The 58,975-nt window shown below is 37.8% G+C and overlaps 3 protein-coding genes across 3 annotated transcripts; 1 reads left to right on the top strand and 2 right to left on the bottom strand.

Annotated features, from left to right (window-relative positions):
• Positions 1–10,240: 10,240 nt before the first annotated feature.
• dedd1 (death effector domain-containing 1) lies at positions 10,241–29,412 on the bottom strand. The gene is made up of 7 exons (XM_084088559.1): positions 29,285–29,412; positions 28,672–28,850; positions 27,908–28,392; positions 27,699–27,818; positions 20,840–20,968; positions 12,574–12,961; positions 10,241–11,551 (listed from the first exon to the last, which is right to left on the bottom strand). The coding sequence occupies exons 3-7, from the start codon at positions 28,371–28,373 to the stop codon at positions 11,545–11,547; spliced, it is 1,110 nt and encodes a 369-aa protein (XP_083944685.1). The 5' UTR covers positions 28,374–28,392; positions 28,672–28,850; positions 29,285–29,412; the 3' UTR covers positions 10,241–11,544.
• Positions 29,413–30,340: 928 nt separating this feature from the next.
• On the top strand, positions 30,341–34,445 carry rabac1 (Rab acceptor 1 (prenylated)). The gene is made up of 6 exons (XM_084088433.1): positions 30,341–30,447; positions 32,123–32,203; positions 32,372–32,584; positions 32,852–32,949; positions 33,443–33,544; positions 33,630–34,445. The coding sequence occupies exons 2-6, from the start codon at positions 32,133–32,135 to the stop codon at positions 33,716–33,718; spliced, it is 573 nt and encodes a 190-aa protein (XP_083944559.1). The 5' UTR covers positions 30,341–30,447; positions 32,123–32,132; the 3' UTR covers positions 33,719–34,445.
• A 1,328-nt stretch (positions 34,446–35,773) lies between these two features.
• Positions 35,774–58,750, bottom strand: atp1a3b (ATPase Na+/K+ transporting subunit alpha 3b). Its single transcript, XM_084088431.1, has 22 exons — positions 58,443–58,750; positions 58,287–58,351; positions 45,576–45,692; positions 45,431–45,490; positions 44,169–44,372; positions 43,949–44,062; positions 43,735–43,869; positions 43,522–43,639; positions 43,169–43,437; positions 42,556–42,754; positions 42,216–42,460; positions 41,597–41,789; positions 40,876–41,188; positions 40,431–40,581; positions 40,146–40,314; positions 39,893–40,047; positions 39,644–39,767; positions 38,884–39,029; positions 38,648–38,778; positions 38,463–38,564; positions 37,354–37,445; positions 35,774–37,144 (listed from the first exon to the last, which is right to left on the bottom strand). The coding sequence occupies exons 2-22, from the start codon at positions 58,290–58,292 to the stop codon at positions 37,116–37,118; spliced, it is 3,072 nt and encodes a 1,023-aa protein (XP_083944557.1). The 5' UTR covers positions 58,293–58,351; positions 58,443–58,750; the 3' UTR covers positions 35,774–37,115.
• Between the last annotated feature and the right edge of the window lie 225 nt (positions 58,751–58,975).

Here is a 58,975-nt window from a genome sequence, read left to right as displayed (position 1 = left end):
ATATCATATTTCAATATGAAGCAGCATAATGAGCTGTTTATACAGCTAAAAATAACTTAAAGCGAATGACACCGGAATGACTCATTAAATTTACAAATTGCCGGATCCACTCTTATGTTAAAAATAAGGTCATTAGTTACACATTTTGTATACATCAATAACACTCACAGACATGAGATTTTCACTCACTAAAGGAACCTTATTGACACTAAATTGCAGTGATTTCTCATCAAAACTGCTGTTACTTTGCACTGATGGTAATTGTAAATGGAAAATATATTGTGATGGAACACATGCATGGTCTTCTACTCTTGCTCTCCGTTTTGTCCATTTCTCTACCTCACTATTCTCAGAAGAGTTTGTTCTGTGGTTGGTAGCCTATTTAAATGGCATTTTCAATTTTCTAAACACTGTAAAGGGATGCAAAAACGTTTTCTCCATACAAAGAAAAAATGAAATGGAGCAAACCCTTGACAATGCTGTTATTAATATGGTTTCCTGTGCATGTTTGGGGATGAGCATAAAAATATAAACGTACAAACAGTACAAATTCTTCTGGGGCCAAACGTTTAAGCAATTTAGGGACAGTCGGGCAGTGAATAAATGAATCTGGACAAAGAAATCTCAACCAGATTACGTGCTCTTGATCCTACAGTGAAATGAGAGAGAGAGAGAGAGAGAGAGAGAGAGAGAGAGAGAGAGAGATGAAAAAATGAAGGCATTTGGGGGTGTGGGGAAGCTTCCAGAGATCATTTTTCTCAAATAAGCGTCTGCATCCAGTCCCTTTCATCCCTCTCTGAGAGCCTTGTTTTCAGAGCTGTTCTGTCTTCTTTTGCTCTCTCCCTCTTTCTTCATCCCTCACACCCTTTCACACTGCACTTTTCTTATGTTTGTTTTGTTTTCTTGGTCATTTTCTTCCTTGTAACAAATGTGCTGGAGGGAAAAAATAAGCAAGGAGAAAATATAAGATTTTTTTCTCATTCGCCCCCTCAAAAGTAACATTGAGCATGAGATATCATCTAAAAAACAGACAATGTCTCATACAGAAATGACAAAGCATAAGAGGTAATTTGATCTACATTAAAAACATTTTTTAAATGAATGAGTCCATATTGACTGCTTCTGTCACAATGGGTAATTTAACTTTAATGATAGGCCAAAAGTGATTAAATAAACAGAAAATTTGTGTACTGAAAAAAAGTATGTCTTAAGTGTTACCAAAAATGTGCCTTTAAGTTGCTGCCTTAAATCAACTTGGATGTTTAAGTCATTTCAACTTAAATTACATTAAACTGACTTTATTTTAATCTTGTATAACTTATTAAATAAAGCTGAAAACCGCTTCACTTATTTTGAGTTAAAGCAATGTCAAAATATATGTTGTCATAACTTATTGATCTTTTTTTCTCTCTTTTTTTTTTACAGTGATACAGTACATTTCCATGATTGTTTAATCATACTTTTTAATTCTAAACATTAATTTTAATTGTATTTAAAGCTTTTAGTCCCATTGCAATCTTCTTACCCATTAGAACATCATAATTATTTCTGTTTGTTTCCGATTTTGTGCAAAAAATCAAAAATAAGAATAAGGCGAAATTAATTCTCATTTAAGCTATTGTTATCCAAATACCAAATCACAAATCAAATAAAACACTGTTTTGATTTAATTCAAATTCGATTTAAAACTCATAAAGAGAGAGAGTTTTGCCATGCAGTTTATCCATAACCAAACCTCAAAGCAAGGCAAAATAGCTATAAACCATCACAGAAAAACAGAAGAAAAATGTAATTTCAGACACCAGGTACCCAGATTTAAGAAAAAAACCCTGAAAACACCCAGAGCTATAAAGAAATTCTCCCTAAATACCCCCATCACAGAGAAAATTCCCACTAAACACCCCATCTGGTAAAGGCCGACTGACTGAGTATCAGCACAGGCCAGATAAAGGGAACGTCAGCCAAACCTGCTGTTCTCCTTCAGCGAGAGAACACACAGGTATAACTCTGGCTCTGGCCCATGAGGAGAGATGGGAGTAATTGTTTAAATGGGTTACAGGACAGGAACGTTCAGACACAGAAAAAGGGAGAGGTGAGAAAAAGAAAAAAAAAAGCTCAAAAGTGTTCGGAACCGTGTCAAACGATTTTAGAAATACAAAACATCTTATTTAATGAATCTGGGGAATTTAGACGAGAATCGAGATATTAGAAAGTACGTTTAAAAACAAAGCACTTTTGTGATAGAGAATAATGTGAGCGCTGCAATAAGCTTCAACTGAGCACAAAGGAACAAACAGACATTTTTGTGAGCTTTTTCATGTAATTTTCCTCACCCTCAGGGTTGCTTGTGTCCTCCCTCCCGCTCCTTTATCCTCCCCTGGTCATTGGCTAAGATGAGTAGCTAAACTAAATGGGCCAGACAGCCAGCTCTCTGCTGCCAGGCACAGGTCATGTGTGAAACTGCACCCATTTCATCAGCCCCCTGCATGGCCCCCAAACCCGTACCCTGCTGGGGCTTTTAGAGTGGCCATCAGCCCTGGTTCTTTACTAACCCCATGTACCTGAGGTGCTGAACAAGGCAACTGCAGGTGTTTAAACCTCAAGGTTATAGAGGAAGTGTGTGGAGATAGAGGAACACAATGGAGCTGGGGTGAAGATAAAGGTCAAAGGTTAACTTTTTCTTTTGTGTTTGTGTGACTGAAGCAAATGGAGAATACTTTTGGAAGTGGGACGAAAAATATGTATGTTTGATATCCACCTCTGTATTTATGCTTTTACCCTTTGCGACTGCTTTCTCTGTTTTACCCTCAAATCATTTTCTATATCCCTTCAAATCCTTCCCCCATCCTAGTATGACCCCGGGGTCATTCATAAGGGCAAGGTCGTCCGTCTGGGGCTGAATTTGAACTCTGACCCCATCGTCTCATTGGGTTCTAAACACACGCGCACATTCATAAACGGCGCGCGTGTCCCTCTGTGTATTATTGTGGTCATCTTGATTCTTTCAGCACCCACATAGCAGCAACAAAATAGAGCTGCAAGCAGACCGGCCACACATTCAAACCAGGAGCAAAAGCCACAATTGCAAAGGTCACAGCAACCGCCACAATTTATTAGTTGCTGATATTGAGGTTTCGCCGGGTGGATTTTACAGCTGCGAATGTGGAAAGGACAATAATTTCTGATTTATGCCATCTAAATAGAATAAATACATTTTTTTTTTTTTTTACGAAACACTTCCACGCAATTTCTCAAAAATGCCTTAATTTATATTGTAGAAATGATGCACCACATCAACAACTATTTTCTGAAAAATAAGCATGAACTTATTCTGCCTTCTGCAAATCAATATCTGAAGAATTGATAAAGAAAATAAATAGATCCTGAATATACTGAATAATACATAGTAGAATAAGTTTAATTTTCAGAAAGCAAAACTGAGTGTCAAGACCAATTTTTTATTTATTTTTCCTAGGCCCATAAATACTTTATATTTCGACATACAGTATGTCTCATTTACAGCAGTATTAGTATATGGTCATATGCTTTTGATTACATCATATTTCTGAAATAAACTGCCAGGAGTTTTGTTCTTTTGTTAGAGGAAAATTGGATGGGGCCATAATGCTCCATCTCTGTCCGTTTTAATTGCACCGGTGGTCGTTTGGCCTTTGACCCGCGGGGTCGTGAGTTACGCTGACAGCTGCTTATGAAAAACCCCAAGATTGATACTGGACACTGAATATCTGCGGGGCGATGAAAAAAGAAGGAAAGAATAATAACAATAATAATACGAATATAGCCTACATGTGTGCATTCTAAATGAGTGATATAAACAAGACGACGACACATAAACGTTCTTCTGACAGACGATATTGAGGATCTGTCTGATCAGTGATTTTCTAAAATAACGAGAAGAACAAAATAGGCTACAATGCCCAAAATACAATCTTCCTCTCACGAAGGAACATGAGCAGGTAATTGTAGGTTAATAGAAGAATAAACAGAGTAAACAATAAAAAGAATTATAGGCTACTTTTGCTCTTATGTCATATGTAATGTAAACAGAACGCGAGAGTATAATAGCCTATAGCGATTAAGCGTTAATCGATGTGTAGCCTACGTGCTGTAGGCTATAAGTCTTGGATGGCAAAATAAAATAATCTGACTGATTGGGGAAATGATGTAGATATTTAAGCAGTTAATAATTGCATTGTGTTTTATTTTTATTTTAGTAGCCTACATTTAAAAGCTCTCTTTATAAAAAAATTGTTAGGCTAACCGTTGTTTTACCCGCTATTTTGTGTGTTATTCTCTGGTTATTCCACGAATATAATGTCTATAATATCACTTATTAGGATAGTAACAACAGATGACTTGTGATTGATAAGTGTTTTAACGGCGCAAACTTTCATGAGAGGTTTATTCTTGTCTCCACAAAAACTGTAGCTATTATATAATGATATTTTCTTTTGAGAGCGTGTTTTCGTATTAACACGTTTCTTTATTTCAAATTGTATAGCCTAGGCTACATATTATTTCGCATCTTTGGGAAAGTCTGGCACTTTGGTATTTGAAGACGCGCTCATTTGAAATAGGCTAATTTTATTTAGGCCTAGGCTATTTGGTGTATTCAGAGGACAAATTATTTATTCGATGTATCACTTTATTTGCGTTTTATATTAGGCTAATTAGCTTGGGTATAAATGCTAAACCAAGAATAGCCTATTATATAGGCTATATATATATATATCTAATGCTCAGTATTTCAGTAATACTCGAGTTTAATTTAGTGAATTTAAAAATATCTGGTGTATTAAAGTAAAAAAAAAAAAGTTTGTGATTACACAATGACACAACGCGTGACAATATTCTGTCACTATAACAATCCAATAATCAAATGCGAATATAACATTTAAATACTCAAATAGGACACTAGCCAAACAATCTAGGCTACAATAATTTGAGAACACTACTTAAAATATAGGCCTACCTCTGAATAATTATGGGAAGTCAAGTGAACACTTCGTCTCAGTACAGAGATAAGAAGAAATGTATTTTACTGCTTATGTTGAGAAGACCATTATTCGCCTCAGATATATTTTCATATGCATGCAGTGCATATCTGACTGAATTATTTTCTTGATTTGTATTATTTTAACTTACCATCATAAAAAAAAACTAAAACGAGTGAATGCGTGGCAAATAGCACGTTTGTTAATTGTTTTGATATAGGCTAAACCCAATCCGGATAGGTCGCCTAAAGGCAGGTAAAAATTAGGCTGCTTTGAAAAACGTGAAATCTGTTTATTGTCTCTTTCTACAATATCAGAATGCAGTGGTGTTTTGTGTAGCTATACCGTTTAGTAGCCTAGATCTGCGTATTCAAATCTTCATTAGAACATTGCATGAGTAAATCATAAAAATACTAGGCTAATACATTTAATATTTCAACTTTTAAAACTAATAATGGTCCTCACGATTTCTGCATCGTATTGCAACTCCCAAAAGCGCAAAGATGGCATCAATAATGAGTCCTGAAGATTTAATGACTTCGTATATCTTCAGAGATATATGGCACCCGTGTTTCTTTGTTAATCTGAAGCAAATAAAGAACATGTGCCTGTTTATCAACCATGAAACGTGAGAGCACATATAGAGTCAGGCTGTTCAAATATTTGATAGACCATCTTCACTGTCTAAACTGAAGAGAACGTCTCCACCTTTCTGTCCATCGCTACAAACCTATTAAAAAAATAAAAAGAAAAAAGAAAGAAAAAAAGAAAGAAAAGTTCACTGTGAATAGATAGTCCACATCGAAATACGTTTGTTTTTCTTCGGACTTTGTTTACTGAGGCAAGGGAACATAATGAGACCTGATGTAGCTCCGCGCGCTTCTCATACAGTCACCGACACGTGCAGGTTTCATCTTAAAAGATCTGTTGAATGAAACGTATCCTCATTACAGAATTGTAAATATGCTGTAGGGTCGCCTTACAGAATTACAAAAAAATTAGACTAGCTCAACGTCATAAGCTACGGAAAAAATCCCCACACGGTCGCGCACCTAAAACAAGAAGAGAAGAGCGAAAAGAGCAGAACCCAGAAATGTGTGAACTGGCTTGAGCATTCAGTCCCTTTTTCTTTTGCACTGACCGCCTTTTAAAGCCCAAATCTCCACCTCTTAATTGATTTTCTCATAATTAACTCAGTGTGCTCATCGATTTCCCCCTCAGCGGAGATTCGGCGTGTGTGGCTGCGGACACTGACGGCCGTGCGGAGGCCGCGTGATGCTGTTATTACAACGTCGTTAACAAGGATACGCCGCCAAACACATATCGATCATATTGATTACAAAGCTTCCCAAAGGAGTAAACATATGTCTAGATTTTCCACAAGTCAAGAGACAAAACATAAGTTCGCGCGCACAATTAGGCCTACAGAAATAAAAGAATAACCTAAATGTTGATAGCCTACCGATAGAAGGATTTAAACCATGACAGAAATAAAACCCTTTTCAAGCTTAAAGAGTTTCGAAACATTTAACTACGACTTTGTCAACATTCATAAAAAAAACTGCTAAATGAGCCCTTGGAATTTGGCCTACAATTAGCCTACATTCATCAACACCCAAACCGTGTGTCATTCTAGCGATGAAAACAGTTACTGTAAAACAATTATAGCCTAAATCTTTGTCCTTTCACAGACATTCACATTCCGCCCTTCTCGTTATAATCGCTACTATAGCGTCTTATTTAGTAAACACAGGGTTTTTATAACAAAAACAGCAGTAATGGAAAAGCATAGCTACTGAAAGCTTTGCTTTATTCATGACAGAAAGCTGTGCATTTATCACCACGCGACAAAAAAGCACCGCTAGAGTTCAGGACTGTAAAACACGAGCGCATGCATATTTCACAGCGCGAGCTCAGTTTTTCCCAAATCAAATATTCCCGCGACGCCCTGCGCCAATTACAGCATGCAGAACAGCGCGTGCACATCCCGAGATTCGCAGGAACACGCAGAGAAACACAAGCAGAGGGAGAGAGGGCTGTCCCGTGAATTAAATTAATCAATAAAAAGAAAAGCAAGAGCAAGAAATCATTACAGGCAATAACTCTTTCCGCCTCTCTCCTGCTCGAGCTTGGATGGGTTAAAATAAGATACGACAACTTTAGCGCGAATCGTTTTAATGGAATACAGCCTAACTAACAGAAACATAAGAAAGTAGAAACAAAAATAAGTCAGGGCAAAAAAAAAAAAAATACAGAGAACGAGGAAAATGGCGTTAGAAAAGTTATACATATGCAAGATAATAATTTTATGAAGCTGTCAGTTTGTTTACACAACATTACCAGCTTTTCCATCGATGAACGCGTCGGTCTCCGTCACACGCGCGAGCTGCTCGGGCACGAAAAACAGTCGGACACAGCAAAACGGGAGAGAGGGCAGATATTTGGGGTGGGTGGGGGTGTTCTCGTGGGGGGAACAGAAAAGGAATCGGATGAGGAGCCTGAATTTTAAATTAGGGGCGAAAGGTGATGGGGTCGGGTGGAGGGTGTGTGTTCGTGCGCAAATCCTTAATGTGTCTCTCTGCCCTCCCTATCGCTAGAGCGGTTTCCATGACAACGCGTTTGCTGAAAACAAGCAAAACTTACATTTGTGTGTGCGAGAGTGAGAGAAGCAAAAAATAAAATAAAAAATAAATAAGTGTGTAGGCTAGATTTTAATCAATATTTCACTCTTGTACGTCCTATTCCTTCAGAGGGCCTATGTCTGAGTATATGTTTTGCGTACGCTTGACTAGGATTAGCCACTAATATAGCTGCCATCTACAGGTGAAGTTAATAATTGCACAGAAAACGCGGCGAAGGCTCGAAGTAGGCCTCTCTCAAAAACACTGCGCTCTAAGCAAATAAGTGTAGACCTACAGTTTAATTTACACCGTATTATTATTTATTAATTTTTCAATTTTCAAGCTGTGTTTAATGCTTTGTGCTCCCTTAAAAAGAAAGTTAATGTCAATAGAGATAGGCATGCCTTATTTCTTCAGCACCATGGACAGAGCCCTAACTGAACAGCCCATGGGCACTCCTAAATATCCTCTTTTTTTCCTGTTCCAATCTAAAAAAAATATATATTTTATCATCGGTTTTGATCATGGCTTAACGGATAGGGTGACTTTAAACGTACAGTATGGCATTTTTCGCCACCAGGGGTCGCTAACCTATTTACAATAACAAAGGCGTAGTTTGATGATGCAACATTTGCTAAGAATTATGGAACTTGTCGTCAACGTCAAGCCGACCGATCTAATAATGTTTATGGATGACTGAATACATCGATGTTTTTATCATGACTGTGATATGAAGCAGTTCGGGATTGCTAAGAGACAGCTATCAGCTCCAAACGCGACGAGAGTCCCGCGGATATAAAATGAATATGGACATTTCATTCTACCGAACTACATGCAGAATTACTACTCACAGGTCAGTTTATTAGACAAATTAAACTTGTGAGGTAACGCAGCGCTGTTTCACTTGGTCTAACATTACACTAGCACACTAAACTGCATTTGAATGTGTTGAAATGTATGTGTTAGTCTGTCTGTATGAGACTAGCAGTAAACTAGATCAACATACAGATCATATTCTGACATTTTATCATTGTTGAACTATAAAACATTGATTAGTTTTATGTAAATGTGCTCACCTGTTTAATAAAGTACATGTAGGAGCGGTCGAAGTCTCGGACGTGGAGCTCTCGTTTATATACTGTCTATGGGAGCTCTCGGCATCTCGAAAACACCGCGCTGATATTGACTCTCGTTTTAGTTCTCCTTTTTTATCCAAAGTCTGCTTGCCATGGTCCATAATGTTTGAACGAAACAACAACAGCGTGCAAATAGACATTGCGAACTACAAAGTTGTCCGCGTCAGTCGCTTTGGTTACTATCAGACGGCTCTGGTTCATAGCTCTGGTTGCCATGGCAGCACGAGCGGAAACCAGGGACAACGCATGGCGGCATTGACTGCGACAAAACGGAAATAAAGAAACGGGACGTTTCTCGAATTAAATTACAAATTTCTCCTGGTTTGAAAGTTGTTGGAAACAGTCGGGATAATGTAAGTACACAACTAAAAAAAAAATATAACATAAATATAGTGATTTTTGCTATTTTTAAAGCAAAAAAAGTTACATATTGTTCCTTTAATAATACTAATAGTTCAAAAGAAAGCATCTTAGCCTGTACATAAATACTATTAGCCACCATTAGTAGATGTTCGTTTTGAAGCAAATTGTAAATGAGTGTAGACTATAACCTCATGGTGTAAAACCTGTTTGAGACACAGCTGGGATCCAATGGGCACTCTTCGCTCATCCTCTTTGCTTGGTGTTGGTGTAAAATTATTCAAAATCCCAACCATCTGAGTCAGCAAGTGTTTAAACACAGGGAATATATATATAGAAGAGTTCAGATGCAAAACCTCTAAGTGCCATCTGAAATTTGCTTCTAGAATGATCATTTTTATCAAGCTCGTATATTTAAGTTCAGTGATTTCACTTAAATGGCAATTAATAATGTAATTTTCATTGCCATTTAAATGAAATTACTGAACTTAAATATACAAGCTTGATAAAAATGATCATTCTAGAAGAAAATTTCAGATGGCACTTAGAGACTGTTGCATCTGAACTCTTCATATCTCTATATATCTATATCTATATCTATATATATGTGTGTGTGTGTGTGTGTGTATTAGTCCAGCAAGCTGCTCCTAACAAGAAAAAAAGCACACAAAAAAAAAACAGGATGTGCCCCAGTTAATGATCCTTAAATCCACAAGGGGGTGCAAAAGCATAGAAAACACTATTTAACAATAACTAAATATTATTGCATATAGCGCTCTAATATTGTAAACATTTAAACTATGTATATTACCATCATATACTATATAATTACACATAATACAACTATACACTGTTTGTACACATTATTTAGTCTATATTTTGTGTCCAATATATTAATATACATTAATATATTATAATCGCTAAATGGTTTAACAAAAAGTTTAAGTGATTATGGGCGCTAAAGTACAATTAATCACAGGTGCATAACGTTATTCATACTAAAACCATAAATTAACTGGAAAATATAAGCAATACTTAGAGGAATTTGGCCTTAACATTCCCAAAAGGAATTTAAAAACAGAAATTAAACATATTTTATCACACAATATCAGAGACACAACTATTTTCTGTACTTTATTAAGAATCATATTTACTTAAATGTACATATTCCAAAACAACATCAAGTAATATGTTTAAACAAAAACATCAAAACACAAAAGTGTTCAACTTTCCACTCCCAATTATGACAGGACTGTTCCAAAATGAATTACCACTAACTACTAAACATTTCTCTTTCTGTCATAAAAGTACAAATATAACAAAAAGGGCAACACGTTATAGAAACAGGACCAGAGGTAAGTCTGGTTGTGTGTCAAAGCTGGTGTCAAATCAGCAGTCATCTAATTATAATTAACTATCATTTTTCTATCTGCAATTTACAAAGGCATCTAAAGGCCCTGATAATCCACGACTTGCTGACCTTGTTTCTGAGACCAACAGCATGGTAACATGGAGTTGTTGGGACAAATGTAGTCTCACAGTGGTGCACACTGTAGACAGTCTTTGTTGGAATAGATCAGCATGAATCTTTACTCCATCTTGTGGCATTTCCAAATGTTGGCAATGTTGATTGACTGGTCCAGTCAAGTACTGTATAAAGGATTTCAAAAGCCATCTATATGGGACTCTTATAAGCAGTACAACAGACCACTCTGAGGAGTTTGGTTACGCAACATATCCGCCGGCCCAATGGTGGAAGTGTGACTTTGGTCTTCTGATGCATCGTTACCAGCCCAAAATCTTAAGAATTAAGTTAGCATTTAATCTTTCAAACCCTTTCAAAACAGGAGATATGCTAAAAATAAAATAACATTTAAATGTTTTTTTGTTTTTTTTTCCATTCTTTTGTGGATTGATTTGTAATTCCTTTGAGTTACAGTACATATTTTTTTTGTATATTCCCATACTTTCTATCTTTTATCAAAGAAAGAGGTTATTTTACATTTCCCAAACAAAGTTAAACATAACTTGAATTCCAGGGTTCACGGTCATCACATTCGAAAAATAAATAAATAATCTATACCACCTGGGGCAGAGTAAGTGGTATTCATAGATGCAGAACCTCCCTCCTGTTCTTCTTCTATGGGTATAGTATTGTGTGTTCGTTCATGTTTAAACTGACCTGCCGTGGAGAGAAACAGCCCCACATCTGAACCTAACCTCTGAACGGTCTGACAGTTTCTGAAGGAAAATGATTCTTGTGTCCAACAAAACGGCCGCCCAGTTTAATCTAGTCTCCTCCAATAGGCTCTCCATCCCAGCAGGGTCACCAACTCTCAATGGGTAATGAAATAAAAAGGCAAAACATCTTCATCCATCACAACTGAAGGTCCCGTGTGAAAATGACATTTCTCAGGGCCTGTGAAGGAAACATGAGATACATCACTTTACACATATGGGAACTTGCAGAATAGCTTTGAAACCAATTCTGTAGACTATGAAGCAAACTAATCAGTATTTACACAAAATATACATTAAAATCCCAAAAAAATGTGTCATATTTGCATGCATAAATTTTTTTATAGCTTTATTTAATGATTTTATACATTCCATACTCATAAAAAGGTACTTAGAGCATGGGGTTTAAACTGTAAAATAACTGTTTTCCATGAAATGTAGTTTTTAATAATCAAAATTAATGATAGTCACACAAAAAAAATGTATGAAATGTAACTAACAAAGTAATGTAACTAATATTAACTAGCCTACATATATTAATGCTATTTTATGTAATACATTTACAGAAATTATGTTAGTATTACCACATATTTCTGTTCTCTGTAAAAAATATTTTGAATATTTATTATAAATAATGCTAACCAAAAAAAAAAAAATTTAACAACAAAAAAACACAATTATATATTTGGCTTTAGAAGAGTGATGGTTTAAAACTCACTTATTAAGTATCTACAACTTTTTCACCAGTGTTGTTTTTGTTTACTAAAACTATTCAAATAGTTTTTGTTAATTAAAATAAAGCTGAAATATAAATATTTCATGAAAAACTATTGGCAACTACTGTAACTGAAAAAAACAACAACTTAATGACAAAAGTATGTAACAAAATAACTAAAACTAATATTAGAATGAAAACTAAAAACATAAAAGGTAATTCCAAAAATTAATAAATACTACAATAAGTATATAGATAATACTAAAATAAATAACACTATTTCTCTCCTGGTAGAAAAAAAAGGGGATATGACAAAATTGCTTTCGAACACCCCCTGGTGGTTACATGTTAATATAGAGGGTGTAATAAGAGAGGGTGTAGGCTATATAAGAAAATCATACTGTGTCAGCACTAATGTATGATCATTATCGTACCACATGAGTAAAAAAAATACACACATTAAAATGCACTTACAAACTCACACTCACCTTTGTGTGTCCCAGTTTGTCCCATTATGTGTCTGGTTGCCAAGCAACAGTTTCCTGCCCTCCTCGTAGTCATCCTGATCCACACTGACAAGCAGGCGGACCCCCTCCTGTCCCGCTGCCCTTTTCAAAGAGTCTGTGATGAAGACCCCTTTCAGTGCCTCGAGCAGAGCCCCGCTCAGGTAGTCTGCCCAAAAAGCATCTAGGTTGGCAAGTTCTGAGAACTTGATATCACAGACAATGGAGCCCAGATCCCGGGCGCGGAGCAGCAGGTTCGCTCGGCTGAACAGTTCAAACTGCCTCTCCAGCGGCTGCTGCTTGTCTGAAGAAACTCCTCCACGAAGGGCCGTCTCATGCTCTGAATACTCCGCACGCACGCGCAGTCGGATATCTGAGAGCGTAAGAGCGTGGGAGACAGAGAAAGAGAGGAGGGTGGGATGAAGGATGGCATGCAAAGGGGCAAAGAAGTTGGATTTGTGAAGATTCGTTTTGAAATTGAAGGGTTTTTTGCAGCAAGGATGGAGAGAAATGAGAAAAACAGCAGCGGAGGAAAGGGGGAGAACACGAGAAATGAAGCAGATCAGTGGGGGGTCAAAAGGAGGGCAGAAATACAGTCATAATGAGACTTGATATTCAAAAAAAAAATTGGTATAAAAATAACTAAGAATAGCAATGATTCACACAGATTTGCTTTACGCAAGTTCCTTTGCAGTTTTAAATTTTGAACTGTTATGGACAGTGTGTTAAACCAGAATGCACAAAAATCGAACTCCTTGTGATACGGCATCAGCTCCAAGATCTACTTGATAACGGAGGCCAACATCTTCAAAATGTTTAACATTGGGATTTTGGAGTCGATTGACCCAGATTCTTCACTTGTAGTCATTAAGGCTTTTGAAACCAGTAGGCTAGTTCAGGATTTGCACTTAAGGAGGGGGAGATCTAGATCAATTCATCACGTGGTGGCACTCAAATTATTTGCAGGCACACAGGGACTTGGAAACACATTGGTAAAGTCCAACATGTCAACTGAACATAGTACTTGCATACTTGCGGGTCGCAGAGATGTGAGTGAATTATGAAAGCACATAAACTGAGGCCGTTCAGGAAGTTCAGGTGGACTGAAAGCACCTCAAGCTAAATCCAGAGATGGGCTCACATTCAAAGCTTCAGTCGACAGATCTGGTGATATTTATACTTTTGATATGTGCATTTGAATTCTGTAGGGGCCATAATTGAAAGGCAGAATGAAGCAGGTTGGCTTTACCAAACAGTGGAGGTAGAACTGAGATGTCATGCAACAGCACAGGGAACAGAGACGGCAAAATACGATTGGAGTATACATACTGAACCAGCGCTTCGCAGTGATGTCATTTCCTTTCATGTCATTAGCTCAGAGGTCAGAGGAGGAAGTGGACCCATCAATCTTCAGAACATTGCTGCAACACAAATCCAACCTTTCTACAACCAAAGCTCCACCACAAACTCCACCCTTTTGCATGTGGGGACGTTTACAAAGCAACAGTCAATATGAAATATAAAACCATCCAGTAATGTAGGGAGTAAGCGATGACACTAAATATATTCATTAATGAAAATGAATAAAACATAGTTCAAATGCTTGAATATACTGTATTTATGAAGTAATTGTGAACAGTAGCACTTTAGGATTGATAACTTTGTCCTGGTGTTATTCATAAATTGACTGGGGCTAAATATCCAGACATACACATTCCCTTAATTCTTTAATCAATGCAGGAACAGTATACAGCATAGGGCTTAGCTAGTAAATATAATTACACTACCGTTTGGGGTCAGAAAGACTTATTTTTCAATAAGAAATAACTTGATTCAGCAAGGACACATTCAATTGAAGTGGCATTAAAGACTTTTACAATGCCACAAAAAAAGATCGGCACAACAGTTTTCAATATTGATGATAAAATAATAAAGGTTTCTTGAGCACCGAATCAGCATATTAGAACGATTTCTGAAGGATCACGTGACACTGAAGACTGGAGTAATTCAGCTTTGACAGTAATAAATTATATTTTAAATTAATTTAAATTGTAATAATATTTCACAACATTACTCTTTAAGTAAATAAAATAAATCTTATCGACCCCACATTTTTTGAACAGTAGTGTAATTACAATATTTGGTAACACTATTTTAAAGTGACTTAGTTACACATTACTACAAGTACTTACTATAGTAATAAGTTAATATTACTCAATACTTATTTGAGTAAGTACAATGTAACTATGTCACCTTATAAAGTGCAACCCAAGATTTTTTTTTTTAAATGCAAGTGAGACAAGGATTAATATGAAAGACAGTGTAACTCTTGTGTGATTACTATCCTACTAATGCTTTGGCAATGTAATGCTTTATTTTACCATGCCAATAAAGCTTCTTTTGATCATCATAATTAAAAAAAATATCCATTCACATAATGGCCCTTACTAAATTATACTGTTCAAAGATTACCCATTTCAGATGCAGACTTAACACTTGACAAGGAAACTACTCCATGATGTGAGGTCAAACCAATTTAGATTTATTACTGACGCTACTAGTACTGCATGTTAAAGGGGTCCTGACATGACAAATCAAATTTATCTTGATCTTTTGTCATATATGAGGTCTTTGTACCATTACAACATCCTGCCAGTTTCATAACTTAAAACGTCCTCCTCGTTCTAAACAAAGCATTTTTTTCAAGCTCCAAAAATGACTCGTTTAGATATTGCGTGATCTGACGTCACGATATATTTGCATATGGCTGCGTCAAAGCAAGACATCGACGAATATTTAAACATCATTTCACCATAGGCCCCAGCCACTGGCATTCAGCCTCTTAACGGCTGATATTGAGTGTTGTGTCACGTCAAAAGCAAATAGAACCCATGATAATCACTGACACTCTCTACACTGGATACAGTGTACAGATGCGCATTCAGTTTCTGACATACTCCACGCGCTTGAGTCTGTCGACAAGAGCACAAATGGAAGAGTGAACGTTTGCTTTGATGCGTCCAGTTTCAACAGATCGCTTGCGTCTCTGTACAGAATTTAGAAGGATCCCAGCGTCGGACACAAGCGGATCGTTTATTTTAATGGTGTCCCAGATCGCGTCAGAGGATTGTGTGTTTGTTAAGAAGACAGTGTAATGGAGAGTTCAAAAAGAAACTGAAGCAGACAACTGTATTGGGTGTGACAGAAGCTGCTTGTAAATAAATGATTTCATAATGCTTTGTGAATGTCAAAACACTTACATGCAACAGCACTGATACGGTTTCCTATGCAATGACGTTAGCCAATCAGAACAGTGGCCTTTACTGACAAGCCTTAAAGGAGTTGCCCCTTAAAAACTAATCATTTCAGACAAAGGGTCAGAATGAAAATAGAAAATAATAGTTTTTCCATAAAATGTTTTTTTTTTTGTGCAAAAAACTTTACTAACATTATAAGTGAACCTCAAGGAACATATTAAAATAAAATAAAAAAATCCATGTCATGACCCCTTTAAAACAAGGATGTAAAAGTACTTATTACCATACAGGAACAACATTACTTATTGTATGTCAAGTTTAAAAGATCATGGTGCCCCCCCTCTCCAGAATGTTCCAAAAAATAATTTGTAATGCAGGTTGGAAAGCAGACTCGAAACACAAAACTTCTTTAACGTTCTTTTAAACACAGCACACATTTACAGAGCACTTTTAGTTCCATTAAACAAACATTATCAGAGCTCGTCACAAACACTAATACAGGACAATGGTTTTTCTCACAGAAGGTATCAATAATAAGCAGCACAGTGGAGTTTTTTTTTGTTAATATATGTAATGCGTCCACTGTAAGCATTATGATTTTGGTGCATTTGTGCATCCCAGAGCATAAAAAAAAAATAGTAATAAATAAATAACATGAATTCACAAATATTTAGATATTTTGTAAAGATGCTGTAAATTTCTTCAAAATAAACAAACAATAACTAACTATTTTTCTAAAAATAAAAAATAAAAGTGCATCATTTTAAGGGGTGTTGCTCCATGCGAAGAGCTTCCACACTTATTTCGATCCCTCTTTTCTGCTGAACAACAAACCAAGATGGAGGGAGAGAAACGAGGGCCAAAGGCTGACCGACTGCACACATAAGTCAGGGTCAAGCTTTTCTTTTGACTTTTTTTTTTCTTTCATTCTCTCCCTCTCTTAGTATGTGAGGATGGCCAACTTGTTTTTGTTCCTGACACTTGTGTCAGTCTGTTTTTCAACTGTGGACATAGAGAAAGGAGAGGAAGAGAGAGAGAGAGAAACAAGCAGTTTTGGATGAACGTTGTTGCAATAGTTTTGCTATGTCTCATTTTTTGGTCAAGCAGGCAAAGTTCATACATCATTTCTTGTTTGTGTGCGAGAAAGCAACACTTTCTAATTCATATGGAGACTGCAGGTTCAAACCTCTTGGGTCTGGAATGAGCTTATCAGGCTAGTATTTTACTAACTTTACAACCAGTGTCTACTTCAATTCTACAAAATCAAAACACTGGCAAAATTCGATTTAATAAATTAAGGTACCTGTTAACTTTACTTAAAAGTTTAAAGTTTTTAAATATTAAAGTTTCAATGCTGAAAACACATACAAAACACTGGTATGGGTCTAAACAAGAACTGTTGGGTCATTTTCCTCAGAACTGCTCCAACAAAGGTTCACAGAGGAGTTTTTTGAAGACAAAACATCGCAAAACCGAGCTTTGCCGCTGAGTTTGGCCAACGACTGCAGAATGGCTTGTTTTGAACAGAGATTACACTGAAAACAGAGTAATTTCATCTCATGTAATGTTGATGTAATATAGGCAAATTAGCATGGACTCCCAGAAATTTCCAAGGAATTTTGCATGAATTCTTTGAGTCAGTTCTGTGAAACACTGAGGCCAACAACCCCTCCAGAGAGGATTTTGTTCCTATTTTTTCCCAAATCTAGTTCATCGTTTAGCACATGTAACTGGGGAAGTGGACAGTAACAACTGAAAACTGACATTTGAACACAGAGTATTAGATTCACCCCTCCTCCTATGCGAGCTAGGAAGGGGGTTCTTTACCTTAGGACATGGACCAGGCGCGTGAGTTAAAGCACACACATGTCTTGACTGTGTATGATCGGACAGAGCGGACAGCACACACTTGTTTTTGTTGTGAGCTCTGTCTCTTTCACTCTGTCCATTCTCCTGCTTTTTCTACTCATTCTTGAGTCAACCTGCCAAGATCAAATGCGGAGTCAACACAGCAAACAGCATGTTCAGCTAGTTCAGGAGTAAAACAAAGGTGAAAGTTCAAAGGTCATTCATGGCATAGCAGAACTTGTTGTCTGAGATAATCTGAATAACAAGCATCTCCAGTGTGGATCTCATAGTCAATAGAGAGCATTCAAATTTACATGTAACCATTTGAGATTGAAGGTTGGTTTATGAACATTTTATAGGTCAAAAAAGCTCACAGTGCAGTGTACAGTAAGCTAATGTTTAAGGGAGAGGTAAGGTAAGTTAGGGCACAAAGGATTCTCAACTCACTAAACAAAAGGTCAGTGCAGAAAGTAGATTAGCTTTTGCTGCATCAAAGCTCAGTTACAGAGGGGGGAGGATCAATGCTTTAAATAAGAAGTGGAATGACAATAGCCAGTGTTTTACTGGATAAGAGACACCAGGAAATACAGGCTGATGCATTCTCAGTCTCAAAGGCCCAATATTCAATAATCTCTTTAAGACATTTCATTTAGGCACACCACAGGAGTTATTAACACAGAAAACTGCTTATCCAAGGGAAAAAGAAAAGGAACACAAAAAGGGATAGAGAAGTTCATGAAAAATGTGATAGAAATAAAAGCAAAGAATGTGAGTGTACTTTTCTGTCTGAAAATCGAACCATGAAGGAAGCAGGGGGATTGAAGCAAGTCTAAAGCATAATTGAAACATTGTCTTGTGCACACAAATGATCACAACTACAATAGACCTTAGTCAGGTTAGATGCCATATTGAATTTAAGGCGGATGAAAACAAGGCTGTGAGAGTTACGGTCTTTACAATGGCATGCACTGTATAGGCCCCTAGATCATATAAGATTCACTACTCAACTTTTAAAACTGTTATTTGTAGTTTTTGTCTACTGAGGTTTTTTTTTCCCCGAATGACATTTCATCGGCTGAAACGTTATGTTGTTAAACGACAGTATAATCCATCGTACGCATTGTACTTCTCTCTCTCGCAGCCTCGTTTTCATTCCTGTCAAAAGTTAAATGTGGCACTACCCTGACTATTGGGTATAAAAATGCAATCAGTGACCAAATCTTAATTATACAATCTTGTTTCTGAGAAAGGAATGTTAAAAAAATAACCTTTTCTGTAATTTTGATTCTTCAATGAATATGTTAACCATTAAGCAATCTTGTGCTGCACCAAATTACTGTTTTATAGAGGTCTGCAATCCTCAAGTTTTGAATTGCTGAATACGGATGCAGGAGGGAAGATACTGATATATGTGCAGGAAGCAGGAGAAAGCGTGGGCCCTCGCAATATATAATTATCTAATAATAACAGCATCTAGAAGTCTGCAACTGGAGATCTGGAGAGTCATGTGTGTGGAAATTGGGAAAAATAGCCTATAGACACCAGGACGAGACTGAAAAATCCTACGGGCTTTTGCGGGCGGGAATGGGACAAAGTGTGAATGTATCGGGCGGGAGCGGGATAAAATCTAACAAATTTTTGAAGGAAAAATCCTTCGGGACCGGGATCCAAAAATCCATCCCGCGCAGACCTCTACTGTATTACTTTTGATTGATAAGAGCAACTGCTACTAAGATAATAAGTACATAACAGACTATAATCAAAAACATTACAACTTTGGATTTGCTTGTTGCCTTTAGCAAAAGCAAAATGCTTTGAGCAGAAGACATGAATATGCAAGGAAATAAGCAGGTTCAATTGAGGGTTTAAGAACCCCCTGCAGCGCACGTAATGAGGAAGGTTACCAGAGCCATGCAGTCTTTGTACAAGCAGATATAAAGGGTCAATAAGCATCTGTAACAGTAGAGTGAAACTGACCAGTACTGCGCATCTTGGTGCAATGAGGCAGAGAAAGAACGTGTCTAGAGCCTGACTCGCACACGTTTGAAAAAACAAGATGGCACCCTTATGCATGAATTAGGATATTTGAGTAAACGTAACATAACAACTCATCCACATTTTTATAATTTTATCCTTTTAAAATCAGTGATCACAATAGATGAAATAATCTATTGAGTTTTTAATAGAGTTCCCAGATTTTCATTTACGTTTTGAAAGTGTGAGGTTCAGTGTGTGGCTCATGCATCAGACCTATATTTTGAAAGAATCCACACATTTAAAGATGGTGAAAATCTGATTTCTGTCAAAAATCAACAACATATATTTATATTTTTAGTAACACCAGAAGATGCACTGTGAAGCCAAAGATGAAAAGTGTTGAAAGGAGGCAAAATCATGCAGATAAAATGATTATAGGATATGTATCTGCACCGTTACGTAGAAACTACCTATTATAGTGACAAAAATAAATAATAAATTACTGCAAAATTGCCATTGACATGAGCATCTCTATTAAACGTCATCATGAGACATTCAGCTCCCACAAGGGCATTATACAGGAAAACTTGTTCGGTTTTTAATGCTTTGCAGCAAATTGGAGCATGAGGTCAATTGGGGCCATTGGTATTTTGAGACTTGAATGTCCCAGAAAAACAGTCCTTGCAGAAAATATTGCTTTCCTAACAAATAGTTTGGTATTCCTTACCTACTGTGCCATTATTGCCACTCAGTGTGTCTCATGTGCTCTGTTCTGAAGAGATTTTAGCAATGCCCTGATGGCAGGACAGCTTCCATCTAGCAAAAGCATAAAGAGGCTTTGGTGTGAGCAGCCTTTGAGTCCAGTCAGAATGAAACTCAAAGTGATAATAGTGCAGAGTGCAGGGAATTCATAAAGGGATGAATGGAGATGACATACGTTTAACATTGACCTATTGTGTGACGGTTTGACACTTTCATTCTGACAGCATTAGAGGTTCAGGCACTAATGAATGAATGATTGGTTAATTATAAACTGTTGAGCTCTAAAGCGTTTTACAGATACTGTAAAATCAAACAAAAGGAGAGAGAAATGAAAAGGCAAAGAGATTCATATATTCAAAGAATGCTGTAAGAGAGATTAAAATGTAAAAAAAAAAAAGTGCTCTTACCGCAGGTCACTTTGTTGGGTGTTGGTTGAAGCTGGATTACAGGCTTTCCCCCAGATTTTCTTCTCCAATGGTGACCTCTACCTCGCTTCCGTCGGACAGGGGTGGTTGTTGTCTGAGAAGAGCCTGCCCCTGACACAGGTATGACAACAGATTAATATGCATGATAACTAGGGCTGGGTACCCTTGGACCTGTAGCACAGAGCCCAAAACCTGACGAGCCAGAAGCTTCGCAGCGCTTCACTAAAGCAGGGTGCACACTGTGCGATTTATTAAAGTCCTTTACGATTGTTCCTTGTCAGACTGTACAAACATGATCCTGCGGTGGGCTGCGGTGGGCAAGTGACAATTTATTTATTGTGCTGCGGTGGGCAAGTGATGTAACTGAACTTGCTTCTGAACACCGGTAACACCGAATATCGTAGCAAGCCTACTTCAAAGAAATGTTTAATGTTAATTTTGGTCATGACTTTTCTTGAAAAACTAAGACAATTTGACGGTCATCATAGGAGAAGTCTCACTGCAGGACTGTGAGTCAAAACTAGTGATCTCGGTTTAAAACAAAAAAAAAATCGTGATTCTCAATTTATCCAGAATCGTGCAGCTCTACAGCATGGTAAATTCAAAATTCATTTCAGTCAATCAGTTCAAACTAGGATTGTCAAAAGTACCAGTACTTTGGTACCAAGTCGGTACTGAAATTTTAAAAATGTGATGATACCAGCTTTTCTGCAGTACCGAGCAGGCGAGCACTAGTTATATTCAGTACCCGCTGGTAAGCGGCTGCTTTTAAACACTCCCGTGTGTATCTGTGTAAGCATTCTGTGAAGAGCGCCAAAGGTTTCTATTTACAATGTGTTTTTGCAGCAATGATCATTGAAGCCATTTACAAACATATTTATTGAGCGTGCCTCTGGCCAATCAGAGGTGTTTAAGTTAGTCAGAATCCGCTTAACACTACTCAAAACATTGGAGTTTTCATTCATCGCACGCTTTTTTTGCAGGAGTGTAGATCTCAGTTGAGCAGGCACTGAATGTAACCAAGTGATTGACAGCTTTAGTGATTATAAAATTGCATTTATTGACAATGACATAATCATAGCAACAGATGAAATTAAACAATCTGATACTGTAGTAAAGTAAAAATAGATGTGCATTAAGTCTTAGAATGTAAATGCAAACTAATAGACCTGTCACTTGTTCTATGTAAGGTGTTTCTTTGTCCATTTTATTAAAGGGGTGGTATAATGCCCTTTTCACAAGATGTAAAATAAATCTCTTATATAGTGTGTGTGTAAAGTTTTAGCTCAAAATACCCCACAAATAATTTTATATAGCATGTTAAAGTTGTTACTTTTTGAGGGTTAGCAAAAACGCACCGTTTTGTGTCTGGCCCTTTAAATGCAAATATGCTGCTGCTCCCGACACAGAGGGCGGGGTTTCAAGAACTTGTGTGTTAGCAGCTCCGATTACCTCACGCAGACACACTAAAATGACAGAAACTGTTCTGCCTTTTATGTTTAAACGGAGTCAGACAAAGATGGAGAGACTCAAGAAGAAGTGACAACACGTCTGAATGGTTAGTTGATGAATTTATGTTGCTGATGTGTTAACTATCTTTAATTAGCATATTCTGTCATGATAATCTATAAATAGCTTGTATAGGAACTGTTGTGAGATGTACACAGAGTGACTTTCTATTGCATGTGAAAAGACTGATGCTACAGTTTGAGCTGACTCACAACTCTGCCTCTTCTCAACATGGACTGCGTGTTTCTGGGGGCGGGGTTTATGTAAATTTTAGGGTTAGTGATGTCACTAACCCGTGAGGAATGTTGTGTAGTCCCTACCAGCCGTTTGTTGTAGTCCTTAAAAAACGATTTCTTTAAAAACAAATATCTCCCTTTGCTTTGAACTTTGAGCGTTGTAACTTTGCAGGTGTTTATGCTCAAAAAGCAACATTACACGCTAACTAAAGTTAGAAAGGTGAAATCATACTCAACCACCCCTTTAATAATTTTCACTTGATCTTTTTATTAAAAAAAGCCTTAAAAAGGCTATTTTATTTTAAAAAGTTATTTAAAAATGCAACAGCGTTTCATATACATTTTCGATGCAGAGTACAAATGCGAACAGCTGTGCATTTATTTGTGTATTAAATTATAGCTGTCAAAGGATATGTATGTATTTGTGTAATTTACGGTGATCTTATAAAACATGTATAATATATCTTAGTCAGTGTTGTGCCTGAACGCGTTCATTGAACGATAGTTCATGAACTCGTTCATATTTTGGGCGAACGTGAACTGAACGTACTGTATTACTGCCTGATGAACGTTACTGTGAACTCGTTCATTCTGGTGTCTGTGAACGCCACGCTCTCTGTTTAACTTCGTTCAATAGAGTGCCAGATTTCTATAGAGCCTTCCAGTCGAAAACCCGGCTAAAACACACCGTAAACCGGCCTTAATATGTAGCGGAAAAAACACCCAATCTGGCAACACCAGCCACCAGTGTCTAGTGACTCTCTTGTTCGATCTCGTTCATCAAAATGAACAAATCTTTTTTCGAGTCATTTCGTTCATTTAAGGGGCTTTAAATGTTACTATTTACTATTAACTGGCAAATTCCCCGAACACATCCACCTACGCAATCTTGATCATATTCTGAATTAAGAAATCATTATAATGCAGTCAAAAATCGGTTACAGGGAACATAAATAACTACTTTACCTTCCGAGTCTTTCGTTCATTTGTCACGTGACAGACGCAATGAATGGATCGTTCATGAACAACTCATCACTTACGTTACAAATCAAAACAAAAAGCAGCAAGGAGGCGTCGTATGATCATTTAAACGAGTTTTATGACAAGGTTGGTGAGGATGGGAAAAATCTGACGCATATATTCAGTGTTAAAACTGATAAAATAATTGTCTGTGGTTCTATATGGACTGTGGCAATCATTTTGAAAAATAATATCTCGCAGCAACATGGAAAAAAAGAACTATGAACTAGTTCATTTTTGGAACTGTGAACTTAGTTCAAATTTTTGAGTATGAACTATGAACTGAACTAGTTCATTTTAAAATGTGTTAACTGAACTTTGAACTAGTTCATGTAGAAAGTGAACTTTCCCAACACTGATCTTAGTTTTGTTGAGTGTAATGGTGAATTGCAGCGTGAATTTTTGGGAAGCTTTGATGCTTTTAACTCCATGAGAGCAAAATAAAACCCTTGTTGTGATGTCAGTCTCCCCTCTTCCCCCTCAGCTCCTTAGCTTACCACTAGGCCACTTTGAAGCATTTTTCAAAACTGTATTGAGGACGAACTGGTGCTGAAACGGGGTTTCATGACACTTTAAAGGGTTAGTTCACCCAAAAATAAAAATTCTGTCATTCATTTCTCACCCTCATGTTGTTCCAAACCCATAAGTCTTTTGTTCATCTTCTGAAAGTAAATGAAGATATTTTTAATAAAATTTGAGAGCTTTCTGTCCCTCTGTTGGCAGCTATACAACAACCACTTTGATGCTATAAAAAGTTCATCGAGATCATAAAACTAATCCATATGAATTAAGTGATTTAGTCCAAATTTTCTGAAGAGACACGATCGCTTTATATAATGAACAAATTGAATTTAGACTTTTATTCAATTATAAACATTCATCAACGCACACATCAAGCTCAAGTATGTTTGCTTGATGTGCAAGAACCAATGAGGTTCATATTCTTGTGTGTAACGCAGCACGTTTGAGCTTCTGCAAGAACCAATTAGGTTCATTTATTGTTTAATTAGGAAATTTATTTTTATGAAATATCTTCATGAAAATAATATTGAAGTTGGCATTGTATCAATCTAGAAATGCACTGCAGCTAAAGCTGCTAAGTCTGACCATGTTATGTTTAAAATATGAAGATGATCTGAAGTCTAAAACTCTGTTTTTAATTAAATGTTTCTAAAGATTGTGTCATATGACTTTATTTTGATTAGACTCTAAAATGCAAACTGATGTTTATTGTCATCTTCTAAGCATCTATTCAATCTATTGTCTCTATTGTTTTGTGGTGCAAACGAGCCCCATTCAGTCTCAGTCTCTCCTGCACACATTCACACCTCTCCAGCCTGGTTATGGCTCTAAATATGCTTTTCTTTTGTCTGCATTATAATTACTGGCTATTCATGGTGTTTCAATCCCTAATTTCTTTTATCAAAGTTCTCACTTCACATTTGAAACTGTATCAAATGCCCTTCTTGAAAAAAGATTTCAGTAAGCATTCCTATTTAATTTTTTTCATAAAAATAACAGCTAGGTGGCAGGTGCATCTTGGACTAGGTAGCATGTTAGCTTAGCACACCATCAATACATGACATTTTATAAATTAAAACCATGTTTTTGCTCCAAACTTACTTTATAACGCAAGTCGAGTGTTTTAAATAACCTTCTGTGATCTGATTTGGCTTTGGATAAAAAAAATCAGACAGAAAATATATTATTTTATAGTATTCTGCACAATGATAAAATCTATATCGATTAGCATTACATTATAAATATAATCTATTATTATGAAAATACCTGACATGGCTCGAAGAACACAGATAAATCATATATCGTTGCAATCATGTTCATTGTCTCCAAAACATCTTTATCTGCATGTTACAGCGATCTCTGTTTATGTCAGGGAGTTCCTGGAATGTCACATGATATGGCTCTTCTTCATGTGTTCCATATATGGACTAAATGTGCATAGGGCGCCCTCAGGCTGCCAGTGTGTATTGAAAACACAGTACATCAGAGTATCTAGTGCTCATAATGATTACATTGGCATATTTGGGTATAAATTCAATAAATATTATTCCTCTGTATAGAAATCTGACATAAACCTATGAGAATATATCAATATTTCTCCAAATCTGCAAATTTTTGAGCTAAAAGCCCTGAGGGACGTTGTTTTGTGAAGCGCTTTCATGACGACCGCACAGGAGTTTTTTTTCTGAATGGGAGCGGCTGACGCTCATAATTCATATTAAAGGTATCGACTCATTTTTTAATTACATAACTCCTGACACAAATTAGGACATAACTGTCACTATAAGTTTCTCAGAATAAAATAGTGGTCAAATACTGAAACTTGAATCTTATATCTTTTTAATGATGTATAGTTTGTCAAGGTAATAACATTAAATCTAATAGTTACTATGAACTATTTAAAAAAGAACGATTCAGTGCGTCGGCACACTGGTGAAGCTTAACAGGTTAAGTCATTAAATTCAAGTTCACGTAAACTCTTCCCTCCGCTGCAGCTGTCGCATTCGGTTACGACAGTCAACAGGATGAAACTCTCTGCAAGATGATTCAATGTTACTATTATTATACTTGATCTGTAGATAAAGGGTCTATGGTTTCGCATAAAACAACTTTATCTTGCTGGACTTTATTGCTGTACCTTAATCATGTTACTTTCTACCGGGTGTCTGTTAGATCACAACACTAGAGTAGAGAGCACTATAATTGTTCTTCACGCGCACAGTAACTGAAATTTAAAACTGTTAAAAGAAAAGGCTCAATAAACTATTGCATAGATAGATACTGTATAATACACTACGCATCAATATATCTTTCCTTTGTGCTTTGAACTTTTCAATGCGGACTCGAAGCGCTGCACGCTGTGACTCCATGTTGCTTATAAGCGCTTTGTGCCGCACTGTATTGGAGCCTTTCATATCATAATACTTTTGCGAAATGAAAGATTATTAATAGCCTTTCTTGTTCTGTCCTATCTTATGTTGCTGCTTCATTAAACAGCTGCGCAATACATTTAAAAGATGTCTTAATTTGATACTATATATAGGCTATACTTGTTTTTCATGAATGTATTTTACAACAATACAAAGAGCAACGTGTAACCTTTTACCAGATTTAGTGCTACACTTATTGTCTCTTATTTGTTCCCCACTAAATTATATTTTTTTTCCACTAAATGGTCAGATTTATACAATTCTGTACAAAAAAAAAACTGTGCTGGTATCGGATCGCATCCCTACACGGCACATTTGAGATTCCGCAAGAACCAATGAGGTTCATTCTCGTGTGTAACGCAGCATGTTTGAGCTTCTCCAAGAACCAATGAGGTTCATGTTTTTGAGCTTCCGCAAGAGGTTTGTTCTCGCACGTCAAGCATTCAGTTGAGCTTCTGTTTATGTCAGCTGATCAATGTTTATATGTGAATAAAAACTTAAATTCAATCTGTTCATCATATAAAGTGATCGTGTCTCTTGAGAAAATTTGGACTTAACCACTCAATTCATATGGATAGTTTTACGATCTCTTTACAAACTTTTTGAAGCGTCAAAGTGGTAGTTGCATAGCTGTCAATGGAGAGTACAGAACTGGCTCAGATTTATTAAAAATATCTTCATTTGTGTTCCGCAGATGAACGAAAGTCTTACGGGTTTGGGACAACACGTGGGTGCTTAAATGATGACAGAATTTTTGGGTGAACTAACCCTTTAAAACTATACTAGTATATTGTTATACTGATACATATAAATGACAATGATTAAATATTATTCTTTAATGTTTTCATTTGGTTAAAGAGTGTGGAAAATATGCCTTTTAACTTGATTAAACTTTTTTAATCAACTTGCCAACAACAGCTGTTTTATTATATATATTATATTAGACCTTCAAAAAGGCTGAAAAACAGAGACAAAATCTTTTAACAAACTTTTTTAATCAACTTGCCAACAACAGCTGTTTTATTATATATATTATATTAGACCTTCAAAAAGGCTGAAAAACAGAGACAAAATCTTTTAACAAACTTTAATAAATGAATGTGCTGAACTGTAATTTCTGCTCACCTGCTCTCCACTGGTGGTCTTGTGTGTTTTCAAAGGATGGTATATCTGTGTTTGGGCTGATTTGTGTGTCCCGTCTGGTATCCACCTCTGGGTAGTCTATCTTCTCTCGCTCTGGAGACACTAACAGCACAGGCTACACATCAGTATCTGACCATAAACATTACTGTTTTACTACTACAGTATAATGTAGTTTTAAACCTGATACTCACCTGTTCTTCTCTTCTTTTGTGAGACAAAGGGCAAAACATCATGCCGTGTCAGAATCCGCAGCAACTGCAATAAAGGCCTGAGGTTTTCCTCGCTCAAGTACCCTCGCCTCTCCAACTCCAACAGCAGTTCAACGCCACTCTTGGGTCGGTGGCGACAGGCGATGGGGCACGGCTCATTCTGCGGCTGTATTTTTCGCCATGTATTCAGAAGCCGGGGACATGGAGAATTACCCTGTGGAGATCCATCAGGCCCTGGAGGTAAATCTTCAGTCCATCCCTCTGGATCAAGGGGATGTTTTCCAGGATAGGTTTCATCAAGGAGAAAGGACAAAACCTCGACATCACTCTCTGTGAGTTGGGAGCCCACGATTTCAAAGATCTCATGGAGGGACAGCATCCCATAGTAGCTCATGCACTCAGTCTCCTCCCAGTACAGGGAATATCTCGTGCATTTCGCTGAAGCCATGATAAATGTCTAAATGTGCCTGGTCAAGAAGAACACAAGAATAACAAGAGTGGGTTATTATATAATTAAAGGTTTAAAAATGACATACTGACTAAAACACGCAAACAGACCGGATTTCAAAATTATAAGTTAAAAGAACAGTGCTGAGCGGTTAAACAATCTCGCTAAACATCACATATGTTAGCCTAAGAGCTAGCTTTCAGGATCGATTTTGGATTAAAATAACAGTTCTATAAAACATTCAAATGCAATTTTTGTGTCTCCATTTGGTACAAAAACAACATAAAAAGATATTTACCCGTTCGTAGTGGAAACAGCGCTGTTATTTGGTTTCGAACAGCGTTTCTGTGGCGACCCGCCCTCAGTCCGTCCCTCCCTCAGCAGTTCCAACCGCTGTCAGACGTTCCTCTCTTGCAGCGTCACGTGCTCTTCTTATGTAACCTCACGTTTGAGATAGGAGAACAGAAGACCTAAAGCCTAAGTGATAAAAAAAGACATTCAGTTATGTTTAACTACTAAATCTACAAAACACCGTTCAATTCTATGAACGAATAATATGGTTGAGGCTACGTTCAATTGTTTGTGTTTTCTGCGTCAGCTGACATTCCTGCAGCTGACTGACTTCCGCTCCTCTAGTAGATTTTTCCTTCAACTGACCTGACATCACACTGCACCAAAAACACTCGATGTAAAATTAAACAAAACACACACGCGCGCACAAGAAACATGTTACATACTACACACAGCCACATAAGTGCACTTGTTATCAACATCATCGTATATTAGCGTCCGGAAGGAATTTTTGTTATTGTTGTTGTTGTTTTTTAACAAGGTTTTCTCTGTCAGTTTGTTTTGTTCATATTTTGCTGCATGAATAAAACACGCATATTTTAGGTCCAAAAAAATCTTACCTGTACCAAACTATTTATCTGGATTGTGATTATAATCTTCAAACCCTGCAAACCCTTCAAATACCACCCACTACTCAACTGGAACAACAACACTCGAGCGTCAGCCAGTTTTGTGGACTGATTTCCGCACAGCCGCAGATCGTTATGTGTGTATTAGGAGGAAAATCGCTCGCATATGTTTTGTAGATCGAGGCTTTAAGTCAACAAACCGTTCACGTGCCACGTTTATGAGATTTCATGCGCAGAATGTCGCCATATTGGGAAGGGAAAATTAGAAACCCAAAAGAGAGTCGAAATGAAGCTCTTCAGTAACAGTCCATGGGTTCCCTCTTTTTTTAGCAAAATAATTTCTGTGAATTACTTTACTCATACTTTCGTTTTGTTTTTACTAAATAAATTACACACAACAATTCCGACTAGAATTGTTTTTTTTTTAAACGTATGCTGCGGACAAGTTACTTTATGAGGAACACAACGGTTGTCTAATTTGTCAAACACGCAAACTTACGTCCTTGTGGTAGTTGTAAGACATGCAGCAACGTTTTAATTAATTTACGTTTACAAAAATGACGTATGGCAGTGTGTAATTTATGTTGTAAAACATAACGTCCTCTTCTATCCACAGAACTTAATTCATACATTTTTAAAACATCTGTTGAAATAGTTCTCCCAATTTTTTTAATTCTGTCATAATTTACTCACCCTCAAGTTGTTTCAAAACCGTATGAGTTTCTTTCTTCTGTTGAACACAAAAGAAGAAATTGTAAAGAATGTTGGTTATCCAGACTAGTGCACTGACTAGTATTTTTTCCTTCTATGAAAATCAAAGGGTGCCGTCAACTGTCTGGTTTATTAAATTATTAGCCTTCCTAGCTGGCCTCATAATTTATAACAGATATATAATATTAAAATTATAAGTGTAGTATAAAACAATATAATATACCATATAAATAATAAGTCATCATCATTGTGTGAAGAATATCGCTTTATCCGCCTTGTTGGTTGTGTCCATGTCACTAGGTGGCAGTCATTAGTTCGACTCGTGTTTACGTCTACAGAAGAAGATCGTACACGTCACTGACTGCTGCTGCTGGCTAACCAAACCCGTAACCACATCATATCCGCCGTGCATCAACACACTGAATACATCTATAGAAAGTAATGTGAGTATGAATTTTGTTTTATGATTTATTTGCCTCTCAGTGCACTGTTTTTAGCAGTATCTAAGTTCACTGTCGCTTCTCAAAGCTCACTTTTATAACATTTTTCATAGTTGAGGGTCAATCAGCGTTATTTAAGAGAGCGCTTGTTAGTTTCCGTCACAGATTTGATAAACAAACTTTGGGGAGTGTTTTTGTACCAACCCGTCAAAAATATAATGTTGTTAAATGGTATAATGTCGTAATTTCATATGTTTTGGACAAATCTGACGGAATGCAGAAGCTTAACAAACTTGTTCATCCGGATTCTTTCTCGTTGTGGACGCAGTTTCTGTACCAGCCCATGATGAGTGACATCGGTTTTCCATTCGCTCACAATGGAATTTGTTTGTTTGTTTTTTTTTTTAAAGTTCTCATCAAGCTTTAAGAGTTTGTTTTGTAAATATATATTTTTTTGTGCCTCTTATGTGCTATACATTTTTCCCTCCAAAAATGAATTAGGACCTCCTGCTCCTTTGAGGACTACACAGTAATGTTGTAATATGATAGTAGCCTACAATAACTAACGTTACAATATGGCAAATATGCTGAAAATATTTGTAATGAGCAAAGTGACGGACCCCTCATTAGAGAAGAGTCCCAGAGTGTCCTCTTATACACATATATATGTATTTAAAAAAATAATATATATATATATATATATATATATATATATATATATATATATATATATATATATATTATTTTTTATTTTTTTATTTTTTTATTTTTTATTTTTTTATGAATACGAATCACGTAAACTAAATGGTCCATTACCTTGTTCCATTAAGATTTATACAACATGTTTTATTAAGCTCTTTTACTCATTTAAAATTCTTAATTCATAATATGAATAATATGTAAGGATTATTCAATTAAATTTGCTGGAATTTTACTATTTATTGAAATGCTTAAATCTTGAAAAAAGTACATCTCAGAGCACCTATATGGTGTACTGCCATATAGTCAGTGTTCGTTGTAATTAACGACTGTAATTTAATTACTTTTCCCTTGAAAAAGTAAAGAAAGGGATTACTCTTAATTGTTCTGTAATTTAATTACAGTTACTTCTGATGTAAGTGCATTAAATACGTAAATATGTAACATTTTATTCTGTTTAGTCTGTTATTTTGATGTTTTTATAGTTCAATAATTCTGTACAAAACAATAGTGGATTTAACATCAAAATTTAACATCTAATGTTAAAATGTATGTTTTAATGTAAACTCCATTTAAATACTTTAGTCAGTTCAAGAAATTTTTACAATTTTATTAATTTTTATTTGAAAAAAATTCATTTCAGTTTCATTTACATCCTTGATCCTTTTATTGTTCAACTGATCAAAGTTGATATGGGATTTTGAAAGTAATTCAAAATAAGTAATGCAATTCCTTTTAGAGGGAGTAATTAGTACAATAAGCTAATTGCACTGTTGAAGATGTAATTAGTAGCTAGTAATTCATTACTTTTTTACATTAACTTACCCAACACCGTATATATATACACTAATATATGTAGTGTACCTGTATAGTATATGTAGTGGTTCTTAACTACATTGGAAATGAACTAGATACTTTTAACAGTCAGAGTAGTAATATATTCCTGTTCGGCTGTTAATTAAGATCTGTGTGTTATTAGACACGTTAATATGGATGGAAAAGCAAGTGACCCCTTTAGCAGTGAGGCAGAACAGCTTCCTGGGACAGGAGTAATGGGGAGGTGAGTCTATCACCATTTAAATATTAAATTGCACATGGTCAAATGTGATGTTTTATGAGTTGTTATTAGCCTTGACTGTGTTACTGTGATTTTTTTGTTTTGTTATGATTATATTATATTATATTATTACTTCGGTAATACTATTTTCCTCTCTGTCTGGGTTATCAGGCTCTGGCTGCCCAAAGGTCTGTCTGGTAGTGTGATTAAGGATTGGGTGGACCGCAGGCGGAAGTCCATCCGTCCATGGGCCAGCTTTGTAGACCAGCGGAAGTTCTCCAAACCTCGGAATTTTGGGGAGCTGTGCCAGCGTGTGGTGAGGAACCTGAACACCTATCACAGCAACTACACCTTCATCTTCATGGGACTCATCCTCTACTGCATGTAAGGAACTGCTTGCTGAAATCATCTTGAATTTTGCATGCAAATGAGGCAACTTCTTCAAATGACATAAAAGGCTCCACTGTAATGGAAATAAAGACGCTCAACAAGCCTCTGTTCTTATGTACACAACATGGGTGTGTGTGTGTTTAAGTTTCCCTGAAGGTCCACATTCTAGAAGGCATTTAACAGAGTAAACATTCACAGGAAGCTTTAAGGTGTTCAAATAAATTGCTGAATAACAGTTTTCTTTGTGCTTTTCTCCTTCAGTATCAGTTCCCCGATGCTCTTGATTGCTTTGGGAGTGTTTGCTGGTGCCTTCTATATAATCCACTTGAAAACACTGGAAAAGAAGCTGGTTGTTTTTGGTAAGAGAGTGTTTAGTAGTATATAAGGCTATATGAGGATACATCGACTACATTAATCCAGATAAAACTTTTTTTTTTACAATTTGTCCACACTGAGACAGTTTTTTGAAGACACTTTCCCAAGTGGATACATTTGAAAATGCAGTTTTCTTGTTGTTGTGGGGACTGTGAAAACGAAGATGTTCGAAAATATCTTCAAATGTCTCAGTATCTTCAGCGTACTTTTATGACTTTTTACGCATATGCAGTAAGATGATTTAAGCGTTTCAGACGTTTTAGTGTGGACAGGTAACAAAGGCTTGAAAACACTAGTGTGAACAGAAAGCATTTTGAAATGAAAATGTCATTTTTAAATATATCTGGATTAATGCAGATGTAACCTGAATCACGTCATTTGATTTGTTTGCTTAAAGTGTTAGAGTTTAAGTGCTGAATATTTGATGTCATGATGCAAGTGATCTAATGAGTAAACTCTCTCATTTCTTTCTCTCAGGTCGTGAGTTGACTCAGGGACACCAGTTAGGTTTAGCAGGAGGGGTTTCCTTCCCTGTGTTCTGGCTCGCAGGGGCAGGATCTGCAGTGTTCTGGGTACTAGGTGAGTTTTTCACCTTCATCTCATTGCACTTCTGTGTTTTTCCCCCAAACAGTCTTTCTGAAACTCTCGGACTCTTTTTATTCAGGTGCTACACTAGCTGTTATCGGGTCTCATGCAGCCTTCCGTGAGCTGGAGTCGTCTGACGTGGATGAGCTGCTCATGGAACCTGTTTAACCCTCTCACCTTTGACCTTTTTGCTCATGTTAACCCAAAATGTCTTGCCTCGTCATTTACATGGCCACATATTATTTGACAATATTAGTTTACTCACAGATTGGCCAGCGAAGAAGTAAAGACTGTTAAACTGAAATCACCCAAGATGGATCAAGCACATTAAAAGACCTCCGATGCCTTTACTGGTACCTATTGGATATCATGATCATTTGTTACATTATTTATTTCCAAAATATCCTCAAAGCACAAACTAAATGCACTGTGACCCAAAGCAAAAAAAATGCAGTTTAGTTGTAAAAACTATTTCAAGCTATACTATCCTTAAAGGAACAGTCCACCCAAACCTGATGCTAGCTAATTTTATCCTAGCTCATCCAGAATAGTGGGGAAAAAACCTGGCAACAAGAATGTTCTGACTTGACAGTTTCTTTGATATATAAGGTACCAGACATTACACGATCATTTGTCTTAGGCTATACTTAGCTCATAAGTTGTTACATCAGTCTTGCTAGGACATGCAGCGCATGCATTATTTAATGACAGCATACGTGAGCAAAGATAGTCTATTATTGCTATTCAATGTAATCAATGCCAATATTCCTACTGGAGGATTTTTTTTTATATATGTTCTCATTTTATGGAAATGTTTGTTTGTCTTTTATTTCACAACTTCCTTCTGTTGTGTCAATGAATGGGAAGTGCAATAAAATGCTCAGCCTGTACCATACCTTTAAGTCTATTATCTATTTAATGGTTGCTCATGGGAAAGTAACTTGACTTATTGTCTCGTTTCATCTTTTGTGTCCTCTCTTTTTTTCACATCACACAAATTTGACTTACATGACCTGTTTTCATGACAACAGGCCAGTGACAGTCCATCTCATTTTTAAGTTGCCATAGTGATGACCTTGAGTGCAATCTTCCTCTCCGTTTAAACACTGCGGCAAGAGCAGCGATCGATATTCCATTACAGCAGTGCAGCAAGGATGGATGGAGGGAGGGAGGGAGGGAGGGAGGAAGAGGAGCACTGCAGTGAGCACATAGCGTTCTCCCAAGGGACATTATGAATGTGTGTGTGTGTGTGTGTTGGGCACTTTTGCAAGTCAGTAGTTTGCAGTGACAAATGTATGATGAATGCTGCGGTCAGCAGATTTCAGTCACTCTTCTGTGGCTGAAGATGACAGTCTTGTTTGCAATCATTGGGAGAAATAGATCAAATTGTGGCTAATGTTGGTGTATTTTGTTGATTTTGATTATGTTCATGATTGGGCTCCAAGTAACCAAAATTATGTATGTGTAAAAATATATTTTTTATTAATTTAAAAAAATATATTTTTTAATTAATTTTAAAAAATATATATATTTTTTCATGTTATTCTTATTTAATCAATAACCGTAAGCAGAAGGTTAAGCCCATTAGTTCCATTAGTAATGTTATAGGAAAATAGAATAAAATAAAAAGGAATGCTCTATAAAGTTGTTTTAATATTTTATTCAGTATCAGTTCTGATAAACATAGGAAAAGACAAATTATTGATAAACTGATACTTAAGTGTTTTGTGACCTATTAAAATGACCTCTCAGGATAGAAAAAATAAATGGGGTTAAACCTTTGTTGTGGATGTCATCATTGAAGTATTCATTTCTCTTGGTAGTCCAGGAGATGTGTATATGGGTTGCATTATGCCCTCATTATCAAAAACTAGGAACACAACTACTCACGGTAAAATTAAATATCACTATGTAAAGAAATATGAGATTAGACTTTTGTCCAATTGAAAAAAAACAAGGTTTAAAAATATTATTTTATTATTTTCATTTAGTAGTTAATTTAGTATTATTTATATATACTATGATATAATTAATATATTGAAATAGGTTTCATTTTTATATTTTGTTTTCATTCTTTTTAGTAAATTTTAATAGTTTAACATCTCATATTACAATTCTTGGAGTTCTCTCTCTCACACACACACACAAACTTGCGAAGGATAGTTTAGTTCGATATTTGAAGCAGTAAGAAATGTGGAAAATGAAGAGTCAGGCATCACTTGGTAGTATTAAATGTACTAGATGTTTTATTGGATTTGACCTTTCATATGCATGATTCTACCAGTAGTTTTGTCCTTTTGTCTTTAGTCTCAACATCCACATGTCTGTCATAAGAACAGGCAATGGCCGACTGCAGCAGCGCACTCATTTTCCATCATCAAACACACACACGCAGACACTCACGCACATACAGACCACGTGACCCAATACTGCTTCATATCGATGGCATCTTCTGACAAACCAGCGGTGGAGCCCGCACACACCAGGCTCAATTGTGAAGTTTGGATCTAATTTGTTTCTCAAGTGAGATATTCGGATGTGATATGACGGATGAACATTGAAATCTACCTTCACCAGTTAATGTGCCAAAACAGCAAGTTTAACTGGGAAACAATAAAACCTGGTGTGTTTAGGTCCGTGACGGCAGTGGATTTTATTCCATAGACGCTGTTCAACATCATACTAGTTTTCTGTGCAAAACCTGATAGGAAACTGCCTGTGTGTTTCAGTCATACGAGTTAAAACATACAAGAGAATCATTTTTATGGTTTTTCAGTGTTTCTATTTTCCAAGATTTGTCTTCATTTCTTTAATCAGATGTGGTATTTTTTTACATTTTCCCTAAAACACGGAGATTGAGAGTGTATTGGAACATTCAGGGTTATTGTAGCGGACAAACAAGCACACAAACAAAGACAGAGAGCGAACGTCAGTGAGAGTGAGAGAGGATGCCAATGTCAATCAAACGAAAGTAGAGATTAAAAAACAGAAATAAAAATGAAAAAGCCGCCGAACCACCTCCGTCAGAGATTAAACAACATGAAATGTCCTAAGAAGCAAAAGTATTAATGAAACAGTGAAAGTTACTATGTTAAACGGAGTCTAGTGTGTGCATTGGGATCCGACAAGGTTTTGTGTGATCTGTGTATCCGTGTGTGACTGGAGGACAGGTCGAGGGAAAAGGCATGGATGTAAAGGATCGGAGGAGGGACGGACTTTTTTAATAGGCGAGCGTACATACTCCCTTTTTTTAGCATCAAAAGCTCCTTTCGAATCTACATAATGATTATGCAGCTGCCTGTTTTAGATATATAGCAGACTTTATGTACACAGCCGTGTGAAAATACATGCAAAGAGTATTATAGGAAATGTGGGGAGGGGGGGGCGGGGTGAGAGTCTGGATGGTGTTTTGTGGTTTCCTCTTTGGGGGGAGACGTGCTATTGGCTTAAAGCTGTTGTCTCTTTGAAAGGAGGGCGGGAGAGGATGGTTGTGCATCTCGGTTGGGTAGAGAAGTAGTAGAACAAAATGGAAGATGTAGGAATGTGAATAAAGAAGATTTGTTGATCAATAGTATGTCTCCCTTTCCACCCATCCTGCAAAAATAGACAGAAAAAGAGGGGGAATCACTTTGAGAAATTCTGATGTTTTCATTCATAATTTTTGATTGAATAGTGTTTTATTGTATCCCTAATTCAAACAAAGACCCTTAATGACCCAATTCTGGGACTTTATACAAGACATACTCATAAGAAGTGTGTAATTCTGAGTGTGTGTCTTTGAGGCAGTAGAGAGGAACACGTACCACCGGGGTTCCGGCGCAGGAGAAGCTTTCGCACCTCATCATACACAAAGATTAAGAAACTGTATGGGAAAGCACAGAACCACCAGCTCGGCCTAAGAGAGAGACAAATGAGGAGAGAGACCATTTTAAATGGCGGAATACTTATAAGTACCATATACATATACTTCATGTAGCAGAAATTTAAATTTTAACATTTGTATACATTATGTAGCATCAATTTAAGGTCATGTGATATATTTCACATGTGTATTCATTGTCAACCTAATAATTCAAGTAGATTCTTTACTAATGAAATGAATCATTAAATCTGAATCCGTTTCAGTTTGATTCGATTATTTTGGTAAGATTTGAAATTATTTTAAAAAAAAATTATAAAGACGTAAAATTATTTGAAAGGACAGTTTCCACCATATTGGCATATTGACTAAAACAGTACACAAGATTTTACATTCAATAATTGATTGAAACAGTTCAATAATTGTATTCTGAATAAGAAATTAATGCATAATACATTGTGAATAATAATAATAACCATTTTAATATATTATTAAAGTTTTAATACTATTATTACATCATGTATTGCATATAATCAATGTATTGAATGTTCATTTTCATATTGCATTCATGAATTTTTATGCCCGGTATTCAGGAAACATGAGCATTGATGACAGTAAATTTATTTTTCTTGTGATGGAAAATCCTTTATTAGTCTAGTTATTATTAGTTATTATTCTGATCCTTCAAAAATCATTATAATATGATGATTTGATGCTCAAAAACAATTTCTTATTATTATCAATGTTTTTATTTATTTTAATTTTTTTTGTGGAAACTGTGATACATTTTTTCCAGGATTCTTTCATAAATCCTGTAAAGAGTACAGCATTAATTTAAATAGATTTTTTTTTAAATCCTTTACTGCCACTGTCACTTTAATTTATTGTGTCCTTGCTGAATACAATAAAAAATAAATAAACTCAAACTATGAAACTTTCTCCTTTGGAGATAAGCACACTGGTCTTTGAGAGAACCAAAGGTGGAATTGGATGTGTGCTTGTAAAATTATTTCCACATGTGAATTTGCGCATGTGTGTGTGTGTTAAACTCACTTGAGCGGGTACATCCTGAGGGCCACATCCATGCCCGGGCAGTATGAGAGGAATGCAGCGAGAGCTGTTTCTTCAAACAGCCCAAAGATCAGAATCTTATTCCTGTAAATTGACAAGCACAGTTACATCAAATGCTCTAATGAATACAAACACCAACTTCCTGCACACAAGCTTCCTGAACTCACTTCATGCCCTGCTGGAATACTGAGTTGCGTCTGGTCTTGCAGATAATGACATCAGCCCATTGTACAACCACAATACTGACAAAGAACGCTGTGTGACATGTGAACTCAACAATCTTCCTCTGCTCGTATGTCTGTGGAACACGAACACAACATCTTATACATGCAGGGACCTCTGAGACTTGTATGACGTTTAAACACTTATGATGTCACAACATAATAAAACACAAAATACTCACCCACTGCTGTCCGTAACTGTCCTCCAGGTCATTTAGCGAGCGGTCATCCCAGTTGAGTCTGATACCCACCAGCTGTGAGGGCAGGAAGCCATTCTCAGCCAAAATCACAAAGTAGGCGAAGAAACCACCCAAAGCCTGGATCATTCCTACACACACATACACAACATATGCTTATTTTTTCTGCACAGATGCCTACACAATATTTGTTTCTCTTTTGAGAAAATAATATAAAGTAATAATAACAAACATGTATTAAAATAATTTTACAAAACAATATGATAGTTAAATGCTGTTTTATTGCTGTTTGTCATATTTTCTAGTTTCATTTTTGGTACTAAAATAAATCTGTAAATACTGAATCTGTTCAAATGTCTGTTTTTATATATGTCTGTGTAGATATATATTTTCCATGTCCTCTCTGTCACGATAACTGGATAACAAATCGATGATTTTATAGAAAATGCACTCAAAAAGAGCAATTTCTAGATGGATAATTAAATATCTAGAGCATAACAAGGAACAAAAACTATATTCATATTTCAGAATATATTTTTGTTAATTACCATGACATTACCAGGCCTGGAACTCACATTTTTACTTCCAGGTTTTCCATGACCATGGGAACCCTAATATTAGAAGCTTGTAGCACAGATGACTACATTCCCAAAAGGGCATCTTGACTGTAGTTTTTTAGGACTTATTTAGGAATAAAGTAAAAGCTGAAGTAAAAGCTACAGTTTCCAAGTAGTACAAGACTAACCAATTTGTCCGTAAGCAATGCTGATGAGACGCTCGTTCACAAGCTTGTCTCTCTGAGGGTTCCTGGGCTGCCTCTTCATGATGTCACTCTCAGCAGCCTCATAAGCTAGAGAAATAGCAGGTACCTATGGAGGTAGAGAGAAAATAGATTTGTTTGTATGGGTAAACATTTTATTCATGTGTGTGTGTATATAGGTGTCTGTAAGAAGGCTGAATGTCGAGTGTGAGAGTGCGAGAGTGAAGTGCTTACCATGTCAGTTCCCAGATCGATACAGAGGATGGTGATGGTGCCCAGTGGCAGAGGGATATTGACGATAATGAAGAACAGGAAGGGGGTGATCTCAGGGATGTTGCTGGTCAGGGTGTACGCAATAGACTTCTTCAAATTGTCAAAGATGAGTCGGCCTGCAAGGGGAGAGATGGATTTACACATCCTGTTTGACAACATCAGTCCTGTCCTCCCATGCACTCCAATTCACTAGTCTCCTTATTGTCTTACTCACCTTCTTCTACTCCAGTGACAATTGAGGCAAAGTTATCATCTAGAAGAATCATGTCCGCGGCCTGTTTAGACACATCAGACCCTGAAATGCCCATAGCGACACCGATATCAGCCTTTTTCAGGGCTGGAGAGTCATTCACACCATCGCCTGTTACCGCCACGATGGCCCCCTGAGTGACAGGAAAAGAAACAGAGGAGAAAAGGGAAAGAATGAAAGGTCAAATCAGGACATTATTGAAATGACAAAAGATCATAAACCGTATTGAATGCTAGTACATGGATTTACCTGTCGCTGGCAACCCTCTACAATGATGAGTTTTTGCTGAGGAGACGTCCTGGCAAACACAATCTCAGTGTGGTTCCGCAGAACTTCATCTATTTGCTCCTGAGAATAGTCCTTCAGATCTGTTCCATGAATCACACAAGCTTTGGCATCCCTAAAACACACAAACAAAAAACACAAATAAATACAATACTATGCTATTCATTTCAATAGTGATCCACTTGATTGAGGGCGACAGATATGTCCACGCAGATTTCGCAAAATGGTCATGCAAATTTTCCACGTTGACCAACAGGCAAGCTGCTTGGTTTGAAAGTGACTTATGTGCAAGTTGTGCTTCATCCATCATAATGGATCCTTTTTTGCTTGCAAAATTCTGCTAATGTGACCACACCTTTAAAGCATGTTGAGTTGCTGTGTGCATTTACAGTGCTGGTCCCGGCTTTACCTGGGATTGACTTGACTGACGGGGATGTTGAGACGGGCAGCGATGTCTTCCACAGTCTCGTTACCCTCTGAGATGATGCCCACACCCTTAGCAATGGCCTTGGCAGTGATGGGGTGATCTCCTGTCACCATGATGACCTTGATTCCCGCAGAACGGCACTTTCCTACAGCGTCAGGCACGGCAGCGCGGGGTGGGTCGATCATTGACATCAGTCCCACAAAGCAAAGGTTGTCTGTCTGGAAATTGACGTCATCTGCGTCAAAGGCAAAGCCTTTTGGGTACTGGTCCTCGGGCATTAAGATATGGCAGAATCCTGTGGAAAGGAGGCAAGTTTACACATTTTTTATTATTTTATTCTATAATAAACAACAGTGATATTGTTTTCTATTATATATTTTATTTATTCCACTGATGGCAAAAAAATCTATATTTTTTGAAATTTTTGACCAGTAGTGTAAATACTTTTATATATACTCAATTTTACGGCGGTTATTTTATATAACCATATAATAATCTGTACTTTATCCTCCTTATTACATAGCCACTGACCAAATAAATAAGTACAATGAAATTAAATATTTTAATGAAGAAAGATGACTAGAGTGCTATCAAAGCGTAGAAAAGGAACAACCATCAATTATACAGTTTAGCGGCCATTATGCAAAATAATTAACCAAGAATGCTGTGATTGACCAATCAGAATTGATTATTCCAGACTCACCCAGCACTCTCTCTCCAAGTCCTCCAAGCTCCAGGTAGGCATTCTGGAAGGCCTCCTTCAACTCCTCGTCCATGGGCTGCTCTTTACCCTGCAGCATTATGGTGGAACAACGATCTAGGATGCGCTCTGGCGCCCCCTTCATCACCAACAGGTAACGGTTATCGTTGGGGTCTTCCGTCTCATGGATGGACAGCTGGGGACATATGGAAAAGATGGATAAGAGGAAATTGTTGGTGGTAATGCTAGTCACTGTTTTCATATCTGGTACTTTTAGTTTTAGGGTTACATGACTAAGCTCACAATTACACCAAGTATTTTATTTTGACATGCTGCAGACACTTTATTATCCACACTTGACTCAAATAACGTGATTTAGCATTTACATGAAGTCATTTAGCAGACGACTTATAGGAATCAACAATATTTAAAACATTTTCATAAGAATGACAATATTTCCAGTACACAATGGCAAGTTTAATAGACTTGAGAAGTTCACATGGCGTATTTTATGGAGTGTTGAAATGCTATTGGTTGGTTGTTGAACCTCAACTCTTCCACTGATCATAACTCAAGTTGATGTTTGCTGTTTGATTTTGAAAATCAATAACTGATGACAAACCTGATATTTGTTGGTAGAGTTGAATGGGATTTCGGCTACTTTCTTGTTCCTATCTCTCATACTCCTGACTGAGCCACAGGACAGCTCGATACACTTAAGCAAGGCGGACTCAGAAGCATCACCCGCCACGTCCCTCTTTAGGATGGGCAAAGTATCTTGTCCTGCCTTAAACTGAGCCCTGTTACACAGCGCTGCCACACGGGCCAGAGACACCCATGTCACGGAGCTCTTATCAAATGAAGCACCTGCAAAGAGAGACCAACTTAGACTCTGAAAAGAAGAATTGGTGTCATAAAGACAAAATCATCATCGGTCTCCGCGTAAGAAGAAAGGAACAAACCAGACTGATCTTCAGTGGTATCGGCTTCATGGATCTGGTTGTCGAACCACATGTGTGCGACAGTCATTCGATTCTGGGTCAATGTTCCAGTCTTGTCCGAGCAGATAGTTGAGGTGGATCCTAGTGTCTCTACAGCTTCGAGATTCTTAACCAGGCAGTTCTTCTTAGCCATACGCTTAGCCGTCAGAGTGAGACACACCTGAGATTACAGAGACAATAGAGAGACATTAATTCAATTACATTAAGGAATTTACAATGCATTCCAATTTGTTTAAATCAAATATATAATTTGGACATTTTGGAGTCTCCAAATGTCCTTTTTTTGGAAATTTACCTTGAAAAAAGCTTGCAGAAAATACAGTTTTCATGCACTAAAAAGAACCAGGTTATGAGAATTGTTCTCTTGGAAATCGGATTAACCTGGATAAGCTTTTTGATTCACTAAAAGGGTTCATAAGAGTAATTTGTTCAGAAATTATACAACCTGGTCATGCTAAATGTTTTTGATTGACTAAAAAGAATAGGACTACACTGGTTGCACTGTATATTTTTGATTCTTGGCTCCCAACCCTCTGAACAGTATTCAAATGCTTAGACGACTGCATGTGCTCACAGTGACAGTAGCCAGCAGACCCTCAGGCACATTAGCGACGATGATTCCGATGAGGAAAATGACGGCCTCCAGCCAGGAGTATCCCAAAATGATTGACAGAACGAAGAAAGACAGTCCCAGGAAGACAGCAACGCCAGTGATGATGTGAATAAAGTGCTCGATCTCCTTGGCGATGGGGGTTTTCCCTGTCTCCAGTCCTGAGGTCAGCGTGGCGATGCGGCCCATCACGGTGCGGTCACCAGTGCAGACCACAATACCACGAGCAGTGCCTAACAGCGGAACAGAAAAAGTCACACTTCTGAATTTGACTTTTATGTAGATAGACCAGTTCAGCACTGTAGTAAATCCCGTACCTTCCACACAGTTAGTGGAGAAGAAAGCAACGTTGCGGGTTTCCAGGGGGTTGTCATGAGTGCAGTCAGGTGATCTTGTCTGAGGTTCTGATTCGCCAGTGAGGGAGGAGTTATCCACCTACGAATGATGTCAAAGACACACAATTGTCCAATAGGTCGCACCACAGGGTTCACAGATTCTTGACAAATGACTGAGGCTTATAAACCACGTACCTTGCAGCCATGAGCAGAGACAATTCTGAGGTCAGCTGGGATTCGGTCTCCACCTTTGACCTCCACCAGGTCACCTGCTACCACTTCCTCAGCGTTGATCTGCATCTTCTCTCCTTCACGGATCACTAACGCTTGCTGTGGACAGAGTTTCGTTTCAACTCACTGTTTCTCTGTGTTTCTGTGTCTTAAGTTTTGCATGGAATGTTCCCAGTACCTGTGGCACCATGTTTTTAAAGGACTCCATGATCTTGGAGCTCTTTGCCTCCTGGAAGTAGGAGAAGCAGCCAGTGATGATGACCACAGCAGACAACACGATTCCCAGGTACAACTGCGAGGAGAACAGAGAAGACACATTCAGTTATCATATTCATATTTAATGCAGATTCCCTGAAAAGGCATATGTGGCAGGGTGCTGGCATGTGACCCATACGAACATTATCTCCAGCCGGCTCGTCTTCGGTGGCAGCCTGAATGGCATAGGCCAGGAAGCAGAGAATGGCTCCGGTCCACAGCAAGATGGAGAAACCTCCAAACAGCTGACGACAGAATTTAATCCACTCAGGTGTTGTGGGCGGCGGGGTCAGAGCATTTGGCCCGTCTCGCACCAGATAGTCTCTGGCCTTTGCATTAGTTAAACCCTTTAGCAGAGAGAGCATTGTAAAAAATTAACCATTAGCAAAAGTTACTATGAATAGACATTCAGTTTTATTTTAAGAACTCAAAGTGTGAACATATCATGTATGCTGTGTACTACTAAGGGTCTGTTATACCAAGGGTTGTCAATCAGGGGACCTCAGTAATCTTCCAAGAAGACCACAAGATGACTTGAAATTTCTTTTGTTCATTTATCAAAAAAATTAAGTAATATTAAATAATTAAATAAATAAACTAACACCAATGTATTATACAGAATATGGTGCTCCCTAGTGGTCAATAATGAGATGTGCAGCACAACAGTCATTCCCAAGACAAATGATGTGCTATTAAATTTGTTTATTTAATTAAATATAAAAAATTTGAACAAAAAATTTGATCTAACTTAAAATTCTAACAATCAGTTTTTCCGGAAATTTCTTTACGTCAATAACTGTTGTTTTTATTGAAGAACATAGGCTACAGTTAATTAAACGTCTTGAATCATCAAGCGTCATCTATGGACAATACTAGTTTCTGTTAATGAAAAGTTTGAAAACAAGCAGCTCTGACATCATTACGTTGATGATCTTTACAGTTATTGAACGGAGCTAAATCAACCCTGAACTGACCTCTGCTGAGCAATGACGCTATTTTCCTTTAGGGCTGCTTTACAGAATTGAACTGCATCACTGAATCATTATTTTCCTGTTTATCCCGGTAAAGCTGCTTTGAAACAATCTGTATTGTATAAAGCGCTATATGGCCACAGCAGAAGTACCAGAGTTATCCTAAATATCCTACAAAAAGTATGAGAACCAATGTACTATACCATACAGAGTATGGTGCTCCCTAGTGGTCAATAAAGAGAAGTGCATCGCAACACAACAGTCATTCCCCAGACAAATGATGTGTTCATAAACTTAAACTAAATTGAGTATTTCCTGCACTATTATAAAATTTTAACATCAGTTACACACATTGGCTTTCTAATTATAAAAGGGGGAATTTAGCAAACATGGAAACCTGGTTTTAGCAAACACTAAATAATGTGTGAGTTTACCTGAACAATGTCTGTCTGAAATTTCCGGCATACTTCCTCAATTGACATTTTGTGTTCCGTCTGAAATGGAAGTTAAAAAGTGTCATTTAACAAAGTAAAAGGCAAAATGGCTACAAACACGCTACTTTTCTAGTGGGATTCTTACCAGGGGAACTTCTTTCTTCAATTCATCAAGATCTTTTACTCCCTTTTTCTTCTTTGGAGAACTTTTTTCATCTTTATCTTGCGTGGTGGCCACGCGGTAACTATCCGATCGTCCATACTAAAAGAAAAATGATAGAGGAGAGAGAAAATAATCACTTAATCAACAACACCACTGTAAGATCATAATGAAGATCATTTCAAGTAATTTTAACTAATATTGCTTTTGGTTTGAACACTTGTCTGGTAGATGGTGGATCGTGAGGGGTGACTAAACATAAACGTCCCTCTTGCTTGACATCACACAGAGACACGACTCTTTCATCAAAAACACTGATTAGATTGAATATGTGTCTGTTTCAGATCACAGTGAGATGAAAGTCTAAAACGTGGAGTTCATGAGCTTCAAAACAACTTAAATCAGATTATTTACACTTTGTTATTTATCTAAACGAAGTCAGACTTCAGACTTTTTTTTTTCCTTTAACAGGCTGATTATTTTTTATCTAATTAAAAATATATAACCTCTAGATAATTATTCTGTCATGGACAGATTTTGACCTTTCAGTGCACTATCATTATTCACTCTGTTCTGTAAATCCTCTGTTTCTGTCGGATGCATGTGTAATCCTGATACCGCAGCACAGAGCGCAGAGCCAAGATGGTTCCCGTGAGACTCTCAGGTGGTGCTATTTTTGTCATCATTAAAGCGGGAAACCGTGTATCATCTGTCCACACAGGCTGATCAATACTGAGCTTCCAGAACTACCAGCATGCCTTCCTCTAGGGAGTAAAGTACTATTATTGTAGCACTATTGATATGTGAAGAGTGAAACCCCTTCTAGGAAATTACTGAGGCAAGACCCTGCACTCTCACATGATGTTCTGGACGAGTATAGCCCCCTGTTGGTCGATATATGGAAAGAACCAGGCCAATTCATTAATTATGAGAGTATGATCAAAACTACATAATATATCTGTGCAAATTAAAAAAATATAGTGTTTTCAATACATCTATAATGTATCAGACAATCAGAAACTATTGAGCCTTGAGAGGTCTTAAGAGCAATCCGAACCAGACCTATCTCTTTTGATTAAACTTGCAAATTCAAACAGTGACGTAAAACACAGGCAAAACAAAGCACGAAATTTGACTGAGGATTATATCTGCATGTTTATGGTCAGCTGACACGCCTGCTTTAGACTGAAAGGCGCAGACTCAAGCATGCAGTCAGGTGATGATACCTATTAAAAAATAATGAGAATGTGAGAGATAAAGATGGATGGATAAAGAGGAGAAACAGAACAGGAGACAGATGGAAAGAGAGAGGAACATGCGGGGGTGGGGACTGACAGAAAGCTGGCGGACTAAGTGAGATATCCAAAGAGAGAGAGATTAGCAGAGAGAAAACGAGAGAGATAGAGGAATATTTGGCACTTCCTGTGGGGTAATTAGATATTGACCTGCTGCTCTCTCGGTGTGAGAGCTTGTCACCGTCAGCGGCTGCATTTAATGTCTGATGACTCTCAGCACGACACCACCTGCCCAAAACCAACCGGACACACACACACACGCACGCACGCAACGGCGACCTTCTAACCAACCTGCACAGCACACCACAGATCCTGTGACAAAAGCGAGCGCATTTGCAGTAGGTGACACCACTAAATAATGAAGTGAATAGAAAGTGAGGATTACCCTATCAGCTCACACTGATCTTACAGATGAAACATCTTGTCACTATAGAAGCACATCTATAGTAGGTATTTTTGAGTTTGGCTGGGTGAAAGTGGCTAAAAGTGTGAAAGCTGATGACACACACATGGAAACACTACAAACATACAGCTGAATACACACAAAGAACAAAGGGAACGATGAAAGAAATGAGAGTTGGAAAAATCAGAATGAGAGAGGTGTACAGAGGAAAAAAGATTCAAAAGCAAAAAAAAAAAAAATAGAGTATACTATGAAATAGGTTACACTTTTATGCTATACATTTTATGTTTTTATGGTAGATGTGTGTCTTTTGATGTGTGTGTACCTGGTATTCCCTACGTTACAAATGTCAAGGATAGTAATAATTTTTTTACCTTGTGGGGACATTTATTTTGGTCCCCATGAAGAAAACAGCTCATAAATCAAAGAATTATTTTTTTTTTCAAAATGTAAAATTGCAGAAAGCTTTCTGTTTGTACAGTATAAAATCGGTCTATGGAAATTCCCCATAAAACATGAAAACACGTGTGTGTGTGTGTGTGTGTGTGCAATGTACATCTGCAATGATACCTGCACTGCGGCAAAAGAACAGAGGAAATAGGAGAAGATCACTCTCGTTCTCTCACAAACAAGTCTGATGCAATTTTGAAAAGATATCAGATAATATTTACTTTGAGTTAAGCTCATGTTGAGAGATTCACTGTCAGACGACAGAGGGTCTGAGAAAATGAGGAAGATAAGGGTCCAAACCACACCAGCTAATGGAAGATGCCTGAAAATATTTTAAAAAAAATTGTTTAAATATGCTGTTTATAAAATGTGCTTAATTTAACAAATTATTTAAATTGAATTATTTGTCCTCATATTTTTTCATGTTTTGTTGGCTTATTGTGAAGAATATCAAACATTTTAGACATCCTACATATATTTCCTCTGAGATAAATGTTGTTGGAAGTCTTAGGTGTGTGTCATTAAGCAGTGGTTATCTAATTCCTAATATAATTGTGCTCATGGGGTAAAGTTACCAACTGTGTGAGAAAAACATACAGTACTGCTCTGTGAGAGAACCAGAGCTGATGAGCTGGAATTACACACCAGCACACTGACATTTCTACTGACTGATTCAGAACACACACACACACACCTACACACAGTCTCTGGTGCTGCATGAGGTCTGTTCCCTGAACTCTTCTCACAAATTATTGATGCTCTTGAAACTGATGCACTCATTCAGTCTGCATCACATTCTAAAGAGTAAGACACACAAAGAGAATAAAAGTGTGTGGCTGTGGAGCCCAGGGACTTACATAAGTTAGTATATCCTACATAAGTTTAGACAGAGTGACTGAGGTAGACTTTGCAAAAGAGAGAAAGTTTTGAATAATGAAAACTATGTTATTATTTTCTTTCCTTTCATATTTTCTATTGTTGCAGGTGATATTTATATAATTTATAATCATTCTAGACCAGCAGTTCTCAACCAGGATGACTTTAAAATATTTAAAATAAGACAAAACAAGCATTAAAATAAGCTAAAACAACTAAAATCAGGATATGTATTGCTATTTGGTTACTTTTATAATGGATTTACATCTATAGATATTCCAAGCTCTAAAATATTATATGGGGTAAAACATTTTGGGGGAGTGGGGGGTTGAAATAAAAAAGATTGAGATCCTTTATTCTAGAGAGAATTATATTTGGCCAAAATCTGTGCAGCGCAGGCTGAGTCATCAATATTTTTGATGAACATTGGAGTAATGATGCTGAAAATTCAGCTTTTCCATCACAGGATTGGAATAAATTACTATAGCCTACAAAACAGTTGTTTTGAATGGTAATAATATTTCACAATATTGTTTTTTATTGTATTCTTGACCAAATAAATGCGGCCTTGGTAAGTATACAGTATACCAACCCCAACATTTTGAACAGCATGTAACTTGCAGCCATGACGAGACCACCATCAAACCATTGGAAGTTATCAAATATCATCAGTTAATAACACTAAATAGAAATCATTACATATTTTACACCATTTAAATATTAAGATTATTTATTATATAAGCGTTCCTAAGATGTGGCACTATACAGAGCCAGTGGAATGGCCAGGCCAGTCTGATGCTCACAGAGCATGAAGAAGCACATCTGCCAGCAAGATCACTCCTTTCTCCTTTTTCTTTAAGGAGCTCATCTCACTTTATTATAGTCATTTAGTTTTCCATCTAAAAAAAACTGCAGTAAACAACTTGGGGTGGTCTAGCAAATCTACTTGTATCTAGCTTATCCTTGTATCTTGGGAGGATGTTCTGGGAATCCCTGTCAGATCTTGTCTTCTCTGTCCAGCTATTGATGAATATCTCCAAGCGGCACAGCTGTACAAAAAGTATTTAAACCACTGTTATGGCAGTAGACACATCAATACTGCCCTTAGAGGACTGTTCGGTGTGTGTGATATATTACTATGAGTGTGTTACTTTTACATGTCAATACATCCAGTAAAATGCCTTTTTGATCTGGCATAAGGGGGTGTATTTGTGTGCGCGAATCTGGGGTGAGTCATGAAGTGCTTGTTCAAGAGCAGATAACACTGAACACTTCATCCAGATTATGATTGAATGAGTGTGCGTGTAAGTGAACTTGATGTACCATCTGTTTTGCCGTGAGATGTAGACCAGGCTAGGTCTGGGCTTTAAAATACAGATTAAATAATCTGATTACGGGCAAACTGGGATTAGCTCCCCCTGAGTTGCCTCCATCACAAAAGAGCCAGACTCACTTTGTTGAGTTTACTGAACCAAATACCAGACATAAACAAAATCTGTGTACATACAAATAAAATGAGAATTTATATGATAATTAAATTTTATGTAAATTAATTATTTATTGTATACGTTTAATTTCTTCTCTATGTGTACACAAATTTATGTCTGCTTAGAATGATTTAAAATAAGACAAAACAAGCTTTAAAAGAAGCTAAAACAGCTACAAAAAATTATTTGCTCTCATCAACTGTTATTTTCAGGGTCTGGTTGAGGGAATGAGGGTATTTTAAAAATGTGATTTCTCGACTTGGAAAAGTCATGGCAAAATCTTTAAAAAATGTTTTGTTTTGTTTTTTAAATAAAAAAATGTAAAAGTCAAGAACATTTTTAAAATCAATATACATTTTTCTAGTTATGTCAAGCTCTATAATTGTCACGTTCGGGTTGTATATAAGCACACAAAGAAGAAGATTAATCGCAAATAAAGTCTTTAATATATACAGATAGCACAGATGAAGGCAGTGTAAATAGCAACAACACGTCTACATTGACGAGACCGGACAACTCACAACTGAAACAAGTAAACTTATATACAGGGAACAAACAAAGGGAACTAATTAAGCAACAGCTGAACAAAATGACTAATCAAATGAGTAACCATAGAAACTAATAAAGAACTCAGGCAGCAAGAAAAACTAAACTAACTAAAACCAGAACAATAACGTGACATCGAGCCCCATCCTGGAAAGGTGCGACCTCGAATTGACAGTCCAATTGAGGGAGGAGGCTCTGGAGGAGGATGGGACACCAAGGAACATGGCAGAAGGAGAGACCAGGGTGTCGATGATGGTTGGAGGAGCCCGGAGCAGGAGGAGCTAGATGGGGACCCAGAGTCCAGCCAGGATGATGTCCCATGGTTAGACGAGGGAAGGAAGAGAAATGGCGGAGATCTCCTTGATGATGCCATGGGGATGACTGATGGAGACGTAGCCAATGGCGGTGGAGCCCTAGGCACAGACGAAGAGCAGATGGAACCAAGCAACCCCAAAGGCTTCAGAGGCCGCGACGGAGCTGCAGCGATGACCCCCCGAGGTGGAACCGGGTTACCAGGGAGCCCGGTGAAGGCGTAAGGCCGATGGTCCCTGGTGGAGCCGAGGGAAGGAGGAGCCAAGGCATAGGAGTCAGGGCGACGAGCTGAGGTGAAGTGACGGAATCAGCAGCTGGAAGCTGCTGATTCCGTCAGAGGATCCACTCACCCAGGAGGATCTGGATAATGGAAGGCCCGAGGTGGAGCCACGTCACAGAGAGGAGACAGAAGAGGAGCTGAGAGTTGATGGACGACAGCAAAGACTGGTCAGAGGCACTGGCTGAGTTTTAAAGAGGCAGCTGGGTGCAGGGCTGGGTGGGATACCAACAAACCAACAAACTTTGGTCCTGCAGCGACTCCCTTTCTGTGGCGGGAGTGTGGGCGAGGCTCCTCTCCATACCCTCATACTCCACAATAACTTCCTCAGGGGCACATGATGTTGCCGGCTCACACACCTGGTCAGGCGCGTTGTAAGATTTAGGCTTCAGGGCAATGGTTTGCTCATTCGCTTCTTTTTGCGCTGGCTTTTTTCACGGCAGGCGCTGACTCTCCGTCTGCGATGGGCTCTGGCGTCATGTCCACACAGCGTGTTTGGCTAGGCTCTGAGTCTGGAGTGGGACTGCTGATGTCCTCTTCGGGGTCGATGGTGAACTCCAATCCACTATTCACCAGCACCCACACCACATAAGCAGCGAAATCCTCACTTGGACCGTTTGCTGGCAGGCGTGCCTTAGACTGAGACTGAGGCTGGCACAGTAAAAAATGCCGAGCAAGCAGTCAGAGTAGTGTGTAAGGCACACCAGATCTAAAAAGTCCCTTGTATGGTCCTCCAGCGAACGGTCCAGCTTCTCCAGGCACAGGAGTTGTACGGCGGGCAGGTCCATTGTGGGGGGAATGAAACACTAAAACTAAAACTAAAAACGCAGCAAAAATATATATCCTTTCTTGGGTCAGGTCTTCTGTCACGTTCGAGATGTACAAGCACACAATGAAGACGATTTAGAAATAGGAAAATTTAGAAACCTTAATCAATTAAGAATAATTAGATTAAATAATTCCAATTATGAGAAAATGTAATTCCTTTACCCATAGTCATGTAACCCCATGCGAGCACACACACACACACACACACACATATTTAAAGGAGAAAAGAAAAAATAGAAAAGAGGGGGAGTTGTTGCAATATCATTTCATTTCACTTTAAACAAAAATCTGTAATCCTTCTTGTTAAAGTATTACCTCTATACCCCCCCTCCTGTTCTTCTCTATCCATTATTCTATCCTTCCATCTGTCTATACTTCATCCACTGAGCGAATCAGCTTTGCCAGAGTGTGGGGCATCTGTGCATGTTCTTGATTGGAACAATAAATCACTGCCCCAAATTTAAGTCACAGCAGGATACACAGATGCTTCACGTCTCAAAAAGGTTGTCTGAGGATTCCTTTCTTTATTCTGTCTTCACACAGACATACTGTACACACACAGTTTCTCTTCTCCTCAGTACTTAAGTCACATTCTCTGTGACGTCTGACACTGATTTCTCATTACAGCTCTAGTTAAAAGAAGAGCCGATGGTCAGCTGTGCCACAGAATTCCTTCCATCAGAATGGACTGTTCTTTCTCAGCTCCTCTACCAACAAAGGATCACATTAATAAATGATGTGGTGTGGATGTGGAACCTGAACCAGGCACAGGCACTCCATGCATATTCCCACCGGTGGAGCGGCATCACAGCAGCTCTGACCTAAGGGGCAGTTACGCTACATCAACACTGGGGAAAGACGAGGAGAGGGTAATCTGACCTTGAGTATTCGCTCCACTAACAGACGTCCCGTGGACAGAATGTGATAATGAGACCTAACAGATCCAATCCAACCCACTTAAAGCTGAAGTCTATCATTTTATGCAGATACAACTATCAGTAAGCCACTTTTAAGCTGACATAAAAATGTAAACAAAAAGGTAAAAATTACACACTTCATCTTTAACCCCTACAACAACAAATCATTCATACCCCTAAATATGGTCCAATAACATTAATCCATTGAAGTATAAGTTCTTATGTAAAACAGAGAGTTAATTATCTAAAAAGCTTCTGTTATATCAATAGTAAAGAGTCATATATCAGTACAAAAGCAGCTATGAAATGCTCTATTTACTGATGTGCTCAATACAAACATGAACATCCGGACAGGATGTTAGCTCAGTTATGCTCGGAGAGGGCATACACAGATTAATTACATTATTCATTAATGCATTATCAAATTTAGAACACAATCTATATCTAGGGTAAATTATAAATTAATGACTTCATAAATACATAAATTGTATAGACACAAAAATCACTTATATTTACTTTATATACTTTACTTTATATATTTTATTATTATATAATTTCACTTATATATATATATATAGGCCTATACATATGTATATTTACTCAATCTTTATACTTCATAAACTTCATTGACTTTTAAAATATAAAATACATCTTTACATTTGCAAAATTGTATTCATCATTGCATTATAATTACACATTATGGACACCTCTGTGTCCTCATCCTTGGTCACTCGTTATCTGTACCATCTGTACCCAGGTAACCCAGCCCACACACACTCTGGAAACACAAGCTGAGCCAGGCTAATTACATGTTACAAGATCTGTGTTCATCCCCCTCCCTGCTGCAGCACAACCCCTCCCCCAAGCACTCACCTGCAGTGTGCATAGGCTATACTACGTACTTACTGATGCATCGTCATGTGTCTGAAGAGGAAATTTACATACTGTAATGCCACCAGTTGTATTCTCAGTCTATATCTTTCTTAGCTTAATGAAACAATATTTTTAATTGGTTTACTTTGCCAGTAATTAATATTTATTATAGACACACTCATGAACATTTTAAATCCATGTTATACTAGCTACATGCATACAAGCTGATTCATATTTTAATAAGCTGTGACATTCTTCTTGGTGTTTGTGTCCCTATAAAGCTATCATAAGCCTAGTTGCTCTTTCCAAATAGCAAGAAACTAAACTTAACTATATATTAGGTAAATTATTTTATTTGCCAATTTAATAAATAAATAATATATATTTTACACAATTATTTATTTTGTAATAAATAATTGTAATGTATTGTAATATTGTGATTGTGGAAACACATTCCGGTGATGACGTGACAGTTCACCCATTATTTGAGATGGGTCTGTCTGCGGACTGCAAGAGAGGGGCGTAACAGGAAGGGGGCGTAACTTGAAGGGGGCATAACTTGAAGTTGTCCAAATCACACAGAACCTCACGATATGTCAAACTCAAAACGAGATATTGTCGGCAAGATGCCAGCTCGTATAGAGACAATGGTAAGAATATTTTCCCGAGATAATCGAAGTGTCATATTGTCGCTTTTACATTGCAGCAAGGGCAGAGCAAAGCGTTTTGAACTTTGAGCTTGTCAATCTGTCTCGCTGAGTGTCCCACAGATGCCAGCAGCACAACACAGTAGTAGATCTCCCTTTACATTATTAAAATATAAATGCAAGGGTAAGATGGCACCTACTAGATGTAAATGCATAGATGTTGCCTAATTTATTGTTTTCTATTTTAACAATTTTTATAAAAAAAATACATAAATAAATAAATAAAGCCCAATTCCAAAAGGATATAATATTAGTGCTTGCTCCACACTCTTAAGTTGAGGTGCGACGGATAATTGATAAAACAATACATTGCAATATGGTTTCTTGCAATACATTATCAGTACCCTTGCATTAATGCAGATAGCAGCTTGCTTTATTGTATACCAAAACAAGCATTTCGGTTCTTGAACAGATAAGAGTCAGTTTAATCGACTCTAGTATGTTCAGTTTATGTTAAACCTGTGCGAGAGCATACGGAACTGTCTGTTCTCTAATTGCTCTCGCTGTACTTTGATGTCATACACTGACCGGTCTGTGCAGCGCTGCTTTAAGTCGAAAAACAGTGATCAACTTGAAGTGAGTGTAACCTGAAGTGGGTGTAACTTGAAGGGGCAGTCTTGCAGGCTGCAGACACATTCTATTGGATTATTTAAAGGGATATTTCACCGCTGGAAAGATGAATGTGTATTTAAATTAGGTCATTTATGTAGTAGAAATGTGAAATTATTTTAGAAGTTGGTGCCTTCTAGACTGAGAAAAGCCAGAAAATGTATTTTTGGCTCATGTTGATGAAAGACAACAACTCCCAGAATGCACCTGCTTCACTGCCCTACGAAGCCACTCCCAAGCCACGCCTACCAGGGCAGTATCGGAAGAAATGATACAACTAGGCTACTAGTTGACTCGAAACTGAAAAGACGCCGTTTTATTGTGAGATCCGACCCCCTATGGGCGGATTGAAAACATGCAGAACTAGCTCCTACTACTGGCTGTAGTCTCTAGCCTCTGGCCAAAAAAGCCTCCGATGACGCAAAATTATGATTTTTGCGTCATCTGAGGTTTTTTTCCAGACACACAATGCAGAAATCTCTCGTCTCTGGGGGACACGAGGGAGGGAAGCACGGTCATTCGAAAATACTACCGGGTTTGTACTGATACAAATCGGTTAAGTATCCCTTTAATCACCGTCATGTTGCTCCAAAGCCTTTATTTCCTAGCCTGGATGCCAGCCGAACTTAGCCCCGCCCACAACATTTTAGGTCGGGAAGTTCGGTCTGGACTTGATCCGTTGTGGAACGACTATGCTCGAACCAGAGCTGTTCGGACCAATCAAATTGTCAGGGCGGGCTTTATATGATGATGGACAGATGATCAACAGTAACGTAATCATCCACGTCACCAAAGAGCGCTTGGGTTGAATTCGTTTACAACAAAGATGACTGCCACTGGAGAATTGAGATGTGTAGATTCCGCCATCGCGTCTGTTATAGAAGATATCGACAGCGCATTCATTTTAAAAGAGGAACAGAGAACCGAGATCATTTGTCGATCGGAAAATTTAATGAAGAACATACGTCACTAACTCCGTTGCTCTGATTGGTTGTTGGTCTATCCAATTGAGTGCAGGGGCATTTTCTTTCCTGGTTCGTTTGAAACACGCCCCATAATCACAGCCCAATGGAGCAGTATCAGACTCACATTCTGACTAGAATCTGAGTATGACGACGTCAGACTAATTTTTTTCTTTTGTGGAGAACAATTGGAAATGGTATAGGAAAAATGGCCTGACAAACTCAGCCACCATTCACTTTCACTGCTTTATATATATATATATATATAGCATATATATATATATAGCCTATATATATATATATATATATATATATATAGTTTTTATTTTATCAAAGTAAATGGTGTTTGAAACTGACATCTGCCTAATTTCATCATTTATGTTCCACAGAAGAAAATTATACACTGAGCAAGGATGATGAAACCACATGAGGATGTGATGACAAAATTTTTCTTTTTGTCTGAACTATCCCTTTAAGAGCACATTTGAACACGACCGCAATGAATGTCACTTCTTCATTTAATCTATTCGCTTTCCATATCCGCATCTCGTGCCTATCAAAGGCCGCTACCGGGAATTTCCACTCGCGTGGCTCCGCCTCGTGTTTGACGCAGAAAGCGGCCTATAGGGAATAAAACAGCTGGGATGCTGATGGTGGTGCATCGCCACGAGCATCACTGCGACAGCAACCGGCACGGCACGCCTCAGCGACGTTAAACAAACCGCTAACTAACAATCTTAAAAAATCTCCGCCAGTATATCTGTTTCCTTCCATCCCATTTAACTAGCTAAGCTCACTCACAAGCGCTCAGATTAATCCTTGACAAAACTGTGTGCGCAATCATTTTTGCCCTGCTCTTACACCGCTAGTCGTCAGTTTTGACGCATTCGCCGCAGCGCGTCCGTGACATTCAGTTCTGCGATGTTGCTAAGTATTCTGCGTTAACAGCTTCAGCAGATCTGTCTGTGTCCCTGGCAACAGCTATAAACTACGCACATCATCAGCTGCTCAACACCGGCGTTCTCACTGCGCTACGCACCTAGCTTTTACTCCCCACGTCATTCCGTATATAATATGATAAAAACCACGCTGGTGATGAGGCAAAATGCGCAACTCAGTCTGACATTCGTTTCACCCCAACGCAGTTAGGCTACACACTGTACTTGGGCGAATCTCCATTAGCCGCAATTCAAATTCGACCTTTCGAGTGATTATTCAGAACTGAATCTATTAAATCTGCCCTTGTCAGTGATTACCCGCGCGCGGTGATGTCACAGATGCAGGAAAATAAGCTGGTTTTATACAGATTCCCGGTAACCGCATTATGACGCATGTGGACTTCAGCGATGGACCGGCTCTGGGGTGTGTGTGTCTGTGCGTCTGTATGGACACCAGTCACTTAAACACACTCAGCAATGCCGGTTGTGTCCATAAAGATGATCCAAATGCACATTCAGAACATCCGGATTAACGGTTCAGAACAGGCGTCGCGCGCTGCGGTCAGTAATTGCCTTCAGACGGAGGGATATAGCTAAATGGGGTGCTGGAGGGGGGACACCACACAGATGCACCCAAACAGCCCTAAAACCTGTAAAACAACCTGACAAGATACTTTTGAGCAGAAATAGGTAGAGATAGACATCACACAATCATGGGACGAAGACAGCACTGCGCAGCGTTGCCCTTTAGAAAGTCTCTGACTAGCATAACCCGATTAAACTGTCTCGTCAAGGTTAAAATAACCATCGAGATATTATCATTCAAACACCGACAAGCTTTCAATTAAGATAACAGCTAAAACCTTATCTGCGATTCTGCGTATCCGCTGATTATGACAACAGCATTCTAACAGTTTATAAAAGCAGTTCTGTTGAATCTGATGCTGACCATTCATATAGGCTAATAGCAATTTCACAATTATAGCGTATAATTCGTAACGTATGATTACAGAACGTCCTGTGCCATCAGTGTCGCAGTCTAGAAAGCAGCGTACAAGTCAATGTCATTCTTCCTTTTTATGTCTGACAACATAGGACATGACGCTGCATTTTTCACGATTTAAAGTATGCATGATACATTTTTAAAGAAAATGGGAAAATGTTTTTATCCTTTTCTGTTTGCTATAATGCAGTAAAAGAGAGGTGTCGTTCTTACCCCCATGGTTGCGCAGTCAGTCCGTTCTCTTCAGGTAATATGAGAGTGATGGAGAGAGTGACAGCCTTTTACGAGGAGAGAATGTCAGTCATCAAAAAGGATCTTAAGAAAGACGAATAATTATACTTGGTTTAAAACTTAGTTTCACTGCTTTACCTCGGCTGAGGGACCGAATGCGCGTAGATTTCACGTCAAGGTATTAAGGTATTATTCGTTGCAACATTAAGTTAATGAACCTGCACAACTTTGTAAATATTAAATACAGACAAACTAAATGGTCCAATGAAATTTGACTGCGAGGCAGGGCATTTCGCAGGGATGCCGGTCTCGTGCACTGCTCTTGGTAGTTGCGTTAAAGCCGGCGAAACTAGGAAGCCGCACTGCCGCCTTATATGATCTGGTGTCCTTCCGCGACACCGCCAGCTGCCGCACCACTCCGCCTGGAAAGAAGCGCCGGTGGATGTGAGAGATGCGCTTCTCCGACCGACCTCATAAAAGAGTACCTCATGAGAAACGCCCACATTCACGCTCTCAGCCAATAGACGCACGCACTCCTTAATATCGACGTATCATCTGTCCAACCAGCGCGCAGACAGCAGGTACAAGCCACCAATCGCATGCGGACAAAGCTCCTCCTGCGGTAATGCAGAATTCCAAAGTCGAACAGCATCATCGTGTTCTCTGAGAAA

Source organism: Abramis brama (assembly GCF_963993115.1).
Source record: "Abramis brama genome assembly, chromosome: 17".
NCBI lineage: Eukaryota > Metazoa > Chordata > Actinopteri > Cypriniformes > Leuciscidae > Abramis > Abramis brama.
This window is presented reverse-complemented; position numbering and strand designations above follow the sequence as displayed.

Bases quoted from the DNA above. Each gene is read 5' to 3' on its own strand.
- dedd1 (XM_084088559.1), bottom strand. From the start codon at position 28,373: ATGGCTTCAGCGAAATGCACGAGATATTCCCTGTACTGGGAGGAGACT. The intron at 27,819-27,907 runs GTGAGTATCAGG...CTGTGCTGTTAG, and splicing joins ACAAAAGAAGAGAAGAACAG to TGTCTCCAGAGCGAGAGAAG. The intron at 12,962-20,839 runs GTAAGAGCACTT...TTACGCTCTCAG, and splicing joins ACCCAACAAAGTGACCTGCG to ATATCCGACTGCGCGTGCGT.
- rabac1 (XM_084088433.1), top strand. From the start codon at position 32,133: ATGGATGGAAAAGCAAGTGACCCCTTTAGCAGTGAGGCAGAACAGCTT. The intron at 32,950-33,442 runs GTAAGAGAGTGT...TCTTTCTCTCAG, and splicing joins AAAGAAGCTGGTTGTTTTTG to GTCGTGAGTTGACTCAGGGA. The intron at 33,545-33,629 runs GTGAGTTTTTCA...CTTTTTATTCAG, and splicing joins TGCAGTGTTCTGGGTACTAG to GTGCTACACTAGCTGTTATC.
- atp1a3b (XM_084088431.1), bottom strand. The intron at 44,373-45,430 runs GTAAACTCACAC...TCTCTGCTAAAG, and splicing joins TTCAGACAGACATTGTTCAG to GGTTTAACTAATGCAAAGGC. The intron at 43,438-43,521 runs GTACGGGATTTA...TTCCGCTGTTAG, and splicing joins CTCCACTAACTGTGTGGAAG to GCACTGCTCGTGGTATTGTG.